This window comes from Denticeps clupeoides, chromosome 2 (genome assembly GCF_900700375.1).
Source record: "Denticeps clupeoides chromosome 2, fDenClu1.1, whole genome shotgun sequence".
Lineage (NCBI taxonomy): Eukaryota > Metazoa > Chordata > Actinopteri > Clupeiformes > Denticipitidae > Denticeps > Denticeps clupeoides.
Window position 1 is genome coordinate 28,323,975 of NC_041708.1, and position 72,089 is coordinate 28,396,063.

At 42.7% G+C, this 72,089-nt stretch overlaps 1 protein-coding gene and 1 long non-coding RNA gene across 16 annotated transcripts; one reads left to right on the top strand and one right to left on the bottom strand.

Moving 5' to 3' along the window:
- Positions 1-4,164: 4,164 nt before the first annotated feature.
- Positions 4,165-56,711, bottom strand: eya1 (EYA transcriptional coactivator and phosphatase 1). 15 transcript variants are annotated; one of them, XM_028965333.1, is made up of 19 exons: positions 56,491-56,710; positions 44,363-44,489; positions 32,478-32,605; positions 31,957-32,022; positions 30,483-30,551; positions 28,712-28,778; positions 28,224-28,369; positions 27,206-27,343; positions 24,066-24,148; positions 23,515-23,701; positions 22,144-22,286; positions 20,811-20,894; positions 17,729-17,818; positions 9,319-9,377; positions 9,070-9,230; positions 8,751-8,865; positions 8,292-8,413; positions 7,502-7,602; positions 4,165-6,065 (listed from the first exon to the last, which is right to left on the bottom strand). In XM_028965333.1, exons 2-19 carry the CDS (start codon positions 44,392-44,394, stop codon positions 5,985-5,987), a joined length of 1,872 nt encoding a protein of 623 aa, XP_028821166.1. In that variant the 5' UTR covers positions 44,395-44,489; positions 56,491-56,710; the 3' UTR covers positions 4,165-5,984. The 15 variants fall into 15 exon arrangements, with proteins under 15 accessions (XP_028821166.1, XP_028821159.1, XP_028821155.1 ...); XM_028965326.1 differs by having other exon boundaries at positions 28,224-28,366; positions 30,483-30,560; XM_028965322.1 differs by having other exon boundaries at positions 30,483-30,560; positions 56,491-56,709.
- LOC114772533 (uncharacterized) lies at positions 33,038-33,952 on the top strand. The gene is made up of 3 exons (XR_003743986.1): positions 33,038-33,097; positions 33,460-33,634; positions 33,855-33,952. It is a non-coding gene; the product is annotated as an uncharacterized LOC114772533 (long non-coding RNA).
- Positions 56,712-72,089: the final 15,378 nt, after the last annotated feature.

Genomic DNA, 72,089 nt, shown 5'->3' on the forward strand with positions numbered 1-72,089 from the left:
CTCACTGCCACTCACTGCTTGGTGGGCCCACAAAATATTACTGAGTGTGCAGTTTGACCGCAGGTGCAGGTGGAGGTTGCGAGACGGTGAAAGCAAAACTCCGCCTCGGAGCGGCGCTCCGTCGACTCAAGGCCTAATGACAGGCCCCATTGACTCTGGATACTTGCGTTAACATTGTAAAAAAAAAAAAAAAAAAAAAAAAGACACTTGGACCGAGTACGAACATGTAATGAATGCAGTGAAGGGCTCGCTAGTGGTCACGCTGCCATTCGAGGTCGTGCTGTCATTGCAGATTTACGTTCAGGTCCGGCGAAAGAAAATCAGCATAAGCTACTGCGGTTAACAAGTGGATCAATCTGAAAAAATTACGCTGGCTTGAGACTGATTGCCTCTGTCAGTGGAATGGCGGACTATTTCTTCATCCGTCCCACAGGCGTAATGCGCAGCACTGCAATGGCACCCTGTCCTAATGTGAAAGATTAACGGTTGACAGTCAAGGCCTTCGTAGCTTGTGAACAGCCATTTGTTTTCTCCGGGACGCTCGGCATGGGCGTTAAACCGCCTGTGACACACACATGACAACGCGCTCCCTACAGCTCCATTAGCACAAGCCCGGCTCCTCCTTGGCCTATTCTTTTGGTGATGGCGGGGGGGCAGGCATTGAGGTGGATTTTGGGTTTTCTGATTTCTTCAGCTGTTGCTCTCCCTGTATCCCTTCTTCCAATCTGTTTTTCTCTTCTCAACATGATCTCAGTAGAACGGCTTTATACACAGTACAGGCCAAAAGTTTGGACACCTTCTCATTCAATGTGTTTTCTTTATTTTCATGACCATTTACCCAGTCGAGATGGTTTGGGGTGAGCTGGACCGCAGAGTGAAGGCAAAGGGGCCACCAAGTGCTAAACACCTCTGGGAACTCCTTCAAGACTGTTGGAAAACCATTTCAGGTGACGACCTCTTGAAGCACATCGAGAGAATGGCAAGAGTGTGCAAAGCAGTAATCAGAGCAAAGGGCGGCTATTTTGAAGAAACCAGAATATAAAACATATAAAATATAAAAGTACATAACTCCACATGTGGTCATTCATAGTTTTGATGCCTTTGGTGAGAATCTGCCAATGTAAATGGTCATGAAAATAAAGAAAACACATTGAATGAGAAGGTGTGTCCAAACTTTTGGCATGTGGTGGTGCCCACATGCCAGCATGCCGCCCTGTCCACACAAAGAGACCTGTCCAAAACACTCCCTGACAAGAAGCAACAGTCAGTTTTGGAGCGTTTTTATTCCCACCCCCTCCTTAAAAACAGCTCTGAAGCCAGTGGCAGTAAAACGACAGACGCCCAGGACTTTAATTATGTTGCTATTGGACACGTGGTCCAGTGGAGCCACCCGTCCCTCACATCTCCTTCACGCTAAAGAAATTAACCCCCTCCGCTTGAAACACATTAGCTACCGCGTCTCGGGGAACATGTGCCTATTAATAGCCCTTTATAGTCTCTGGCTGTGAAGTCCCTCAAGCAGATCAGGGTCTTTTCTTCAAACGTTTGATATGTATGTAACACAATATTTGAGGAATTGTGATGCACAGCAAGTTCCTATTCCATGTAAATCTGCGTGAAATGGCTGTCTGGCCGGTGCCGTAAATCACAACGGTGTTGTTTGTTATTGCATTGCTGTTTTATGAGTGCTGGGTGCTTTGCCGGGACGTCCCGCCTGGGCTGCCTGTTGCAGAGTGGGTAGGGGTGGTGGCCTTCGTATTTTTAGGCTTTGATGGGAGGTCAGAAACCAATGAGTAAAAAAAAAAAGAATCACACTGTCATCATAAATCCCCCCTCTGGCCATGGCACAGCAGCAACACAAAGAGAGCAGTTCACTACATGAGATTATGTTCTTTTTGCTGCAGTCTTGTCAGTGCATTACTTGACTTGATTTGTCCATAAGAGTAATATTTAAAGGACCCCTTGTATGAAAATGTCACTTTGTGAGACTATTTAACATTAATACGAGTTGTAAATGTAATCTGGAATTTGTCCCCTTATATCGTCGTAAGGTATCGTAAAATGCTTTGTCTGCCTAGAGAATTTCCCACCCCTCCCATTAAAACGTAACTCCACCGACCATCATGGCTTGAAACTTTGAAGCATTGTAGTTTCTCGGTGATTTGATGCGAAAATGTCACGTGAGATCCGGATGAACCAGTGGGTTAATTTAATTTAAGCGACGACACACCAAACATGGCCTAATGAACATTGCGGTTGGTGAATGGTGTTGATGCCCGCTCACTTCTATAAGCCGTTCTCCTCCTCGTCCCGCCTCTCTCCTTCTCATTAGCATTTAAAGCTACACACAGCGAAACGGCGCATCCCGGGGAAATCTCATTATGGGACTGGATCAAAGTGGCTGTAATTCTGCATCAAGGCTGAATTTCAGAAAGATACTTCAGATACAGTATTAGGGGACATTTAGTTATAAAAAAAACTAAAATCTTCATAATAGGGGACCTTTAAGTAGTTACCCATCTTTCCAAATGAATGCAACAGTCCTCAAAATAAACACAATTCTGTAACATACAAAATGCTGTATGAGTGGCAAGTCTTCATTTAAATTAGTGTATTTCACTTTGAACAATTGAACAGGAGGAAAAAACTGAGGAAACAAAGAAAACTAAGTGATTAACCATTTGACTATTTTTGGCAAGTGACTATGGTATGAGGGGAACAATGCAGTCTGGAGAGTAGGATGATATGTGTATGTGTGCCCCTCTACACTATCACTCATCTGAAAACAAAACTGATTTGGATATTAAAGAGCGTGAGCCCAAAATAAAATTCCATGCATGTTTAATTCTCCTATGTGGTTGGAGGGAAAGGCTTTCTTCCATGTCCAGGCTAGTGTTACATGCCGGACTGTCTTTGCTTTGACCACCTCGTAAAATCAGGCTCATAAATATATTTCACATGTTATTTAATCTAAAGCAACTCCCAATGTCAAGCGAGTCTGAAGTTTTGGAAGTATGCAGCCTTGACCAAAGTATTTGCAAGCTCACAAGTTTACGAGTCTGGAAATGATGTGCACCTTTCTCAAATGGATTTAAATCTCCAGATCACTGTCACACTTGTCAGTGTTCATATTAAAATATATTCAAGCATTTTTTCACACAGTACTACTGAAAAGGTTTGAGTAATTTAGAAAATTCTTTGTTTTCCACGAATAATACGTGAAATGATACTCAACTGCATTTAGTGAAAACAGCGTCACACTAGAAGAATAATTAAGAATAATCAAGAATTGTTACTGATAATGGGCTTCATGCAGCTATTCCATTCATTAACAGCTACCATAGAATTTACAACATTAACCATGTCTGGACCAAATTTTTTATCAGAATTTTTTATATTATTTTAATGAACTAAACAATCAGTGTCAAAAAACAGTGAAACCCAGATTCAGCATCTTCTGAATAGAAGACCATTTCAGACCCTAGATCCCAATGTTGGAATTAATCAACTTCATATGTAACCTAAAAAAGATTTCAGTATAGTCTACTACTAATTAAAAGAAAAACACGTCATACATGCTCACATCAGCCTTTCTCTGTCTCAGTCTTTCTCTTTCCAGACATTCATCAAAGACAACTGTCAACAGACACGGTTTCAATCATTTCAAGCAGGAACATGTATGCATAACAGTTCACAAATTTATTAATTTAAACACAAATCAAATAATAATGTCAAAAACATCTGTACACATCTTTTGTTTTGTTTTTTTCTTGCAGACACAACAAACTTTGTGTTTCACAATGAGGCCCACGTACTGTAAATAATTTCCAGTTTGCATTATGATTGCAATAATTATTCATAAAAAAAAGCTTGCTATGTAAATCTATAAAACATTTTCCATGTCTACTGTTACTGTTACCTTGATCTAGCAGCAATATGTAGTTCCCGGGAAACGGGCGAGAGTGAGACAGAGGCAGAGGGGAGAGAAACTGGAAATGGTGGTGGTGGTGGTGGTGGTGGAGGTGGTGAGGAGAGTTTCCTGCGAGAGGGAGAGGTCGTCACCTGCCAGAGCGCGGCAGCGGCGGCCATGTGCAGGGAGGGGGAATTAGAAACAGATCGAGCCAGTTCCTGCTGAGAAAATTCACAGTCGGTCGCACGTGTATGTTCTCAACCCATTCCTCTTTTTTTTTTTTTTTTTTATCACTTTAGTGAGTAGTGGCTTTCTCAAAGTCCGAGAGCGACGGATGCTTTTTCCCAGTCCACAGTTACATACGCAATATCAACAGGCATAATGATTCTCAACTACAGTGATTTCAAAAGTGGACACAACAGAGCACGGTTCCAAAAAAAAAAATTATTAATAATAAAAAGGCTACTTCATACAAAATTACATTTGCTGTACAAGAACGCCATTTTTTTTCTTTCTTCCTGTCTTTTTTTCCACAAACAAAAAAATAACCAAAAAATAAAATCTAGCTGGAGATTTTTTTAAGTGCCTGCTGTGAAGGCTGAAGCTTTACTTGATTTAAGTAAGATAGCAGGGGTGGATGAGGCTGATATTATTATTATTATTATTATTTTCCCATTATTAAGAAAATGACCCTTGACTGTAAAGCTACCTACCGGGACCCTAGATTTCCTGCCACTCCTCCCAGGTTGTGAACACCTCTGAAGACACCCTGCATGAAATGTTGACCTAAAGACTAATGTTTCAGAGGAGAGGCCACGATCCGCTCACATCTAAGCATAAACACCGGGCTTTCTCTGGCCGGAACAAGTCAGAAAGCAATACAGACAGCAACAGGAACAGAAAAAAAAAAAAAAAACGACACTGAACCAAAAATGAAATTTCTCATTGACACTTGACATCCATGCTTTTGGTCTTGACAAAAAAAACAAGTTATCACAAAATCCCATTATCTACAATAATTGTTTAATGAACAACAACGAAAAAAACCCTTGAACACATCAACACTTTTTTTTGCCCCTGCACAAGCTAATGTACTAGCGGGCCTTTAGTACTTCAATGGAAAAAAAAAAAAAAAAAAAAAAAAATTTCAACAGCATGTACCTAAATGAATATAGCGAGGAATAGTCCAGTTATTACAAATGTACACACAAAAAGATTTCTTCTGTACACGATTGTCTAACCAATGTAAATAAAGTTTCTGTTTATTTTTTTCCTTAAATTACTAGAAAATCCGTTTTTTTCCCCCATCCCATAAATCTCTTGCTGTGGTGGAATCAGAGTACTTTGCAGTATGCAGAAAGGCACAAGTCTTTCAGAGAGGTACCTTCACGGGGTGGGGCTGGGGGAGCAAAGCCACTCACAAAGTCTGGGTTTCATAAATAAGAAGCGTAAGCACTTGGAAACAGAGAGCTGGCTGGGACAGTCACCGGGACCCCCTGTCTTCGTACCGTCGCGTAAAGAGAGAAGGAGAGCAGAGAGACAGGGGGAGACTAGCCGGAGGGGAGGAGGATTAGATCAAGTCGCGGTGGGACCGCGGTGTCTCGCGAAGGTCCGACGCGTCGGTAGCTCTGATTTCTTCACAGGTGTGAACCCTTGCAGAGTCCCGGCACAGACAGGGGCTGTAAAACATTTTGATGGCTTTTTTTTTTTTTTTTCCAGAAAAAAAGAAAAAAAAAAAAAAGAAAGCCAATTCACAGTAACCAGGGCCAGCAGCTGCAGCGCCGTAAATTCACTCTCCTCCGTTTCAGAAAAGGTTTGGGGTTAAGACGAATTGTGGCCGTATGTCAACACATTCACCGTGTCACTCTTTTTTTTCTTTTTTTCCTCCTTTAATTTTTTTTTCTTTTGGAGTGGAACACAAGACACAAGGCAACACAGGAGGCTTGGTGCCTCCCCCCCAAGCACTCCCCCTTCCCCGCTGTGCGGCAAGGGTTGCGGCGGGCGTGGGACGGGGGCAGAGGTCGCAGGCGGGTGGGCAATGGCTGTCCTGTGCTAGTCAGTCCCCGCTGCAGTGCTACAAGTACTCCAGGTCCAGGGCGTGGTGGAGGGCCATGAGGTCCGAGTGGCTGGAAATCCTCCAGAAGGGCATGTTGTGCTGCAGGCAGAGCAGAAAGAAAGAGTGTGAGTGTGTAAATACACACTTTGGCAGAAAAAACAATCATGCCCACAAGAAAGCTGGCCTTCTTAACGGCGCGTGACGCCGCACCAGCGGTTTGGAGGTGGCAGCGACGCATAAGCGCTGTGACTCCAGCTTCCCAGCATGCAGGAAAGAGCGCTGTAAACGTCAGCGTGGTTTGAAAGCAATGTGCCTGGGATTATTAACACTCACACTAACAGGCAAATATCTCCCGTTTTATTAAATAAATAAATATAGACACACACACACACACACACACACACACACACACACACCTTACTGACAGGCCTGTTGCAGGGAGAGGTCAGGAGAAATATGACTCTGCCAGAATGAAAGGGGCTTGTCAAGGAGAGTCTTTACCCCTTCCACACGGACCATTACCAAGCCTTATCAAAGGTATACGCTCTCCTGGGCACATGTTCTGCTTAGGGAAGCTTGCACTGACCCTTAAAAAGCTCTTTTCCTTTTGTTTTGTGAATTGTTTTCTCTTTCAGGTTTAAAGACTAAAGACATTATCAGTGTCCGCCTCGGCCAAGTTATTATCAATGTATACCTGAATAATGTATAATTCGTGCCTACGTGCCTTTTTCAATCATTTCTCATTTTGTGAGCTCGTATCTGTGCTTTTTATATTCTGCAACAAACTACTGATCAAATTTGAATAAAAATTCCAATTGTCATCAAAAAACTTTATGAACTTGAAACTCGTGTTGCTACTATTAATTAATAATAAGAACATTTCAACCGTCAAAACAGGATGAAATCGGGGGCTTCTCAAAGATTCACTTCATCTGCTCTAATCAGCAGCTCATCATGTTAAAGAAGGTCTCTGCTAGTGTTGGAACTCAACTAATAATTGACATGGAATGGCAGCCACAGAAATAGAAGGGCTGTTTGAATTTTTGCCGTTTACAGTAAGGGCCATTAGGTTTGCTTTAAAACCTGACAAGGTGCTCCTGTCAATGAGAGGGAGGTAACTTAAATCTCTTCAGTTGAGCGAAGGGGAAGGGGAGTTGCTCCAACCCACTCATACGCTGCATGCACATCAAAAGGTCTTGCCAATCAAGCTTTCCTGTTCCCACTCGTAAGACGCTTGCCATTGCAGTAAATATCCTAATTTGGTCAACAAAGATTTAAGCTCCTTAAATGCATGTTCTATTTATGGCCAGAGTCCCCTCTAAACATGCCTGAAAGGACTTGTCTAGCGTTACACGCATATTCACGCTGCTTAGACTCAGGGCAGAAATCTGTAATTACGGCATCTCGCCTCTGTAAACTTGAGCTGTCAGAGGAATGGAGCTGATTGCATTGTCAAGTTTGTTGGAACAGGATTTCGGGGCATGAGGGGGTTGAAAAGGGCTTGGGAGGGTTGGAAAACTTGTCCTCTTCAATACCTTTTTCGAACTCTGCTCCTCCTCCACTCCGTCTCCCACCACAACGTAAACGACTTTCCTGCCGAACCGCTGGATTACTCTCTCGAAGCAGCTCTCCTTCCCTGCGTAGCACAAAAAAAACACGCAGATTAAAGGCAATGGCAGCCACAACGGCACACGTGACAGGCTCGCAAGAGCAGGGCCGCTTCAGAACATGTTTGAAATGCACAATAAGTTACACAAAATTACGCAGTGTAAACACTTATCCCAGGCTCAGGGATTCGGAGAGATCAATGCCCTGATAAAGAGAGCCTGAAAAGCATTAAGTGTGTCTTTCTCCTCCCAGGTTCTGGGACAAATGGAGTTTAACAAGCTAAATCAGGCTCACATGCTAATGCCAGAGCAAGGAAACATGCAGCTCTCCCAGCCCACAGGATCTCTGCGTTAGCCGCTGATCTAGTTGAAAATAGACCAAAAGTGAAGGTTGATGTTTATTTTGTATTTGAAACACTGAACGGGGGAGAAATGTCCGTGTGGAATGACATAAATGTGCAGAAGTGGTTTCATATGCAAAAAAAAAAAAGAAAAAATAGGAGGCCCGGTTCAGGCCGGGCTCCAAGAAAATAATCCCAGACTGATTAGACCTCTTCCTTAAAGGCGAACATCAGCCCTCTCGTGTGTCCTCCCCACTGCCGCCTGGCCCAATCACAGGGCATGTGTCGCCCTCTCTTTACACATATCATCACAGTCACTAAGGTGGCCTGCCCGGGACCGCGTCAAGCGCCCCACCGTCCCACCCAGAGGGTCTCACCTATTTTCGTTGCGCTATAAATATTTTCAATGGGAAACACTATTCCCAGGCCGTAGAGCAGGACTTTTGCGAGGGCGGGGATGAGTTGCGTTGTGGTCACTAGGATGTTCACACAGTTTGACCTGAAAGCATAAGGGAGAGGGAAATTACATCACCCTAAATCACAAAAAGGAGGACAAGAAAAAACATGGACTTTACAAATTAGGGATGGTAACATTCGTCATGTGGAACGCACCAGGCCGTCACACCGTGATGAATGTCACTTAAATAGTTTTCCAATGATATAATGAGGCTCCTAACGTGCTATTATTCTCAATAATGAGACACTCAAGTGTTCGAACACACGCCGGATTCCTCAGTTTTGAAAGCACAAGGTCTAGCAGAAATTATTTATACCACATGCTGATTTATACATATGTGGGATGGGACTGTCTATAATTTTCCTGTGCTAAGGCCTACCTTGAGTGGATTAATGTTAGTGCTTTCAGTGCCAGTGTTAACCAGGAGTCCGTCAAGGCTTCAATTTCTGCTCGCAATTGCAACCAGGCTTCCCTTTTGGCCGGGCCCAGTAGACCTTAAAAATGAACAGGCAAAAAAAAAATGTGTTTGAACTGGCCCATTCACCAAATACTTTCAAAATTTCTAAATAAATAAATATGTGCCCTTTTTTTTTTTTTTTTTTAAGTTCTGCGCATGAATTTTTGTGAAATTACATGCGAGGACAATGTCGACACACCACCCCGGCAATTTGTTGAAAAAGCCGTTTATTGGGGATTACCTCCAACGTTATTTTTGTAGGTGGTGTAAATTTCTTTTACTCGTCTGTAGCGGAAGGCCAGCTTTCTCATCCAGTCCACGCCTCCCCTCACGCCAGTGGCCAGGCACAGGTTGGCACTGGTGGCAGCAGCGTGAAACCCGTCAGTGCTGAAGTTGTATGTGCTGGGGAGAGAAGGGAGACTCTAAACGTTGTACTATGTGGGTGATAGGTGAGGCTTTAAAGTCCATCGATGAGCACTGGGGTCTCTACCTGAGATCCTGTCCATTGTCATCTGAGGACACATCGTCGATATGGACCTGATCGCACTCCTGAGGAAAAAGAAGGCTTCATTGTGAGCAAAATGATGATCAAATAGCCACCCCCCCATAACACACACACACAGAAAGAGAGAAAAGAGGTATGATTAATGATTTTCGCATGCAAAAGCGGCTGCGATTTTTGCAGCTTGAACTCATGAGGAGACTAATGTCAACAACCGAAGAATTTCTATTCGGAGACTTAAGCCCTCCGTCCGACGCTCAAATCGTCCCTCAACCACTTCCAGGAATGAGCCCCCCACCTGCTAAATCTTAATACAAATAAACAGCACCATCCGGGGGACGGGAGGGTCCAGGCATAGTGCGCCTCCGCCACTAGGGGGATCTCTGCTTATTTGTAGTGCGACGCGAACGATTACGTTGTGGTCGGCGTGCGGCTCCAAACGCCTGCGAGGAAGGGATTTGCCTTTGCTGTTGTGTTTTTTTTTCTCTCGTTATTCCCCCCCCACTTTACACACACGTAGACAAACACCCACACACACCAGGGCACGAACAAAGAGATAGCTGTGGAACCATGGGAGCGTCTGCGTTCCCTTCGGGCTCTCCACTTCTTGGAGAGGCTGAGTGATTCTGCAGCTCGAGCGCTGATTCAGCCAGTGTACACAGTAACACAAACCAGACTTTCTGGTAAATGTAACGCACTAGAAAAATTGAACCTGATGCTAACCGCCAATGAAATTATGACCTCTGATTGCTGCTGAGCCACACACCAACACAGCCTGGGGCCAGCGTTCTGGAGAAAGCAGACTGGAGAAAATCTGTTATTAGTTTTCCATTTATAGGCGTCCCAGCGCCCCCCTTTCCCTCCCCCCGGAGTGCAGGCCTGACTGCTGGAGAGCTTCGCCCAAGCATTCAGGTCAACAAATTTCCAATGAAGAGAAAGGCGGTTGGTTGGCTTTGACGGGGCTTGCGTGAAAATGTAAGGGGCTTCGTTTAAAATGTCACTCAGATTTGTCGAAATAGAAAGTGAACCGTTCTAGCTAAATGAAAAGTGAAAATCATTTTATAGCGCACAGGAGGGCCGGGCTGAAAAGTCAAGTCCTCTATTACTTGAGGGTTGATTAATCAGATTCTTTTGACACAACACCATTGTGTTTACTGTTCAAATGGCATTTCCTATTCCTTAAGCTTTTCTTAATTAAGTCCTAACTGCCTCTTAAGATACAGAAAGGATTTCCTTGTGTTAACTCAGTCTGAACCTGGCCAAATGCTGACGTTATTGCATTCCACTCTAATGCTAACGCAGGGTAGGGGTAAGGGCTTTGGACCGTAAACCTTTTTTATTTTACTGGTTCCCCTCTGAACAAATTTTTCATCTCCCTGGATTTGTGGGGAGAGGGAGGGGAGCAGGAGAGAGAGAGGGACGTGTGGAGAAACTCAAACCAGCTGTTCTTTAACAGAATTAAAATCTTGACCCCCAACCCCTGTTCTAATGCAGCCATTCTCTAGCCAAGCCTCTCCCAGCAAGCCCTGAGATCCAAAGAGGAAAAGACTTTGACCTGGTGACCTTCTTCTCCTCTCCTGGCCTCCACAGGCTAAGATAAGGGGGTGGAGGGGGGAGAGAGTGTGTTTTGGGGGCGTAAGGGGGGCTCAATGTGACCTCACATGGAGCGCTGTGAATGCTGTGGAGCGAAAGATGGACTGCCAGTTGGAGCCGAGGCCCAGGAACAACTCAAGCTGTTTGTGTAATCTGTTTGTAGGCAGTCGCCGTATCTAAAATACTTGTGAAGAACCAATTTGTCAGTGGCTGGAGACCTCTGGACAGGACAAAACCATTACAGAACTATAAATGTGAAGTAGAACAAGGTGGAGTAACAGCCATGGGGTGTGTGTGTGGGTGTTAACTTTAAACTTAACAGAGTTCCCAAAACGTGCATTAGGCAAATTGTACGAATTTAAGCTTGTTACATGTATTTTAATACTTACCAAGCTCAATCACGAGCCTTAAAATGTGCACAATAAAATATTGAATGAGCCAAAGTGAGCGTTTGATCAAATTCTAATCAAGAATAACCTAACTGGCTTGAATATAACACAATTCAACCCCCTAGTTACAAACTATCATATTTGGCACCATATACCAGCGTTGTGTTTTGTCTCAACTGTGAATGTAACTTGGACTGATTTTCAGACATATTTTTCTTAAAATAAATAATGTTACCTTTCACACTTTTTTGAATGCCTGTATTGTTGCATGAATGGATTCATGGGTGAATATTTGTTCTGATGGCTGCATAACCACACCTATCCCTAATAATGTAGTACATTTTGTCAAGAAACTCTTCATCAAATCTTCTAGCCAGCTGTGGATTTAAAAAAAAAAAAAAACATTTTTTGCTAAAGCTTTTCCCCAATGGCATTGAGTTTATGCAGCCTTTAAAATCCCCAGTTGTTGTGACACACAATTAACAGTTGTGTTGTGGAACACGGACCGCCGGGAACGAAGGTTAGAACAGCGAAAAGAATGTGCAACCTTCTGACAATTACAGTGCACAGCTGGGGCTCTCGCATAAAGCACTTGAAGGGCCACTCTGGAAGCTGGAGAACCGCTCTAATGGAAGCCTTACTGTAACTCCTGAGACTCATTAGGGGTGCTGCTTGAGCACTCGTAAACACCGTTAATCCTAACAACCAGAAACCAGGCAGGTTTAAGTGGTTAAGTACAGTGTGCGACTGGTGAAGCGAGCCTGGGACGCAGGTATTTCATCTCTGTGATACGTTCTCTGGTAGTACCGAGTTGTGAAGAGGATCCACGGCGTTGCCCTTCCGTCACCGAGGCCAGTTGCTTGTTCACTCCCCCTTTCCAAGCAGTGGTCCTTCCAAACCTACAATCACCACTAACTCAAGCCAGATGTTTCTACTGTATGCTGTGCAAAGATCCTCCTCTATGATCCATACATAATTACCTCTTATGCAAACACTTTTTCTTTTTAATTCATCATGTGTTTTCCCCAAACACTTTTCATGAAACAGTTCTTGTCCAGTGATGCAGGGTAAAATAAAAGACAATGGAAAAAAAATGACTGGAAATGGAGCGGGTTCGAGATCTAAAAAAATAAAATAAACACCTTTAAATCAGCTTTCATCCTATCTGCAGCTCTCTCTCTCTCTCTCTCTGTTGGACCATTGAAACCTTTTCATTTATAGGAAGCTATCAGAGGCTCCTTTGTTCCCCTGGCATCTGTCATTAAGCAATCAGCTCAGACGGACTGATTCTTCCTGTAGGCCAGGGAAAGACTCTGCTGGTGACTGCTCACAGTGAGACAGAAATGGAGAGAGAGAGAGAGAGAGAGAGAGTGCTGCAGAACGTCAAAAAAGAAAAGCATTATTTAACAGTACGATCCTCACCTCCCCTGTCCTGCCGCTAGACCTGGAAACGTCCATATTGCATTACGCTTCCTGTTTTTTTTTTTTTTTTTTTTTTAGGGGCACAGGAGGAAAGGGGCTTTTATTTCTGCCTGCGTGCCCTTGGCCGGAGCCAGAGTCTGACGGCCATTTTACCTCGACGAGGCCGGGTGCCCTCACAGGTGAGCGGCCCCGGCAACAATGCCACAGTGTGAGCGATTACAGCCGTCATCACAGCCTTCCTCCCACCCTACAAGCTAATTCCATGTGAAAAAGCCCAATCCATGGTTCGCAGGTTCTCAATGCTGCCACTCCAGTGGCAGGGTCTGTCATCCCCCCGTCTGAGGGCGGTTCGTGACCTCACCCTACCCACCTCAACCCCCCAAAAAAGCTTTCCCACCGCGGAGAGTCCATGCCGCAGCGAGAGAGAGGTGCAGATTACCTGTGGGTCAGGCACAGGATATAGTGAACAAAGGGACTTCTTCAAACCCACTTCATTCCAATCCACAGTCTGTGCTTGAGCAGTCAAGGAATTCATACAGTGCCGCGCCGCCAGCACTCTCAAACACATGTAGCAACAATTTATTAAGCCGAGAGAAAAACAGAAGAAATAAAGGAGAAAAACACAGCAATGAATTTTTTGTATTTGGCTATAAATCAAATAATTACAGTGCAAATCTCTAAATCCAATTTTTTCCAACTTAGTGGAATTCACTTAGTCGCTAGTTCTTGTCAGTGGCCTAGAAATGTTATCCTTCCTCCTTAATATTACATTGAGTGAAATGTAAAGATTAGCCAATAGCCCCACAAAACATTTTTACTTTTTTAAATGGAGATCTCACGAGCCTGACAAGCAGGTGCTAGATCTCCGCATTTAACACGAGACGAGTAATCTATTTTTAAATACCATCATTTGTCATCAGACAAATGTTAGATTTTCCGCAGACCCTCGACCCCTATTCTTATACGGAGCTGCTAAGCTACACTAAGGGGTGTGGGGGAGGGAACTGAGGGATGGAAGGGGGGGGGGCATGTTGAGAGAGGATAGACAGTTGAAGTTTGAAAGCACTATTTTCTCTCTCTACTCTTTCCAAAACACATCAGTGGTCCTGTCTGGGGACCCTCAAATGGCTGTCAGACAGCAGCCGGCCCAGTGCTACTGCGTCTAGACAAAAGATGCATTAAAAGCCAGACACAGAGGGAGAGTTATGATAATGGCCCCTTCCCCATTCTAAAGGACATATAGTATGTTATTAAAAAAAAAAAGAAAGCTTTTTCCTCTATAAAACATTGTCTTCAGTGGACGTAAAAAGAAAGAAATTGCTTGAAAGGGTCATCTGTACCATTACAGATTTCTCATCTGTACTGAGAAAATTGAGGGAAAAGATCACCTTCAATAAAACAGACTGTTCTGTTCATTAACGTCCAAAGAGTGTAGAATACATCTGTAATGAACAGTAATACGCATTAAATTAAAGCAACATGAAATGTTGGGACTTGCAACATGCTGTGAGCTGCAACAGGGAAAATGAATGTGCCGTAAAGGCCGTGGGTGCCGCAGGTATGCAACGCTCGGAGGTGCGGCAAGGCTAATCAAAACCGTTCCCACCTCTCCCGGCCGCTCCCCGAGAGCGGCTCCTCTGTCACCAGTGCCGGCCTTTGTCCTCCAGACGCCAAGTGTTGTTTTCTGTCCCGTGGAGTGGGGGGCCTTTTCCAGTGCCACATACTGACCTACATGCATGCTACATACGCATATATATATATATATATATACACACACACACACACACACACACACACACACATTGCATATGTATTCTCTCAAGTACACACACACACACGCACGGTCATCCCTGCTGGAGTCTCGGGTACCGCGCAGCGCTGACACCCCGCTCACGGCCGAAGAGGAGTTTATTATAACAGCAGCCCTCGCGGCCCTGCCAGACAGTCACAGATCCCCACAGGAGCTGCAGGGTATCCGTTTCTGCCGGCCGCTCGGCCCAACAACGGCACCAACATGGCAGCGCGGAGTCGCTGCCCTCAAACGGCCTGATATTTCACATGAGTCATTAAACAGTGCTTTACAAGCTCGCACGGGGGCGAAAGTGACACTAAGCAAACTGTAGTTGAATTATCGAAGCGCGTGACGCCGTTGCATGATTGAATGTGTGATGAAGTCAGCCGGGAGCAACCAAATGAATGAGGATAAAAATCATTCATGTTTAGCAAACGCAATGTTTAGTAATGCAATTAAAAACATAAGATATACAGGGCACACTGTAGAATAATTGACAAAAAATGAAGTGCTGCATTATGTGGTTATAAATCTAGAATTCAGTACTACAGTGTGTTAATAGCGCATGGAAAAAAAATTACAGAACAGGAAGAAAACAGATTTACTACACCCTATTATTGATCAATAACAGGATCATATTGCTGACAAGTGTTTCAGAAATACATCCGGCCAATGTAACTGATTAATATTTTAGTAGAAAAAAGGGGGCATTTTGTACATGTTTCCTTTATTTAAAAGTGATCTCAGTGCTGGGTGGAAATCGATAAAAAAGTTTTCTCTTTCCCGTGTTTGGTGTTCAGGTCAGGACATAGACACATCTCGCTCTGCCATCTCCTCTGCCATCCTGGGAGCTGAGAGTGGGTGAGTGAAGGAGAGAGAGGGAGGGAGGAAGAGAAACGGATCCCTGCTGACCCCCCTGGCATGCCCTTTTCTTTTTATTACTCTCCTCTGCATCATCACTCATCAGCAATATCAGCACTGAGCAAGTGCCACTCACACATGCACAACTACAGCATGTCTGCGCATGCACACACACACACACACACACACATGCCTACTCCTAATCAAAAATATACTCCAAAGAATTCACATGCACACAAACATTCACTCATGTGCACACACACACATCACACATCTACACTCTAATGCAACTATACAGACACACACACACACATTGCGCATTAAATCTGACCAGATATTTACTGTTGAGAAAGAGGTACCATCGTGGTGGTGTGAGCCGAGCGACCCGCTTTTCGACTAAATTCGATTCAGCCTGCATGTGTAAGTGCTTTGGAATCGCATACGGCGGAACTCGGTTCTGTTTACGTGTAAATCAGCTCAGAGTACACACAACAGACTGAACATACAGAGCTCACAGATTTGCTGCATAGCAATACAAAACAAGAGGAGATATAATACTGAGCACCCATCATTTTGTGCAACAAATAATTCAACTGTTTGCTTTAGGGATTAACTTTTGAAAAGGGCAGATTCAATATTTGAATACACTCCTCTGTCTACCTGTATATATTTGTATATTAGCACTCTGGTTATAATTTGGTGATGTATATTGCACTGCACTGTATGCTGTAGATTCCTCTGAACGTCTGCAACATTTGTGCATATGTGAAATAACACAACCGGCATAATGCTCAATTATGTCAACACCAGACTCAAAGTCTGTGGAAAATTTGTGTCAAATGCTCATTACATTCAGAATAGCTGTGGTGTAAATATTGCAGTAACAATTTTAACAATACTGATGTCTGCTATCTATAAAAAAGACTACGGATATAGCCTACAGACATGATGTAGAGTTTGTTCTCGGATTCGGCACGACGGGTATCAAAAGCTTGTCAGCGACAGCGTCTGTCCTGGTTTTTTACCAAGAGATACACTCCAGGCTTTTCAAGTGTCAGAATGAAATGTAGTAATTCTGTAATTGAGACAGAGCAGAAGACGAATGCGCATAGCACGTTCGCGTAATTTTATAAAAGGCCAGAAAAACTTGCAATTCATCTGTGAGCAGTTTCATCACACATGAAAAGAAAAGCAAAATATGGGACAGATGTGGAGCAAAAAAAACAAAAAAAAAACACACACATTCAGTCCCACTGCTGCAAATGACTGAGGCACATCTATTAAAATGAAGTGCAGTTTGCTCAGTCTTGCATGGTGCGGCATAAGGAAATATTTAACAGCCAATTGCTGCCGATTAACTTTGATCACAATGACAGCAATTGGAACCTCCCCGTCACTCCGATGGCTAAAGGAGCACAAACATTTTCATTCTCTTTTTCCTTCTCTCTCTCTTTTTTTCCCAGCGGTGCGGTGTGTGTGCGGCACGACGTGGAGGTGACTAATGAGACCTGGCAGGCTCGCCGCAGCTCTCTTCACACTTAAGTATCAAACAAAACATTTCCTCTCCTCCAAGGTCAGCCCTGCGCGGGACGGGCAGGAAAATGGTCGGTGTCGTGTTCTGGAGAGCCGGAGCCTGAGCTTCGCGGTGCCCAAACTGGCCGCCGGTGACCCCGCTGGCCTCTACTTTCTAAACCCTCACCGGATAAAGGCCAGACGCATATATGCCCCCCGGCCTACGACCAGTCCCACTTCAGGGGCAATTTTAAGTTACTGTTCTTTTTTTTTTTTTTTTTTTTTTTAACTCACAAGAATCACCGAAGCGGACGGGTGATTTCATGCCTTGACTTGGAGACCGTGGCCCCGGCGGACAGTGACACCGAGCACACAGCATGACACACAGACAGACAGAACCCACGCCGAAACACTAGAACCTGACAAATTGCACCAGCCGCTAGAGGAGGGGAGGCAGGCTGCAGACGTAGGCCGGCGGAGACTGACAGCGCATGTAAAATTCATGGAGTCCCTTGGGCCCTGAGGTAATACTTCACCACTGAGGGACGTAACTGAGAATCGGGCACCCCGCTATTAAATGGTTGTTGATGCTTAAGCTAAAACTTTAATGGAGCGATCTTGCTCGTAACGTAATGCATACACTCCTGTTGTGACTTATCTACATCTCAGTCTAGCTCTTAAATATTACGGCGGCAAAAACACACTGCAAAATCCATCATGGCATTTGGAGGGAAATTGGCACAGCGGGTGAATGACAAAGCTCACTGGCAAATCGCCGACAGGAAGAGAGACAGAAAAAAACCAAAAACGCAAGGGAGACTTGACTTACTTCTAGGTCATTGAAGAATAAATGCGTGTCTGCCAAGTTGAAGATCATTTCTTCCATTCGTAGGCCCAATGACACAGACGTTGGTGGATCCTTGAATAAAGCAAAAAACACAATTATTTTTATACAGTTTATACATTTAAGAAATAACTATTGACTGCAGCATACATAATTCTACAATAAAGTACAGCATGGAGTACAGAGTAAAACAACATACTACTTATCTTTACATACGTAGTACATATTTTACTTTAATGGGCAGTTTAGCACATTTTTTGTCCTTCTTTTTTCATTGTCCAACGGTTGGGCCCGTCCATGGGCCTGTGCTCTTTAAAAAAGGTTTTTATTCTTTCTTTGACCTCGCACCGAGTGATATACTGCCCAGTAGCGGTCCGCGGCCCGGACGCTGGGAACTGCTGCTGGAAGGGACCTGACTGGCTCAAAATTCTTGTCACCTTGGTTTGAATGCTTTAATTGGCAGCTGCCCTAAAGGTTATCCTACAGACCTAGATACACACAGACCGCAGAACGATAAGAGCGGCCGCCAGGCTTTACTAACTGGCATCAACTAACCCCACACTGCTGTTGACGTAAGACCCGAAACCCTCTCAGGTTTCTCATGCTTACTTCAACATTTATGACATCCTCAGGGGGTGAACTCCTTTCCTCTTTCTAAGCACCTTTACAGAAAGAAAAGGCCGCATACAGCATCCACCAGCTGCAAGGAGTCCTTTTAGGTTGTTTTTCTACAGGTTCATATGAACCTTTAATCACTAAGCCTGCACGTTGGGTTAAGTTTCATCAGTAACGTAACACTCTCTGTAACGGTGATATGGTTTGGTTGATAATACAGTGGCAGGACTGGCTGCACTCTAAATAGTTAATGACTCTCTGGCTGTGTTTTCCCCTCGCTGCCTGTAGCACAGAACCTGTCACCCGCAGCATGACGTATTACATTATTATATTATTCATAGGGTCATCAATACCTAATAATAAATGCTTTTTCAAAATGTATTGTGCTCAAATTCAGATTTCTGTCGGAAACTGCGCCTTAGTTTGCACTCGGCAGGCCCTGTCTCCGCTATTTTTCTGAAAGGGCTTTACATGAGGGGGTGCGGGAGAGGTGCGCATCAGAACTAATGCTGTCAGCTGGCATTTCTGCGGGGATTAGCCACTAAAGCCACCTGAAGCAACACCTGAGCTTTTAACTGATTACTTGTCACACTCAACAAAGCTAATGTTTTAAGTAAAGGGCGGGGCGGGCCAACCACACATGAAGAAATGAGCAGAAATACTCTTTTGGTCAGTAGACTGGCAGATTAAAAATGTCTTGTACCCCATTTCACTCAATTCAATATCCGCTGGGGAAAAAAGTATGTTGTCAGCATTGTTCCTTGGACATATTTTCAGGACCTGGTGTAAAACCTTTTTTTTTTTTTTTTTTTAAATGTGTGAGAATTTGCCTGAGGGTTGTAGCACATCAATCATAACTTGGTTCATTCGAGCCAGCCATGTTAATAAAAGCAGGTTTTGGTGGCAGTAGGAATTTAAAGTGCAGCTCCCCGGCCCGGCGAATCCTCTCCAATTAAATCTAAACAATCATTCAGCGCAGAAGTTAAGAATACAAGCAGGCCAGAAGGGCTGCTGCTGTCACTGCTGCAGCTACACCTGTCCCCAGCCGTCAGTGCCATCCGCAGGGTGCCAAGTTCCCCGCTGTCGCACCTCCCTCATCCCCCACCCCGAAAACACTCCTCCAGCCCAATGGCCACACAGCTGGCCCCAGCCATCAGCTTTATGGAAGCGAGATGCCTCAATGCCAATTAGGATAACTGATCACCACAGCGGTGTTCTCGGATACAGCTCTATTTATAGGCTCCGCTCAACAGCTCAGGAAAATATTGGAGCTTTTTTTCATGTCTACACATGAACAGCATCCGACATTATTTCTGATGTGCCACCACTGTAGGTTTTTGTTATATTGTTCACATCGTAATAGCTGTGGTCGGAGGTGGTGTGTCGGCAACTCTGCGCTGAAGGGTAAGACTTGGGAGGCTGTCAGGTTCTATAAGGAGAGGAACTGTGAGACAGGACCCTATAGAGTCAGGAGGTCTTCCTGTTGCAGAGGGCCGCCTGGCGCTGGGAGCTCGGGGGAGACGCATGGGGGAGGCCGTGTCTCTGGGGCTGCGGAGCTCTGCACTTCTCTCTCTCTCTCTTTACCCAGCATGCATGGCTAAGATAAAGTAAATAAACACTCAAGGGTCGGGGTGCAGGGCTCCTTCACCCTTAAAACAAAACACTACCCCCATCAAACACCCGCATTCCAGAACAAAGGGAGTCCTCCAACCACTGAGACCAAGTGCACAGACACATGAGCACCCGTGTCATTATCTAAAACGGGGGAAAAAAATCTCTGTTCCCCTAAAAGTAAAGAAAATAGTCCAACCTTGGGGGATTCTTCTTTTTCTTTTCAGGTACATTTTAATTACAGACTGCTATTCATATACAAAGGGGGGTTACATATTCAAGTAAGGCTGAATCCAAGTTACATAAATACAAGACCTCTGCAAACCATGAGAATTGCAGATCACTATATTTCCCAAAATGTTTGTTTGGAAGTTTAAATTTAGTTAAGATTGACCATGTAAAATAACAAAGTGACCTACAAAAGTACACTACTCCCATTCATATGTCTATAACCTTCTAACAAACATAACAACTAACACTGTTTTTAAAGGCTTAAAACCACAATGGGACATCTGAGGCAAAGAATTTAATTAATTAGATCTAGAACATTGTCTATTTTTCTTTAAGCCGCACAGCCATTTTATACTGTACGGGTCAGAAACATATTGTAGACATTCACAGTGCAACTGTTCTGTGCTCCTATCCTCTACCAGCCAGCTACATATCTCCAACAGCTGCAGGACAAGGCGAATACTTGAGAGGCCTCATCGGACCTATTAAAAAAAGAAACAATTATCTAGACCCTGAGTTCCGCTCTCTGTGCGGCACATGCATTTAAACCGGCTGCCCCTCTCCTGCCGCAGAAAGTCGCCAGATAAAACAACGTGCTGATGTCACTCACCCTTCCATATCTGTTGGCGTAAGACCCCGTGAGCAAGGAATGGAAAACGATGATTGTTTCATCCAAGTCCCAGATGAAAACGCGCTGGGGAGAAGCAAGAAAACAAAAATCAATGGTGCACTCTGTAGCCTGCAAACCGATCCCCTCGTCAATAAGTAAGGGGGCATGTACTGTATTTATGTGCCCCGAGGATGCTGATCCATTTGCTAGAGACGGTCACCAGAGCTTTCCACTGCCACCGCGAAGGAACCCATTCCTGCACCCTACATTAAAGCAATCAATAGTGACAAACTCATTAACTAGATATGTTAACATGCCATGATGGCAAGACTATAACTGGAGCTATTAACTTCCTCCAAATGCATATCATATTAATGAAAAGCTACCGTCGCTGCCTACTCCATGATGACACATGACTCATATTTGGAATTCGTAGGCATGCACATACCGGGTTAATGCTGCAGAGTCATTAACAATGTACAGCAGTACATTAGAAATGATATATAGAAATATAGAGAAATGCGTGGGCAATGTATCAATTTTCTGAAAACTTCAATCTAGGGCCATTACTGGTTCTAAAAAAGCTTACCGAAAATAATAACCAAATGCGCTTTACTATATAATTCAGGGTATCTGCAGGTTGCTGGAAGCCACATTTAAGAATTTTTAAGTCCACGTTCATCAAATTTAAGACCATGCATCGGGGTTGTCCACCATACTGTGTGGTTTTTGATGCTGCTTGCCGCAGAGCAAGAACAGGTGGCAGCGGGCACTGGGTGGCTGTAGCGGCATGTGATAACCAGATTACTGACAGACTGAAAGCTTGTTTGATTTATTGATTTGATTTATTGGGTCTGCAGAATATTAAGATGTTAAAACTACTAGTCATTTTTAATTAGATTTAAGGCCATGGAATCCATGGAAACTGGGGCAGTGGTGGCCTAGCGGTTAAGGAAGAGGCCCTGTAATTAGAAGGTTGCCGGTTCGAATCCCGATCCGCCAAGGTGCCACTGAGGTGCCACTGAGCAAAGCACCGTCCCCAAACACTGCTCCCCGGGCGCCTGTCATGGCTGCCCACTGCTCACTCAGGGTGATGGGTTAAATGCAGAGGACAAGTTTCACTGTGTGCACCGTGTGCTGTGCTGCTGTGTATCACATGTGACAATCACTTCACTTTATTACTTTATTATTATTATGATGTTTTAACCTGATAAAATATATTACAAATTAATTGGTTGAAAATGATTATTCTGTATTGTTTTCTGATGTTTATCTATTTCTGCATTGTGTGCATGTGGGTTTATGCATGTGGCTCAGGGATACACTGCACTACCTCAAGGTCAGAGTCCGGAGGCGGAGATGGGTTATTGTTCCTTCTCCCCCGTCCACGTGACTTTCCATCCGAAGCCCGACGCAATCGATCCGAATCTGAATCTTTAATGGGGGTTGATGGACTGTGGATTGTACTGTACTCTCCTGAAAGAAAAGTGTATAAAAAAAGAGGGAAATAAAAAAAAAGGCTTTCACCTTCAAAACCGTACAACACGGCTAGATCCCCTTACCCGGTTAAGGGCCTGTGTTGTTGCTGCCGCCCACATTGTCTAATGCTCTTTAGCTCTCATATTTTTACACCCCTGACCCCATTTTAAAAAATGATAAGAGCGCTCTGAAACGTGGCTTATGTGCCCACGTATCCATGGAGCATTTCTTAATTACTCCAAAGCACCAAAGGGCACTAAAAGGAAAAGTTAATCAAGGAGTCAAGAGGAAGAAGGATGGAAATCCACATCTCATTACTGATCCACGCTCCATGTACAAGAGCAGAACTAAACAGCAATAACAAGGTTTCATTTTTTCCCCCAAAGCTACACCTTACCTTTATTCAATTTTCAGGAATAAAGAACCTCTTTGTTTGTAAAGCAATGTGGCCTAATCTGCATAAGACCACCAGGTTTCTCTGTGGTTCAGATATCAAAATTTGAATGGACAGTGAGGCAATTAGCAGTAATATATTTTCACTGTCTCTGGCTCTTTTGTGACTTTCTGTTTGTAAAGCTGGGCCTTCTTTCAAGGGATCTCAGCATTAATTGCCGCAATAAGTCTAAAGTGGTTTTGCACCACAGCATGCAATGTTTTCACTGGCTCTCAGTGAAAAAGTACAGATCAAAGCAGATCAGCCAATCGTTGCATTGATGGGCCACGACATATAATTATAGGCTCTCGTCTGACTTCCTGGCTTTTGGTTTTAATTCTTTATGACTTGTGACAGAATTGCAACTGTTGCCAAATGAGCACTGATGTAACTGTAGTTGTAACTGTCATATTCACATTTTCTTGAATTAAAGCACTGGTTATCTGTCTGTGTGCTTGGTTTGGTAGTGGTCGTGGTCGTAGATTATAAAAGAGATTATAAGAGAGATATTGGGAAGTGGTGGCCTAGTGGGTAAGGAAGAGGAATCCCGAAACGCCATGGTTCCACTGAGGTCCCTTTGATTAAGGTTCTGTCCAGATACACTGCTTACGGGGCGCCTTTCATGGCTGCCCACTGCTCACTATGGGTGATGGGTTAAATGCAGTGGACACATTTCGTGGTGTGCACCGTGTACTGTGCTACGCTGTGTATCACAATGACAAAAACAATCACATTCACTTTAATCATGTTTGTGACACCTACTGATTGTTAGAACTGCAGTTCAGGGCTTACCTGCAGGCTGCTCTGACAGGGCTTGGCTGGTGATGCCGGATGGGGGTTCCTGCAGCGTGTAGGTGGCAGTGGTGGAGGGCGTGGTGGGGCTGGTGTTGTTACTCGTCATGTAAGGAGAGGAGTAGGGCGAGCTGTTGTAATACTGTGGGTACTGACCTTGGCCAAAGGCTGGGTAAGAGGGATAGTCCTGGAGGAAGACACAAAGTAGGAAGTAATGTGAGATTGCCTGGCCACGATGTTGCTACTTTACTGTGCGGGTTCCAAAACATAAACGCAAACACATGTCTCTGGTGTCCCACATCTGGACAGAGATCTGTCTCCCCCTCCTCTCTGCAGTGGCATAATTCAAGTTTGCAAAGAGCACTAGGTAATCCTTGTCTACACTGGTCAGGACACTCAGAGTGATTCATATCATGCGTATGATCTGACAAACAGCTCCCAGGCACAGATGAAGAAGTTAATGTGGATCTTAATATGTAACGCCCACATGAAAATCACACTTTTGTGATAAATAACAGAGTCAGAATCAGGCTAAATTAGATTACGGCTACCTGTTGTGTGCTATTGAATCCAGTTGAATTTGTGAGGGAATTGCTTCCAGCGTACAGTCCTGACGTTGTTGTAAAAGTGCTTCCTGTGGGTTGGAAAAAGACAGTGCTGAGTTACGTCCAGGCATCCAAAGGGCACATATGATGATAAAGCAAAACAGTAATGTGATGTAATGCTTGATATAAACCACAAGCACGAGAACATATTTTTGCAAGATTGATGCATGATCAGCTATCACTAAACCAGCTGACAGTGGGTGTCTCAAAGTGTGCAGGAAAGACTTTTGTCTTGGTGGAAGGACCAAAACAGTAACCTTATCTCCCTCCTCTATCACTGATGGGATCTGGTCTGTTGAAGGGGAGAGGAGAGGCGGGGTGAGATCTGTCACACATCCCGGCCCTCAACAATGACACACACAGTGCCTCTGTTGTTGTGTGTGTCAGCAAGTTGGAAGGGACTGTGTGTTTTGTTGCAGTGTTTGTGTGTTTTTCAGGAAGGGGGCGTCATGGGGTCTTCCTGGCCAATTAATATGCATGTCTGTCTTCTGTTCAGCCAAGGCTTCTCAAAGGGTGCGCCTTCGGGGTAATTAATGCTTTCTGGTGGAGATAGCATCTAATGACTTAATAATATACATGACATGAGTTATAGGGTCTGCTGCAGCCCAGGGCGAAGTCATCCTCTTCACCTCATCACTATAGCTCTCACCTGAACTGTGAAGGTACCTTACAGGGCACGGCAGTAAATCATGCATGAAAGGGAATGTGGTGTTAGATGAACCACAGTGTGATTATCAAAAGAAATCGCCCTAAAAGAAGTTTCTCCTGCGTCTGATTTTTTCCCCCCTTTTTGAAAAAAGGCCTAAAGGTTGCAGGTTTTCCTCTCTCTGAAGCTCCACATTTTCAAAAGACATCACAGGGTAATTTTGAGGGCCATCTCAAAGCCCGCCTTCAGTTATCACCAGCGGAGATTAATTTACTGGGCTTAAATAAGAGCGTAATTACACCTTTGTTCAGGAAACAAACAGAACGAGAGCCTTTCATCCTGTGGTCATCACTCCCATCAAGAGTGGCCCCCCCAGACCGTAACAAACGTAAAGCAGCTTTCATTGTGCAGCCACTGTGCAGGCCTGCCACTCACTCCGCATAAGCACTTTTATCAAGTACAACAGCACTGAATTAAAGTTGGGCCTCTGCCTAGAACGTTGGTGGAAATATTAAGACTAATGTCGATTTCAAGGCAGTTGCATACTTGAGGATCCACTCCCCACATTGCACCACATTGACTCACGCCGCACAGAAAGAAACAACAAATTAGCTAAATCCACAGTTCAAGAAGTCATAAAAGCTCTCGCTGGTGGACTCCACAGACCGAGGACCCACATAAAAAAGCAGCAAGAGCCCCGCTAACCCCTTGAAGAATGAGCCCATGCTGGGAGAAGGCTTGCCTTTCCCGGGAGGCACTCGACCAACGTACCCTGCCCTCCCCCCTTCTCTCCTCGCACCGCTCCAGTTAGCCCGCTCAAGACAAAACACCAGCCCACCTTATGGCTCTCCAATTGGGAGTCCATTTTCTCTGCTTGATCAGTCTTCTTGCCATGGGCTACGTCTATCATCAGTGCACAATATTTGTAGCAGAAGTTTGTATGTGTCTCCAGGGAGAGGGCTATCAAGTCCAGATGGACGTCTCTTTAAAAAGAGCAGACTTCACCCAAGCTCATCCAGTCACTCCGCAGAGCAGGGGAACCCAATTACCCCCACAATTAGCATCTGCTCGGAATAAAATTGTCGGCGGTGTTCTCGCCTAATTCTCTAATTGTCGGTTCTTATGTACATATGGAAAAGTAATTAAGTCTGAATTGGATGCATTTTTAAATGCAGCAGATCAAGTAAAACAAACTATGTTCACACTAACTACAAATTTTTTGCATAAACCCAGTGGTACTTTTACAAATAAAAGCTTGGTCAATTACATCTTTCACCGGAACATTTTAGAATTAGCACTAATCAAAATGGCCAGACAACCTTCTCCCATTGGAAGGACTTATCAAGCCCCAAAGATCCCCTGAATTTAGACATGAAAGGAAAGTGTAAAAACATTAATTTAATTGTATTTCCTTTGACAGCTGGAAACAGACTGGCCCTGTGTCAGTTGCAGGGTCTGCAGGGGGTATCAGATGGTGAACTGGCGAGGGGGGGGGGTTGGGCTGGAGTACATTCCTCCCTGGACCTACCACTTTGTCCTGGTCTCTATTTGTCCCAGTCCCGACGGGCACAATCAATACTTGGGTGAGGTCTGTGAGATGGAGACTGGCCATCGCCCATCTGACAGCACAGTCGGGTCCGAACTGTTTTATCAGTGTGAAGAAGCAGGAGCCAGCAGAGAAGGCTGTCCTCACAAGACAAATGGCCATATAACACCGTCACTGAGAGCTGAACCGCCGAAGCCAGGAGGAAGTAACACTTTGGCTGGAACAGACTATGGGTTGAGGGGAGGCACGGAAGCGTACAGCGGCGTGGAAAAGAGGCTTCCACCAGGCCCGGCTGCCACAACACCACATTATTTATTGTGCGAAGGTCTGAAGGGCTTTCGGAAACATGTGGAGATGCTTCTACTGACACACATTATTTGCAGAGGAGCAAACACAAAGAGCAGAAATAGCTGTCTGGAGGGGCTGGAGTAGCCTAGCAGCTCGTGCTCTGGAGAGCATGTTGAGTTGAGCTGAGACTGAGAGACGAGGGACGCTGGGTGGGGTGGGGGTTGCTAAATGAAAACACTGCGTGCCTGTTAGCATGAGGAGCGTTTCAGCTGCTACGGGAGTTCAGCTTCCATTCACTGACTTCAAGGACATGGGTTCCTCTGGAGTTTCCTCCTAAGCAAACACACTAATGAACTCCAATGGCCAAACGCACAAAGCCAAACCATGAAGAGTGGAAAAAATACTCTGGTCTTCTCGCTCTCTTTTTTATTTTATTTGTTGACTTCTCTGAAGTCCTCTGAACACAAAAAGGCTGTGCCTAAGCTTCTGCTTCATTAAGCCATCTGTTTGGAGATGTTATGAATTAGTCTGTGACGGCCAGTAATTGCCTGTAGGAGCAGGAGGAGGACTGTGTCCATTTTCAATGTAGAGAGTAGAGCCTCTGACCTTGCATCTGGTAGCTGTACGGCGCCTGTCCCGTCTGAGGTGTGGAGAAGCTGGAACTGTAGCTCAGGAAGCCGGTCTGGCCCGGCGACTGAGCCTGCGCAAGCCCACCCTCTGTCTTGATGCCTGCCCACAATGGACCTAAATCAGTTAGTGACATCAAATCCGTATGATGCACAGTCCACAGTGCTGCTTGCACAGAAAAAATCAACAGCAATGCATGAGGTAAGGGGAATGATTCAGCCTAACACAAGACAACACACGAATTTCCCAAATTCCAAAAGGTGTGAGAATGCCACTCTTTGTGTGCCGTGGAGGATTAGACACAAGACGTCCAAGAATTCTGTATTCCGGAAGAACAGGAAGCATGCTTTTGGTTAGACTGAATCATCTCCAAATGTTTCAAACGTTTTGTTCTCATTATGTACATATTTTGGTATTATTCTTCTGTACGTCAAGTCACATCTGCAAGGTCAACACACTTTTAATCCTCAAGACAGATAAAGGACATTTTGTACTTTTCTAATGTCCCAGCAATGGTCCTTTTCTTTGTTTTCTGTTTGGAGTTTTTTTTTTCCTTGTAATCTTTGACATCTGTCTGGCTGGCAAAAAAAGAAGCAACTTTTGCTTTGTGGGGTCACATAGTGCAGGTGGAAAACAAGAGCTCAGCACAGTTCTTGGTTTCAACTGAGGGTGGGAGAAACATACAATGCACTGAGGTCAGCGTTAGCACATCTCAGTGGTGATGATATGGCGAAGCATTTCCCATGGAAACCACATTTCAGTGTTTATTTATATTGAACAGTGATGATGGTGATAATGATTATTGTTATTATTATTATTACTACTATCACCACTGCTTTTGAATGGTGTATATTTAATGATTATTTTTATATGGAATCTGATGCCTCTAAGATCTCAATACTGTGATGACCAAAATGCTGCCACCTCTGTGTGGTAAATGCAAATGTTCATGTGCATAAAAGAGAAGTGAGAGAGATAGGAGTGTGTCTGTACTTACCATAGGCTGGAATTCCGTAGGGCTGTCCTGGCTGAGGGTAGGTAGCATAAGCTGAGGTTTGCTGCATTCCTGTGGTGTACTGAGTCTGCCCATATGCAGCCATATTTTGGGATGAAGGAGTTGGAAGAATATGTGGATAAGGTCTGCTATTTGAGAAAAGGAATAAAGGGGGGGGGGGCATATGTTGTTCAAAACCGTAATATTAAGTTAGCTCACAGACAAATTCTTTGTGATTCTGCTACTTAATCATAAATATTAGGTCAGGCTGTGATGCAGACAGACAGACAGACAGAGCTGATATACATTGTCAAAGAATAATAAATCAGAGAGGAAATTTTTTTAGATAATAATTACAACAGATTTCGGCTGCAGACATCAATGCAAACAAAGCTGGTCTAAAACTCCAGATCTAGCAGAAGGATCTAATTAAAGTGCCAAATGAAGTTGGATGCTGCTTATTTTTTAAAGAAAAGTAAAAGAAGGCTTACTTGGAAGGGTAAATCTGTGGAGAGAACTGGTGAGTTTGTCTTGGGCTGAAGCCACTAGTTCCAATAGCTGAGGAGAGTTAAAAAGAAAGGAGGCAAGCACATATTCAAGCATTAAAAAATAAGGTAAATATTATCATTTGCCAACAGAACTGCTGCATTCCAAGGAAACAGTAATTACATTGCGTTACTCTATTTATTTCAGTTTCCTTATTTAAGACTGAAAAAATGAAGGCCAATAATGAAGTAAAATAATCAGGTAATACTTGTTGTTTTTTTCTGCTGATCAGCATTTCTCTGCAAAAGCCTTTTAAAATGTGCTAGACAGGTCATGGTGTGAATGTGTACGTGTACACACACACACACACACACACACACACACACACACAGCAGGACTGATTCATGCTCTTATTCACCCGGGGCTTCTCAGACACAGTCAATGGGAAAGTGGCAGCCTTGATTACAGGTAACTGCTCCACATAATCAGGCCTTCATTACAAGACACGGCCACTCTGTGCTTCCCACCCCAAATGGCACTTGCAAGACAGACAGACTACTGTGCAATTCGACCTCTTTTGATGTAAACGCTAAGGCAAAAACGTACTAGCCAAAATGTGCCGCATGATAATATTTGTTTTGCACAGAGACTACCTGACAATGGTCCTTTCCTCTCTAAATATAGGGGATAGCTTTCTAATCTTAAAACACAGCATTATTATTATTTGTATAACACTAATAATAATAGTAATAATAATTATTATTGTTGTGTTCTAATTAGTGCTAATATACTACTTTGTTTAGTTCCTTAGATGGCTGCTTGTAGATATTAATGCCTTTGAATGCATGAAGGCGTCATGTTACTGAATGACTTAATTCTGTCAAATGTGGATAAATGCAGGGCTATTGTGGGCCAGCATGTAGAGGGCTCGAATGTCTCTCTTCGGAGGAGTTATACTGCACCCTTCCTGAACTTTTGTATAATTGGTCGTGACACGTAAAGTAAGGATTTTGTTCAGGAACACTAACTGTGTGTAACTGAACGCTTTAAGCCCAGAGACACATTATTAATATTGAACATTCCTCCTAACACATCAGCACCTGCCACTGGACAAGCTCTGCTCTCCTGTGTGCGACTATTACATTGTCCCAGAAGTATAGGCAAGTTTGAAATTACTACATTTCATAAGATGTAAGAGACTAACATTAGGGTGTTGAGAACTGAGTCAAATTTTTTGGGAAATAAGACAACATTTAAGACACTTAAAGCACATTTGAATAACATTAAATAACTTTAGCAAAGATATTTTCAGGCAGGCGTAAAATGTGGGTCAAGCTTTTATTATTTCGTTAGGTCTGGAACATATTTGTGCTTTGACACGGATTTTTATTTTAAACACATACTTTGCAGTAATATTGTGATTTAGAGCTGAACAGGGTGTCTGAGAGGTGCTCTGGGGGCTCTCTTTGAAATGACGGTAAAATAACAGCCTGTGAAGTGCCAGGGCCAAAGGGACGCCATGTCACTCGACTGTGGAGATAGACCCCGGGCGCTTCAGGGCCATAACTCAGCCCTGCTGGCATGGGAACTGAGGCTGGGCCTCAGTCTATTGGTGCTTTAGCTGCAGGGACACTTCCTGGGCCTCTGCTTATCGGCGGCCGATCTCTGGGCTCATCTCCCGCTAATCAGTTCTGCAGCTGTGTGTGTGTGTGTGTGTGTGTGTGTGTGAGTGAGCGGTCCACCCCCCCACCCCACACACACCCACATCCCCCTCACCTGATCCTGAGAAGCTGTCTAGAGAGCCGTCTGCTACAGAGGTGGCGATTTCGCTGCTGCTCATTGGCTCTGTTTTAACTGTAAACAAAGGAGGCCACACAATCACAAACACACCAAGACAACGGCAGACCATCCCACACTCCTCAAACAACAGACAGAAAAAAACAGTAGCTCAGACCACCTTTACAATTCTAGCTAGAGAAGCTGTAAAAGCAATAAAGGGGAAAAAAATCTATAAAAATAAACAAATGCTTTGAAAGCTACTAATTGCAAATTACTTTAATCTCACATATTTTAATTCAGTGTGGAGCATTATTATCCCTAATTGTTCATAAAGTAATTTACGGAGGCAGAATCTAGCAACACAATAAAGGCCAGAGCATTGGTTAATGGAGAGCTTTACTTAGGAAGGCAGGCAACCATTAAAGCCCATCTGGCAAACAGGGGGCAAAACCTCCTTTCAAATCCAAAGCTTGTCTTCTGTTGATTTTACAGGTAAAGAGGAAATAATGGATTCTGTCAAAAGCCCCTTAACACAAAGAAGAAAATGCCACCCAAATCAATGCCAAATCACTTGAATGCCCACTAACACTGAGAGTTAAACTAGAGTTAAGGGTTATTATTTGATTGCTTACCCCAGAGTTTTATGTAGCGTCAGGGAAAAATAGGCAAAAATGGATCAGAATCATTTGAAGATATGAGCCTTGGAGTGCATGGACGTGCAATATAATGTTAAAAAACGTGTACACTAATGTAGTGCAGGGTTATAGTGAATGTTATTTGACCTCAGCACACTGAAGGCAGGGCAGAGACTTTTTTCCCTTTAACCATGGAAAGTGGATTTTTTTTTGTTTTTTTTTCATGAATGTGGGTATAGAGTCATGCCGATTGAATCCCTCATGGTTGAGAAAGCCATTCTCTTGTCATGTTGAACATGTTTCTGCTAAGTTCCCCTCGCTAAGAAACACATGTTGACGTGGAGCCAGTGGAGCAGACCAACCACGCCAACATTTTCTCCATCAAGGTGTAAGAAAAATAGTGGCACAGTTCATGCACAAAACGATGGCACTCCAGTAGTCACATACCACACATAACCACTGTCCCCAGCTGTAACAGCAGAGGACATTCAAATAAAAGCTGAAACGCATTAAGGCGCATTATGCCGTGCCCACTGTATTACCAATCACCAACACCGGAGTCACAACCAGTCAATCTCAAACCATGCTTTAAACAACAAAACACACCAAATAGTTTCCTAATGAAAGGCACAACAGTTGATGCACAGTTATTGGTCTGACCTTTCAGCTCTTTTATAAAATATCTATATACAAAAAGAACATGTGCATGTAATATATATATATACGAATCAAAAAATGTATCTTTTAAAATTATTTTCGAAACGTAAACAGAATTATTTGATTTTTACCGAGCACCAAGTACTGTCCTTTCATTGTATCACCATAACTGCACAAACCTGCAGCAGACTGTGAACTAGAACTTAACAACCAGTCAGCTGTGGTTAGCATAGTGATGTTATCACCTATGGAAAAAAAGAATTACAGAAGACATGACAATATTCACTGCGGTGGCTGGACGCCTCACCATTAAAACATCCACCTGTCTATAACATTCCGTGTGGGGCGGAACTTACACTGGTAAATAGTCTACTTCCTCTGTAATATTTACACAGAGGTTGAAACGTCATGCTGTACTGTATTAATTGTAAACAGTGTATAAAAAACAATGTATAAAAAAATGCCTGGTAATATTACAAATGAGAACTGGTGTCTTTAATGACCACAAAAAAATGTATTCTTATGACCGAGAGTACAGAATAGACATCCCACTTAACTTTGATTTTATGATAACATCATAAGGGGCATAAAGACTATGCGGGAGGGAGGGACGGCCGAGGCGCTTGGACAAACAGCATCAGCTCAAATGAATATGGAAGAGTGGAGAGCAAATCACCGGCAGGAGCCGCACTGCACGTACCTTCAGTGCCATTTGGTGTCATGGAATTGTTATTGATATGTGAGTTGTCGAGGTTGGGACCATTAGGGGATTCACTGCTTCCACTTACTCGGCTGTGAGGACTGGCTAGATCCTGCATTTCCATAGACCTGACACAAAGAAACACACAGTTCCATGTGGCTGGTAAGAAATCCGTCATCGCCATTTACGTGGAGAGAAATTGAAAGAAAAAAAAAAAACAGTCCTTAAACCACAGGATTTTTTATTTTATTTTTTTAAGATACTGATTTTGAGTGCATTGAATCTCCTAAATTTTGAGTCAAACGTTTTCATAAAGAAAATTAGGACATTTCAACACAAAGTAAAAAATAAAAACATGAACCAATACTAAGAGTTATATTTCAGGACAAATCCACAGTTTACAAGCTTATTCACTTTTTGTAACTAATGTGTGTTGAAGCTCATGCCTGAACTGCATGCAATGAGGAGTGTGTTTGTGCTGGCAGGCCGTTCATTTGTTTCTCTGTTTATGCCAGGGAGCGCGGCGCAGGAAAACATTATTCTATCTACTCAGTTGTGCACGCGGAGGACGTTTTTGCGTGTAGAAAATGGACATGAGAACAGGCAGACGTATGCCAAAGGTGCGCCACAAAACCCAAACAAGCATTAGTCCACACTTCTGCTCTCCATGCATTTCTGTGTTACTTAATTAAATTAAAGCACCATGCACAGTTCCTTCCATAAATATCCACATTATATGCTCCATTTACAAATTCTCGAGAGCAATTTTTAAAACACTGTCTAAAGCAAGAGTTGTAATAGACAAGCATTTTTTAATGAAGGTGTAAGCCCTATGAAATATTATAGCTACTTCCATTATTCCCTATTCATTAATAGTCAACACAACAAATTAAGGCGAACTGAAATTTAAATGTGGAAATATGAACAGCAGAGAAGAAATATGAACATTTACTTCCTACTCTCCTCCTTCTCTCTATTTTAGCTGCAGAACACATTTTTCCCGAAGTACAGCACTCTGCTAACTGTAGTTGATAAGTCTTCAGAAAGCGCAGCGCTTGGCTGAGCAGAGTCTACTTCTCAATGATGCTCCTGGCAGCCCCCCAACTCCGCTCTTACCTGGAACCGGACTGATGTGAATCATCTGAATCAGATTGCAGGTTCTTTTTTTTTTTTTTTCTCCACCTGCCAGGCCCGAAACAATGTCACTCCTTGTTATTTTAGCTCGGTGTCACTGTCCAGATCCGTCCACGCTACAATAGACGTTGTCTGAGAAAACATTATTGTTTTTTCTCCGGCAGAATGGGAAGAGAGGGGACCGGAGAACAGAGAGGCGTATTGTCTGCGGGTTCAGCCCTCCACTGTTGTTTCCTCCTTCAGGTCTTCCCTCCTCCCCAAGTCAGGGGAAAGCAGCCAAATGACGGAAAGGTGATTCATCATTGGTCTACGACAGCTGCAAACTGGATTAGCCCTCCCCCAATCAACATGCAAAGCGGCTTAGCCAAGGTAAGCAGGAAGGAGGTGGGGGCGGTGGGTGGTTATAGGGACGGAAGGGGGGGGGGGTTAGACTGAGGGTGAGCGGGGGGGGGGGGGGGGGGTCTGCTAGAGGTAGCTGCTGGAAGATGGGGACTTGTTGAACAGAAGCAGGTCGAGCGTGACACCCCTAGCATCTTCAGCAGATCTTTCATCTGCAATTGACACTATCTGAAAGTTATCTGCACTCCCCCGCTCCCAGCGCAATGACAGCTCCTAATGATCGGCCGAGGCGCTTCCCGCAAACCTGGCCCAGCCTAGGGCTATGAGGGGGAGACCAGAGACCACTTCTCTTAAAAAAAAAAAAAAAAAAAAGAAGAAGAAGCACTTTAGAGCCCCTGCAGCAGTGGAGCATCCCTCATAACAAGAGACTTGAAACACAGCGAAACGCCCAGAACATATGGAGACACATATGTTTCTTATGACGCTACAAATGCTGCCATTATTCTTTTGAGCTGACAGTTACATCTCGCTGTCCGACTGCTGCTCCGACTGTACCTGCGCTGCTGTAATACTGTTTTAAGGGCCAGAATAGGGCCCACCGCCTGAGCCGAGGTCCTGTTGTCGACCGAAAAAATTTTAAATGTCCCAAAAATCCCTACATGAATATTTAATGGCCGGCCTGCTTACATGAGGCCAAGTAACCTGAGCCGTATGGTTTTAGTGTTTTTTTTTTCTTTACTTGCACTTTGCACCATGTGAGACCTTGCTTGACTAGTGCTCAAACTATTTCTGTATTTACATCTTCTTTTTTTTTTTTACTATTTATTATTATGTTTTATAGAAAAAACAGAAAAAAACATAGTATTTTAACAAGAGGAAAAATACTTCTAATGGCAGCATTTCTGACAGAGGGAAAAGACAGACTAAAAAAAAATTACAGAAAAGGAGGGGAAATGTCTTTGGCTCTGTAAAATAAAACAGACGCAAGCTTGCTGTCACTCTGTGTTTTGCTGTGCTCTGCGCGAGGAGGCTATGAAGCGCCAGCTATGCTGGTGTTTCCACCGCGGCAAGGCTCGGTCGCCAGCAGGTGAGACAGACCAGGTGAGAATGGGGTAGAGGATGTATATATGCGCTTAGGTGGGTGGGGGAAGCTAAAAGCAAAAGCAAGCCCTTCTTATGCACCGCTAAATATTTATTGTAAAAAAAAAAAAAAAAAAGACTGCATTCAGCATCTTTGATGTCCCCTCTCAATTCAACCTGAACTGACTGCTCTTTGATGCCAGTAGAACAAAGTCAGACTAGATGAAGCGTTGTAAGAGTCATCAAAAAAAAAAAAAAAAATTACGCTTCACTCGCGACTGTTTGCTCAGCTTTTTGTTTCGCTTTACTTATTTCAAGAACTGCGTTACCGCAGGCAAACACTGCGGGGCTTTTAACAGCCATCACCATTGCTTGCACGTTGTCAGATATGATGAATCTGGAAACCGGCCTGAATTATCCTCTTGTTAAAAAAAAAAAAATGGCCCTTTATTTTAAATCCTAAGAAACATTTGAACATTATGGATTTATGTAGTTCTTACGGTAGTGTAAGTAAACTAAGCCTTGCGAAAAATCATTTTGTGAGCTTAGCGCCCAGTCTCCTGAGTCTTTAGGAGAATGACATATTTTATAGGGCACAGAGTACATATTCTTTTTAAATTTTACAAACCATGTGTTGTGAGTTACAAGTTTTGGAAAACAATGCTTTAATCAAAATAACTCTAAAACAACTAATCCCCACTTAAGCTGGTCAGCTGAATCCACATGGTGGCCCAGGAAAAATAAATCCACTCGCAAAGAATGTAGATGCAGACAACAATTGGACACAGATGTGAGTGGATTTAGAGACAGTTTGAGGAATGCTACACTTCACTTGTCTCTCTCTGCATGGAGGGAGGAATGAGCACGAGCAACAAAATGCATGCTTATTATGCAGAGCATTTCTTTTTTGGACATGAAAAATTATCATTTAAACATACACTAATGATATAAAATGATAAAAATGTATTTTATTATTTTTTTATCAATCAGTTATTTCTGTTAATATCATTTTTATCTACATAGCATAAATGTACATTTTTTCAGACATAGTTGCAAATAAATTGCAAATTCTGAACGGATGTGTTTGTTGATATGTAATTTGTTGCTCTCAGTTTGTTGAGTCTGACATGGTGCTCTGGCAATTCGCTCAATAGCTACATTAAATCTGTTAATACTGTGCTCTTCAACCCTCAAAATTATTTCCAGAAGGCCAACTGGCTTTGAAGGCCCATCAGACAAGATTTAAGGTACACGTTTTATCACATTCTCCCTACTACAGTGCCCCCATTTGTAAGTAGGATGAAGGAGATTAATATGCTGAATAAAATGCCGTAATAAAATAAATCGATATTTTTATAGCCAAAAGGAAGTGGCACATAATAGTATTGCTAATGTCTATTATCTATTCTTCATTCTAACCGTTTTTTTTTTGGTCTATTGTAAAAATAATTTTACATGTTTAATAAATGTCCATGAAATATTTTGTTAAAAATTTGATCTACAAAAAAAAAAAAAAAAAACATCTCTCATATGGAGATGCCTTTCTTGCAGGCAGGACTCATAACGCTGGCTCGCCATTAACACTCAACGGTTTCCTTATTAGCCTGTTCATGTAAACAAATAATGGATAAATGGATAATGGATACGCATAAGCGCCTACAGAGGTCTTGCAGCTAGAACAGGGGCAGAAATCAATTGAAGCCCTCGGTCTCCATTTCCGGGTTCTTCCGGCAATATTTTCCAGACACAATCGGCGGCATGCAAACAAAATATCGCCCTGCTGTATTTGGTAAACATCTCGGCCGGGCCGTTCTGCTCGTCCGTGTCCTCGGCCCTATTTTCTCACAAATGGCCGAGCCGGGTAGCATCAATTAGCCCTCTGTGTCTTTCAGCGCACACAATTTCCAGCTCTGAAAGAGCTCGGCCGCACACATACGGAACGCATTGGGCCTTCGGCAAACAACACGGTAGCAGCCAGGGGTTTGCTCGCATGGCAGCTTATCAAGGGGAGCTTCATTTGCTCAAATGAAAGCCTTATTAAAACAAATACTGTGAGTAAACACTCTAAGGCCGTCGACTTATTACGGGTTAATTAGATAAACGGGCTTACTGTGTGAAAAGGATGGGAAAGAGTACGACTCAATAAAACATCATGTTTATGTACAAAAAAGAAAAAAAAAATCCCGGCAATTGGGGATTGTAGCGACAATTTCACAAACTGACATTGTGAAGCTTTAATAAAAATTAAAATAAATAAATAGCCTTAGTTCATGATCATAATTATTTCGTTTTAACCGACTGCAAAATGTTGTTTGTGCGCATTAAGTGTTTTATGATACACTGCCACCAAGCACGGGCGTAAAACACAGCTGAGATATTTACACGCCAAAGTCGGACGAGATGTTGCTCTCGGGAGCGTGCTGTCCCTGCGTCTCCTCGCTGCATTCCTGACTGCAGCAGATGTCACTGGATGTCAAATGTTTTAACGGAGCGCTTTTTATTCATCCTGCCAGCCTAAAAATTGTCTCCTTCAGGGGAACGGTGAGTGAGCCTTTTGCACTTATCGGCCGTGAGGATATCCTTCACGCAAGGATATCTCTGTTCTCTGTTCTGCATTTTATTTCAGCCCCCGCTACACCTGTTCTTTAGTGTCAAGAAAGACATTTATTTCCTCTATGGATGATCATAAAATTATTAGCAAATCTGTCATAGTTACAACCAGACATTTTAATGTACATTTAAATGTTACATATTTGCCATTAAATAGCTTGTACAATTTAAATTCTCTATTTCACCTTCAAATATTTAATTTACAGTACCTAAAATATATAATTTATTACTATTTTAAGTAATAATTATATAATACATTATAATCACATAATATATATGCTCAAAAACACATGTCATTTTCAGGTTAATAATATTTGCATATTATAAGATTTTTTATGCCAGCCACTTAATTTAAATGTGTTTTAATTTTAACATTTTTAAATAATCTTAATTTCTTTTCATGTTCAAAACATGATGCTCATGGTAAAATGGGCCTAAGCCACATTCAACGCTAATATTGACATAGCTTGATTTCGTTATTTAAAAGCAGACTGTACTTGTTCGGCACAACCATTTTAATTTAAATGCAAAAAAGTAAAGATGCAATTTAGTGGAATGTACGTAAGTGTTTCGTCTCTCTGATTACTGGTGCATGGTGAAAATACCACGTTTACTACATCTTGTAATAAGAAAGATGTCACAAGCACTGGTAACAACAACAACAATATACTACAGTGCTCAGTCAACATCTTGATTAATCACTATATATTACCCAGAAGAAGACAACAAACTTTTTGGAAAGAGAAGCAACTGACATAAAAAAAAAAAAAGCATCTGGTCAAGAATCTGGTAAATAAATAAAATAAAAAAACTTTGTACTCACTACAATTATGGTTGAATCCTTGTACTTTTTCTTTTATCCTTCTTTTATTGCTATCTTCTGTAGAGAGTCTGACCGTCCGGAACAATAAACCAGTTTGGAAAGAGCCTCAGTTTCTCATCTGAATAAAGACACGGGTTAGAAAACTTTTTTCTTTTTCATGGTAAGTGCCGAAACCCATGGAGCCCCATGCAGTATCTCAAGAGACTGACTCCGAGTGAGAATGAGCGTTGTCCGATTACCGCTGCAGGCAGTGACTAGCTAGTGTCTGAGGAAGAAGAGGGGGGAAAAAAAAAAGAGTAAGGCAGAGAGAGAGAGAGAGAGAGAGAGAGGGGCAGGGAGAGTGGGAGGGAGGGAGAGAGGGAGGTAGCGAGCGAGCGAGGGAGGGAAGGAGGGCTGATATTTGAAAAAGCAGAAAGTTGCTCCATGCGCTCTCACAGGAAGACTTTAGACCGGAGGGGACACCGGGGAGTTTTCTTCGCACCAGCCCTCCATATGTCATTCACCCACAGCTTTAAGCTATAGAGCCCCTTCCAGATCGTATCAGTGATCCTAAGACAATGAAATGGCAGATCCTTCAACCCTCCCGCTTGTCTGCTGGATCTGGCGGCTCCGCTCACACACCCTTAAGGCAAAGATTTTGTGTGTACCCCCCCCCCCCCTACTCCCACTGTTTTTGTTTTCTTTTTTCCCCGCCACAATCGACTGTTTTTTTCTTCTTCTTCTTCTTCTTCTTCTTCTTCTCAGACCCATTGACTGCTTTTTAGACAAAAGAAGCTGGCACGTTTTAATCTCCCTACATTCACTATGTGTACGATGGCGTCGTCTCAGTTGCCGGAGGGAACGCGCTTGTCCGCTCAGCAGCCCAGTGGAAGCGCTCCATCAACACGTAGAACCCCACTGCTGTTTGCAAGGCAATGACTGCGTTCTGTCTGCTCAAGGTTATAGTCCTGATTGTGTACAAATGTCTATTACCCCCCCCCCTATTAAATCCAAGGCTCGCTTGTGAACACGTTCCTCAAAGACTTTCATTTAATTTCGATCTCATTTGACTTAACTAAATACTCCAGCTTGTCAACTCTACTTTGTCATTATGTATGTGTATTAATTAAACTAATGTAAAACCATGCCATTAAATAGCATTTTAATTCTACAAATTCTTCACATTTAAATGATTCCATCATTAGCAGCTTTACCTGTGCTACAATTACGCATCCTTAACTTCCTCTAATTTCATGGCAACTCTATTTAGTAGACATTCCGAATGAGCGGCCATTCATTTGGGAAGAGTACTGCGTGTGCTGTGAGAGGAAATTTAACTGCATGCGTACGCCGTGGCCCGGCGTTCACCTTAACGTGGGCTGTGGCAGGCAATGACACCCTAGTCACATGCCATATATGGGAGACTCAGGTCTAGCCTCCGTTGTCATGGACCGAGGAGCTGGTATAAATAGACCTTGGCGGCCCTTTTCCTAATGTTCATGCCGTCCACAACTGATGCAAATGCGCTCGCCCCTACCTGTTGGCGCGTGATGCGCCGGGCCAAACCGCCAGTTTCCGATTTCAGCGCCAGAAAAATTAAATATATTGCATTTTGACGGGGTACTTGATAACTCCATCGGCTAATAAATGCTAAGGGATTCTCGGGTAGCTTATTTGCGATGGCTGAGGGGTACACACGCCAATCGAGTTATTGCATTTGCTCACAAGACGCTCCGCAGCTGTATGAAATTAGCTTTCAATGTAATTTTGCAAGTGAGTTATTTTCAAATTGCACAGTATAATTACCCCGAGTTGTTTATGTCTCCGGAGCTAAACGAACTCATTTTTCCCCCTCCTGCCTCGTCATCCGCAGTTTGCTTTGGGTATGTTTTGAATCACAAAACGGACCAAAATAGACAGAAGCTTCTACCGCAGTTTAGAGAAAAAGTAATATTTTTCAAAATGATATTATAATCACTTTTTTAAACGTAAGCCAAGATAAAATGAACAAAAAGTAATACGATAAAGAATGCGTCGTATAATTGAAATGACAAATTTGAAAAAATTGCATTTTTGCCATAGACTATTTTTTATTATCATTTTTTTTTTTATAACACAGATACAAAAGGCTAGTTTGCTTTACAACCCATTAAATGTAAAGAGTGCACAGCTCTGTGTTAAACACTTAGAATTGAAAAACCAACCATGCAATGTGGCCATTATCTGCCAAACTCCGGTTAAACAAAGATGCATTGACGCTGCTGGACTGACATCAGTGCTAAAACATTACTTGCCAAAAACTATATCAAGCAAGAAATGTGAGAGCCGGGCGAAGATTAAAAGTGAAGCCGTTCTTTATTAAGGATTATGTTGATGGGACCCTGTGGCCTTACAGTGTGCCTGTGGAGATGCCTGCTCACAATTCAGACGGCGAAGGGGATCTACAGTGTCCGAGACTGTGTGGGTTATCTGGGAATAACAATGCTCTCTTCAGCTACTCTTTACAAGAAAAAAAAGTATGTTTTAGATATAGCAAAGTTAAATTTGATAACTATTTAACACAGAAGGAACCCACAAGTGCTAGGTGACTTGGGACTAGTGCATATAAATGGAACAACATGCAAACACTTTGGGGACAGACGTCATGCTTACATATGCATACGTTTGTCTGAGTATGGCTACTACAGTGTTTACACAATGTCACACTTTGGGGGGATCAGGTTCCCTTTCTGCCACAAGTCTCTGAACATTACACTCCAAAACCAACCCCCAAGATGAGAAATTTGAACTGAGCACTCGGCCTAATGAAAACAACAACTTTTATATATTTATCTAAGCAGTACCAGGTGAAGTGTTTTCCTATTGACCATGAAGAAAATAAAGATCCTGAACCTCAGAACGTTCCTCGGTCCCCTGGCACACGTAGGACCCAAAGGTTGCCGAATGGTAATTTGTCAAGTAGCAGAGCGGCCGTTATTGGATATTCTCCGCTCTCTTCTTCGTGTCGCCTCTTTCACATTCAATGTGCACAGCTTCGCCCAGCATGCAACAGGTTTACTCTGAATGCCCTTGAGTAAAAGACTTCATTTTGAGGCCAGTGGTAAAGGTAGTGGCAGTCCTAAAACAAAAAAACTGAGCATAAGCTTTCTCTGCTTCTTTTTATAACAAACCAGCACATTTTAAAGACAACATTAGTATATTCATTTCTAGATACTAGAATTGCCTTGTGGAAATAAACAGATATAAAGGGCTTTAAAAGCATTCAATTGATAAACTATTATTATGAGATTTCAATATGTGGGTGTTGAATATTCACAATGTGTGGGAGTCGCGAGTCAGGGTCACTAGCAGCCAATATATACAGAAATTAATAAGCAGGAAGGTGGCATAAATAAACAAGTTGGCCTCTAAATGTGCCTACCAAACGCAATGACAAGTGACAGTGGGCACAAAACTGCCATCTATTAACTAATTATAATATTATAATGTTTGCAACAGCAGATTTGTTGCACGCCATTATAGCCTGAGGAAAGTTGCGTTTATTAAAATGTATTTTCACAACTCTTCCTGTATTTCTGCTTGCCACCAGAAATGCAGGAAATGAGAAGCACCTTCTATTTGTGTGGGGTTCGACAGCATACGAAGCATGCACTTATTTATATTACTTATTGCTGTTGTTTTATACTGTTGTGCTTGAGAGACACCATCGACCGGAATCAAATTCCATGTATGTGTTTACACTCGCATACTTGGCCAATAAGTGCGATTCTGATTCTGGTGCTTTTTCCAGCCATAAAGAACAATATCTACCATCATGGCCTTACACGATAACAAAAGCTGTTCTTGTCATTCTTTTTCATTAGTAGCTGCTACTTTGCACGGATCCATGTCTAGAACCTAATCACTAGAACCATGCTGTTTACCAGCTGTGAGCCCGTTTCCACACAACACGTTCTAGATAACCCATGTTCTCTTCCTGAGTTTTGGTCATTTTTTATAACATATTTGCTTCACAAATATATATTGCTTAGATTTGCATTTTGGAGGTATTAGCATTCCCATCACATCGCTGCATCAATAATGATAATGCCCTAGCATAAAATAATACAAGCAACTAATGCTAAATATAATAATAACATTTTACAAGTGCATTTGTAGTAATGTATAGTCGACCAGTTGCAGTTTGTATAAAAAGAACAGGGCATCAACAGTAAGTTAGATGTTAAAAAAAAACCCATCCCAGGTACAAATATTCCCTTTTACTAAACACTATTTGATGATTGAGAATGTGGTGCATAATTTCTATGAAGACAGGACCTTCCAATCTAAAGCAACAACCCACAACTGAAAACCAAGTCCTCATTTTTGTGGCAAGGCGATCTTTGATGATGACAAGAAGTCACCACAGTAAAGATTTTTGCACAGCGCAGATTATTTTGAAGGTAAATTAGTAGCAAGTGAAGCCCTTTTAAGTGGTAAATGAAAGTCGCAGCAACCCCAGATTCCTCCATAAACAACCAGCAGGTTAGTAAATGCATACCTTCCTATAAATACGTTTTGCACTTCTCATCAACAAGAATGGAACAATGCTGCTGGTTAACCGCAACAGTCCAAACACGCTGCGTCTAACTGAACTTGTACAGTTGGGACTCGATGATAGTACAGCCAACTTCGCTCAGTTCGCCGGCCACCTCATGGGGAGCCATGTTCGCAGATCGTGTTTTTTTTTCCCCCGGTTGCCCTGAAACTGGCACGCGGGCGGACGCTGATCGCTTAGCAGAGAGGGCTGCCCTGTGCTAAAGAAAACACAGCGGACGCATTTACCCACGTTGCACTGGGACTCGGCGAGGCTCAGCTTTATGAGGGCTCCAGTACACCTGGGGAAGGTCTATGAGAGGCCTCAAATCCTCAGGCAGACACTTTACTGCTCTCCGGGGGTTTGAAAAAAGGAAAACAACCAAGCTTCTGAGACCTATTACTCAGAATGAGACATCACTGAGGCGCAGAGGTGCACACTCTGAACGTTATAGAAATGCACAGACAACCGGCTGTCCAGAGCTTTTATTTGGAACTACCATTCCATACTTTCCACATGTTTAGAAATGCAATCCATCTGTGTCAATGCTGTCCTCTCTTACTAATGATTCTGTTATTTCATTTGTCTGTCGAACACTAATTCACCCACCGAATTTAATCACAAGGCACCACAACAGTCTTTAATCTGATCAGGATGGAGACAAATGGTACATTTGACTTCTCTTTAGTCCTCATTTTGGCTCTAGGAGAAGAACATCTCAGTGGGCCTCTATGCAGTTCGGAGCTGCCAAGATAGTAGCAGCTCACTGCACGTCCTCGTGCTCCTCCAGTCTTTAGTCGCCCTCCTCTCTATTCCCAGTCTCCATATCTGCTCTTCACCCAGACTACAGACAGGAGAAGGTTAGAGAGCCGATTTGACACACTGCTAAGATGTGCTGTACAGTACATAAATCATGAATTGAGTCCAGCCATAAAACGGTTGCATGGTGGAGCACATGCTAATCCTGACGCACTTATTGAATAGCTTTTACGTAGATATTTATTTAAAATGGCAATCATTTAAAAAGGCAACAGGGAAATTATTAAACCTATTTAAGAGCAACATATACCCTAAGGCTGAAGCCTTCATGTCACATTCAATAATATGTTAACTCTTAAGCCTTTTTAAAGTCTTTTAAACTCATCCAGTCCAAATATGGCACCCCTGGAATCTGGAATTCCTGAATAAGAAAAGTTCCTCTGCACTAAATTTAAATCAGCTGCACCCTAAAATACCAATATGTTTGGCAATAAATTTTCAGGGCCCGCTAATGACTCCGCGAGCATGCCGAACGCCCATAGGAACATTTGTCAGAGCTGGGTCCAACTGTCTGGGACTACTTACTTGCGTGGCCAGGGTGTCCAGAAATGTGGCATTCCCAGCCCCACACAGCTGCCTCCCCAGTTGGGCCCAGGTCAGCAGAGCGCTGTGCCCAGACGGCCGATCAGCATGGCCCAGCAGGAGCTCTTCCCTGTAGAGAGGACAGTCCGGCATTAGGATTAGTTTCACCGCAGCACAACTCCCAGTGGGGGAAGAGCACAAACTGCAGAGGTTAGAGCCGCGGCTCCCACTGACATTTGCGAGGCCGGGGAGCCCACATAACAAAAACACATTAGGCAAATGTCTGGTCGCTTGTCTGTTTAAATTGGCCAGATGAAAGCCACTTTGAATGGTAGGGGCAATGGCATTCTGCACCATGACCGCATGCAGCTTAGAGGGGGTATGCAGAGCGAGAGAGCCAGTGGTGTAAAAATAATGTCTTGTTGCAGGGTAATGAGAAAATGCTAATGAGGCAGCCAATAAACAAGGTTCAGTATAGCAAAATGTTCATTAAGGCGAAAAAAGCAAAAACAGCAGTCGACCAACATTTTACCGAAAATTGAACAATGTTTAAAATAGAAAACATGTTTTCTTGTTATGGGCTTTTGAAAATAGCTGAATGAAAAAGTATAACGTGCCTCAGGTCATTTTTAACCCCTGTTTAGACGTTTAACAGCTGAGGTCCTCGTATGTGTGCATTTATAAAGAGACACTTGGATTATGAATGCCATACATTTTATAGGATGGCGTGGTGGTGGTGGTGGGGGGGTTTGCTGAGCCTTACAATTTTTCACTGCCTCAGAGAGAGTGTGAACTATTACTGGCCTGCCAAGCCAGTGGGTGCCTCCCATCACGCTTGCGTCACATAAAGTGACTTGAGGCATGACAAGAAGTTCAAAAATAACCAGAGGTTAATAACCGTTTAAGACTGTGCATCTGAGTGTTGAACTCGATGCTATTAGCATCCCCGAAGCACCTCTGTGTGACTTCTGTCTGCAGATCTGGGACTCATTCACTAAAGTGACATAAATCAGGTGGACAGCCCACCTTTTTTTTTTTCCCTTTCCTGCTCAACTTTTCACCACCGAAACTGCAGGGAAAGCTTCAGTTATAAAAGTAGCAGCATATGTTCAGAAAACATTGTTTAATGGAAGTTTCGGAAATGTATGGCTGAACAACAATAAACTTTATACGCTGAAATATGTCTTTTAGGAAAAGTCACACATTTTTAGTTTTTTTCTTGGAGAGGGGCATAGAGCATGTTGGCCAAGCGTGCCAACTTTCCGTGTTTATTTCCCCTTTATGTGTGCAGCATGGCTGTGGTCTCTCTCAGAAGGTGATTTCCTCTATGAGGAAATGGAAATTGCATTGTAGGCGCTCAGGCCACTAGTCCCTTTGTACTCGTGAAAATATGCACTACCACATCATATGTGAGGGCCTCAGAATGATTGACATTAAAAACGGGCAAGAGAGGAAAAATACAGCCCCCCGTTGTACGACCGATTTTCCGTCAAGAACAGCCCTGCTGATAGAGTGTCTAAAGATTTCTTAAAGGCCACCATCTTACATTCATTCTGTATTAAAGCTACTTTTTTCCTTTCCTGCAACATCTGCTCTCATTTTGAGAGTGTGTTCTTAAACTGTACGCTGTGCGATATGCTGATTTCGATTACGCTACAAAGCCACACTTCAGAAAAAAAAAAACGAGGTTGCGGAAAAAGTGACAGAAAGCTAAATATGCATGCAGATGAATACAGAGGCTGAATTCCTGGAAACCGACATGCTGCAAAGGAAGAGTGGTATGAAAACACCGTTTCATGCTCCTCTGATGACACACACTACCGGCATCACCTACTGACCTTAGACACTGTGTTATTGTCACCCACGGGCATTAATGAATGGAAAGATGACATGATTAGGAAGCTGTGACGATGGTAAGATGGGCAAGGCAGAAGAAGTAAGAAAATGTCGTAAACCATTAAAATGTTCTGAGCAAAAACTTTTACAAATAGAATTTATACAAATTTAATTTACAAATTGTTTCTTTCCTGATTCTTAATCATGGCCTAATCTGTAAAATAAACTCCGCCAACCGATAACCCGCATAATATGTTACACCTTCAAACCGTGTGTAAATGAACAGCCCGTTCTTGTGACCTGAGGCTGAGTGACTGGTGTAAATGATGGGGACACACAGTGAGAAAGATGAAACGCTGCACTGGGAGCGAACGTGAATGGCGAACACACGATTCGCCACCCTGCTCTACAAGCGTACTCTCTTGGAACATAAACAAACAGAGCGCCACAAAAGAATACCACGCATTTTCCCCGTCACTACTAAAGTAAACACGTTTTGTACTGCACAAGGGAACCGTGCTGCAGCTTCCATTCTGTGTCAAGATTGTATATCGTGTTTTTTTTTTTTTCAAGTCATATTAAACCTTAACTCTATCAGGACTTAACATCATTAATGCCCTTTTTGGAGCGTGGAATTTTGACAGCGTACAACTAATATCACAGTGTACCCCTGCAAGATAGTCCTATAAATAGTGTCAATGCACCATGGTTACACTCCCAGCCATGTCTCAGTTACAGGCCCTGCAACTTTTTATAGGTCAAAAAACTTCCTGTTGCCGTGGATACACAGCAGAAGAATAGTCTGGCCTTTGGACGAGAAACAGGTAGGACTGGTCAGGGCAATTAGAGGAACCATTTGGTTGAATGAGCGCTATCAGAGGGACAGTCAAGGTAATTGGGGGTTAGTTCATTCACTATGCTGGGATTGTTCTGCTCCTTGGCTGCACCTGGTCTGGGCTCGAGTTGGAACAATGAGAGCACATTTATCCTTTTCTCTGCATATCCTGCTGCTTTTATTTTGCTCCGCAGCATCTGATCCAGCTGGTCATAAATGGATAATGAATATAATGTTTTGTTTTTTTGGCTTGTGCTGTTCTGTTTTCATAGGTATTTTTTTTGGTATTCCATAAACACCCCCCCAAAAAAGCTGTTTGTTATTGATAACATGAGCACTGTAAAAGTTACTTAAAAATATGAAACATTTGAAAATATGAAACGCAAGGCAGCCTGACAGGTGATCCCTCTATATCCCCTCTGGTCGGCCCTGCGTGTGCCACGGTGAGGAATGGCCCATCACATGATGACTATGCAATTTGCAAAATTACAAGCTAGCTGAAATCCAGTCTCCAAGAACCTGGGACTCTGCCTGAATAATTAATTATATATTGATGAGGTCTAATAAAAGGATTCTGCTGGCTACCTTTCTAACAATGTTGTCTTGGGCCCAAGTCACCACAGACACGTTTCTTATACATGTGTGCAAGAGCTGATTAAGCAAAAAGCGGGGTAAATGTTTTCCTTTTCCCCCCTACTTTTCACCCCGAACACAGAATTCGAAATATGAGATTGGTTTACTGCAGCATAATTCATCATGAGTGCTCTGTATGCACTAATTACACTTTCATACCCGGGGTGTGTTTTTCATGGATGCCACATGTCTATGTTCACACGTACACAAATGTATATTGTTAGAGATGCTCATAACCATGTTTGGATCATTGCTCTGCGTGTGTTCCAAATATCACAAATGTAAGAAATAAAGTACAGGATGCAAGTGACTAGGAAAATAAAAAGGACATTATGATCAAATTTTCCATTCAATCCACATCTGTTCTAAACTCCGGCTCTACCTGTGACTGCCTTCCACTTAATAAATTGCACCTTTCACAAAAGGAAAAGGTGGTGAATTGAAAAATGTTTAGCTAGCTTGCGGCATGCATCATTTATAAGCTCTCTAAGCTTAAATCAGCTTCTGATGAATAATTAAAATTAATCTCATTATAGGAGATTTCATTATGGGATAATTTAATTAAATGAAAGCCAAAGGACCTCTGAGGTCTGAAAGAGACTTGCGCTCGTGCCTTCAGCTAATGGGCTAAGGACAGTGGAGTGCGGTAATGCACTTGGCCCCATACATTATTTAATGGATCCTTCTAAGTAAGGGGAGATCAATGATAACTTGTCATCTCGTCAGTGTGTTGAAAGCATTCCAGAGGCAGAGTAGCACATCTCCAAAAAAAACTGTGTTCAGGAAAACAAAGAGTGTCGCTGCTTTTGTCATTTCAGAATGTATGAATATTCGGGCTTTGAAACGAAACACCACAGAACTGAATTTTTTTATTATTATTATTATTGGAAAGTGAACACAGACCAGAAAAAAAGGTGCCAGCAACTCGCTGACCACTTTTCACAGCGCTGAAAATTATGAGGGAAGACAACATGAGTACCCCATGCAAAAAAGAGAGCGAAAAAAAATCATGAAATCACAGTCTTTTGGGAGCCATTAGAAACCTTTCTTTGCAGGGAGCCTTCCGTAAGTCTTGTCCTAAGGAGCACTTAAGCAGCCAAAGAATTCCTTAGAGTTACTGATACACATCTCACTTTGCAATGTGCTTTTCACCACTTCGATGGCAAATATAAAGGTGTCCCGCACAGTCATAAAAAAAAAAAATCATAACAAAGCTAGCATTAACACAACAAGGAAAAAGTGCCATTAAAGGTGAATTTCTAAGGGTTGCGAGGAACACACCTCATAGTACAATTTTAGTCTCATTATGTGGCTTTGTTATGTTTATTTTTGCACATATGGCTGCATTTCTATAGAAAAAAATATTATAATATTATAATAAAATAAAGAAAAAAAAAATCTCTCCCCCTTCCCAAACACGTATAAGATTTACATTTTGTGAGAACAACAAAGTAATTTGTTTAGGCGCATAATAAGCTGGAGATGGCACACAATGAAAGAAAGCCTTTTGGTTTTAAAATGAATAAGAATTGATTGTGTCCCAATAAAAAGCGATTTGGCAGAGTGTTAACTGAATTCCCCATAAACGTCTGTAGCAGTCCCTGGTTGCTTTATTGTGCGCTAATGCAATAGAACACACTTAGAAATAAATGCATCTTTCTGATGAGCTCTGAGAGGATTTCCAAAATGGTCTGATGAAATTGTTAAAATTGGATTATGCTGAGCTGCTAATGACTGCTAAAACAAAGGAAAATCTCAAAATAAAATTAGCCTACCCTCTTGTTCTCTAAATAAATCATATGTAAATTACTGTCATTGGAAAAATATGCCTGCCTGGAAGGTAAAGTCCTTATTATCGCAGTAGGTTTGAAACTTCAATAAGGATTCTTCCAGAACAATTAAAACTTATTCCTCTAAAAAAAGGATTAGAAAATGTGGAGGATTACAAAAATATAGTCCATTACTATTTACTCTATCATATTGCATAAATCATGGAAATATGTACTTATTTTACCCCCTACCCCCAGAAAATGTTTTTAGCAAATACATGAACGTTTCAAATTCTTTTTTTATAGCCTGCTGTTTAAACACAACACCCTTAATACACTTATATGACAACTTCACAGTAATTATAAAGCAATTAACCAGGATGAGTGATGTTTGCTATTCAGCTTCAGAGTTGTTCAATGAACAGTGAAGAGTGCGTTGCCTAGCTGCAACCAACGGCCCCTTAAGTGTTCCTGCCATGCAGGTAATTCAGTTATCTGGGTATTGTTCTCACTTCATCCCTGTTTAACCTCACAGACGTTGGTCAGACCTCCCAGACTAGAGTCTGTCACAGTGAACTTGAATCTAAATATTTGATTTACTGATATCATTTAAGGATGTGTGCTCGAATTTATGAATCAGTCAATTACAGTGGTGTAATAATTTAATAACGGACATTAGGGCTTTTTAACCAAAAATGGAGTCTGCTTTGTTTCTCTCAGAAGCAGGGTCTCCATCCCTCTCTGCCAATGGTCAGCATGTGCACCTGAAATAGTGCTGTTGCCAGACTGGCAGCTGCTGTGTATTTCCACACTGTCTTACAACGGTTTAATGTTCTCAAGGAAAGTTCCTGTTTCGGGCCCTTTCTTTAATTAATGAATCCCCATCGACCTATAAAAGAGGTTAACAGTAGTGAAGACGCAGCATTTAATGAAATAGTGCAGTTTATCAGCGGGGGTTCATTTGTACAATTTCAACATCACAGAGGCACTGTGCAATTTTGCACAAAGCAGTGTCGGCCATGGGCTAAATTAGCAGGCCTTAATACAAATGTTTTATCATTTACGTTAGTGAGACATTAATTGGGCTAAGTGTTCTCGAAGGAGCTAAGCAACAGATTACGGTAATTGAAAGTCCATACTGTGATAAAAATAACTGTTCTCATTCCGAGCTAGACCCAGTGGTGCCTTTTGCTGTCTGTTGGCGAGAACTAAATATATTTTCTGCATTCTGAATGGCATTCCAGTCCAAAGCATACGTGCCAGTAGTTAACAGTCTATGAGAATAAATAGCTTTCTCTGCCAAGCATTTTCAAGCCTGAAATGTGTCAGGGATGAGCGCGAGGAAATGATTTAAAAATAAATAAGCTCAGAACATGAATAGTTATATTTCATCCATCCTTTAAGAGCAGACATTAGCCCATGTGCCAATCAAAAAGGGAATCCGCATATAGTGGGAGAGCAATAAACTTTTTCTGGCAGGGCGTTATGATTTTTTTTTCCCCCCAGGATTCTGCACGCCGTGCCAAAATCATGTCACTTGGACCACCTGTTCTTGAAAAACGTCACCACCTTTAAGTAGTTCCGGCTGGCGTCCAAAAAGTGAACTTCTGAACCGCTGGCCTTATTTTCTCATTTGCGCAGTGTGTAGCAACAGCCACTCTGAATTGGCGAGAATAGCCCAAGAGAGCGTATCCCTTACGTAGCCACTGAGGCCGCCGCATGTGCCACACCGAAGGCATCGGATGGTAGTAGCCTAGTGGGTAACACACACGTGCCTATGAACCAGAAGACTACGGAGTCACGGGTTCAAATCACACTTCCTACCATTGTGCCCCTGAGCAAGACACTTAACCCTAAGTTGCTCCAGGGGGGGACTGTCCCTGTAAATACTGATTATAAGTTGCTCTGGATAAGGGCGTCTGATAAATGCCATAAATGTAAATGTAAATGCATCGAGGGCTCTTAGCGACTGTTACTCGTCCGATAAAGAGCTGATGCCAGCCTCAAGGCATGAGGTGAACACGCTAAATGTTGTCCCCGAAGGCCTGCCGGGACAAATCGTGCATTGTCCAAATTCAGGACCTGTCGCTTCTCCCTCAAGAGTGACAGCACGGTCATCCTATGCCATTGTCTTCATTTCAATGTAGGGGCGCAAAAAAAACCCCTAATTATTTCTTGAGGCGAGCTCACCACAATGGTTACAACTTAACAGTAGCTAGCAACAATTGTTCTGACAAAGTTCACGTTGGTCAGCTTTTTAAAATAGAAAGCTGTTGTAATCACCTCTATAGCGGAGGCATTAGCGCTACGTCACGGCCTGCATTAATAAAAGGCCAGAGCCACGGGGATAATAGTGCCGCTCAATAGCTGTAATCTGTCAACTTACAGTGTCTGTCTTCAGCCTGAGGTCACATTGCAGGTGCAAACGTACATTTCCTGGTGGGCGGGAATCAGAAATAGCCGCACGTGCGTAGGAACAATTTTGTTGAAGACTCAAAGGTTGCACCATATTATACCCAGGCAACGGTTTCTGTTACATCATTAACTTTTAAATGAGCTTTATTAGAGGCCCTAAGGGCATTTCGCTGACATTTCATTACTGACGTAAACAAATGCAACTAGTGGTTTTTGTGGTATTGTAAGAAGTCCCCTAGCTAAGACGCATCAGTGCAAATAGGGAAAACATTTATTTTAAATGTACACTTAGCAGTAACTACCTATCGTGTGCACAAATTAGTAATAATATGCACTGTGAAAAAAAAAATCATCCTTGTCCATCTAAAACGGCAAATGGTTTCTGTGCGTCTGAGACAGCTTGTTCGAGCCTCTTCGTGTAATCTGGAGTGGATGTACAGAGTATCATGTGACCAATGCCTCACCCAGCTTGCGTTATCTGCTTTCTGTGCACCGGGACTGACTTCGCTCGCGAGCGCCGTTTGTCCGCAGCTTTGACGTCTCGTTCTGTGTAGGTGAGAATGCCACACAGTACGCCCGGCATTCCCTTGTTTTATGGGCCCAACTCGCAGAGAACCACGGGTTCCAGTTGGGGAGGGCGCTTGATGAAATCACCTCGCACATTGTGGGAGGTGCTGACAGTAGGAATCAGGGCTATGTAAGTTATTCCAGGGGTCTCAGCAGGATAGCAAACGATGTGACCCAAACAAGAAGCCGATAAGCCTCAGACATAAAGGGAAACTAGCCATGCTGTCCCTCAAGCAATATATATTAATCAGGAACCTCTCTGGCTCTGGCAAGGCCACTGAAATAAGCAGAAGGGGGCAGTATATCCCCTATCATTTATAACTACATTATACAGCACATTGATTACTGATTTAAAAGGGTATCATTCGGAAAGGGAACATCGGTAAAATGCACTTCGTTTGCATAATGTAAATGGCACAGAGGGCTGCACAAATTACTTTCCAGGGGGCAAAGTTAAACACCAATTTATGACACCACAGGCTGGAATCACAAACTATTTTTCTTGGGAACGGCGAGTGAACACTACCTTTTTGACACACATGACATAATGGTGGAATGAGCTACGGTCGTGGGGAATTTCTCGGCGTACGCTTTATGCTTCCATTTAAAAACAGCAGCCTTTCACACCAAGTTCAACAGGAAGAGGTCGTAAAAGGAAACGGGCGAGACCTACAGTATTTCATAATTAATAGGTAGCAGTGTGGGAGAGAGGTCCGCGGTGACGTAAAGAGGTCAGCAACGCGCAATACTCGTCAATCTCGCTTTATAAACAATACTTGATAAAGTTTCAAATATGAAATCCAAATAAAGCAGCGGGCGAGTATTTGATAGATGTGTTAAGTAGCCTTGCCAGCTTTGGCTGCTTGAATCACGATGTCCAAACAGGAAACGGTTTCATTTGGTAGCTTAGGTGGTCCCTTGCCCACAGAGAGGCAGCACCTGCAAAGCTGTACAGTAAATTACTCTGCGGCCCTACGCTGCACTAGCTAACGCCTGCGGCCACACTTCCCTCACACAGACCCCAATCTTCGCATTCGCATAGGCAACGGGGCAGCATTTCAAAGACTCCAACTGCTGTTAACGCAACCTAAAGCAGCGCTATGATCGAGCACTTCCCAAGACCTTACCTGACACACAGCAGCTGTAAAAAAAAAAAAATTCTGCACGATGTGCAGAAACGTTACCTGTAATTCAAGATTATCCTTTGCACCGTCATCAAAGCCAGTGCAGAGAAAAGGACAGAGGCTGCCATTTCCTCCACAATGTTCTGCACTGATCACGTACAACCATTTGCATGAAGGCTTATGGCAGAATCTTGATTCACATTACGGTTTTATGCATCAAGATTTCATCTAATTAGGCACATTACCATCACCGCAGAGCAGTAGCGATTCAATGGCAATCAATTGCAGCCAAAACAACAATCGGAAACGTTAAAATACTGCATGCGGATGTATTTGATTGAAGCTGGAATGTGGATTTGGTTGCCATTATCCACTGAATGAAGACAACGCGCGCGTTTCCAAGGCGAAGTTCGCCGGGCAGCAGCGAGAGGGGGATTAGGTCATTTGTCGATACAGTCTAAGGCAAAAAGAAATGATCTTGTTGAAGGGATGTGGTCTGTGTAGAGATGTCATGAGCATAATGGCGAGCTGAGTCATAGGTTATAAAAAGCTGTCATTAGGGATTTCTGCCCACAGCAACCCATGACAGTAGACCAGTGAATTATTTATTGAGGTGGAAACTTAAGTGGCCGATATTCAAGACCGCCTGGTTTTTTTTTTTGGTTTGTTTTTTTTTGTTCTCGTGCATTAATTCTTCAGGTCCGTTAGTTTGATCACAGTTTAGACTAGGGCTTTTTATCCAAAGAATACCATGCTTGAGGCAAAAAGATGCTCACTAACGTCCAGTTACAAGGTTTTTGTTTTTATTGTCTTTTCGATCAGGGCACCTCATTTACTTATTTCTTATCTCTCAATTGCAGACAAAGGTTTAGAAGCTTCTGCACTCTCAAAAAGCAGTTTCTCCTCAGTGTTTTTTTGGCTGGGAAGTCGATGCAAATCAGCCGAAGCGTCCATTCTTCACTTTGTTCTTAGTGTATGAAAATGGTTAAAAATCCCATGGGTCAGTGAAAACGATCCTTTCATTCCAGTCGCCTGCCTTAAGTCAGTCAAAACATTCCAGACTTCAAAAGGAGGCTTTGCCTACTTAAGGCCATTTCGGTGTCCCTGCCTCACTGGCCCAGGAGGGCTTGGTTATTTGGATAAATTAATTTCTGGAGTCTGCCCGGTTTGCGAAAGCACCCCACGTCTGACAGCAAATTAGTCTCACTGAAAACACAGAAACTATGTCCGACCGGAGTAAAGAAAACACCGGGGGTAAGCGGTGCTGTATACGCCATTGTGCTCCTGCACTCGGTCTTCCTTAGTGAAAGTTATGATTATGCATAATATCATTCAGCATCGCAGCCCTAACATAATCGCATTAGAACCACATTTGGGAAGCCAACATCTGGAGCTGTATGAGGCACAAATCGGATCTGAGTCCCAGTGCACCGCACGGTATTATGGGTAGTCACACGGCTGCCGAACTTTCTCTAAACGACTCAGTTTCAGATCAGACCAGTGACAACAATAGATGCTTTAGTAGATTTCTTTGTCCATTCGGCAGCCAAAATTAAATTACCAATTAGCAGGTTAAAGGTGCAATTAGCAAATTTACAGCATCACTTCCTGGGTAAAATGAGCTATCTATAATAACCACCTACAGAACTAAAAAAAAAGAACGATTTTAAAAGGACATGTTTCAAAATGGTCATTTCTTTTCACTCTGAGAATACTTCTCATATATTTCAGGAGACTGTAGATTGTTACAGTAAATTAGCTTGACAGCAAAAAAAAAAAAAAACGAAACACATTACGAAGTAAATAAATTAGTAAATTGAGTATTTACCTACATAAACCATAAAGTCTGTTGCAGGACGGCAACATCTTAATCGTAATCAGAAAGCAAACAAAAGGCGAATTTAGTGTTTAGGCTGCGTGTGGGCCTGTAGGCGAAACGGCACACGGACGTCAGAGGTTAAGCTGCGGAGTCTAGACAGTTTCAGAGGGCGATCAGCTCGACTGCGTTCTCAATGAAATGATACGACCTGAGTAATGAGACCGTCCAGGCCGCGATAACGGATCATTCTGAACGCGGGAGCAGGCTTGCATGTTAACCCCACTACGGCACGAGACGGCATTCGGTGCATGAATGGTAGGAAACCTGTTGAGGGTGAAATAGAAAAAAAAGTGGTAGCCATACGGGTGTGTGTTAGCAAGGATCTCGCGATACGATTATATCATGATATATTGTGATACTGTGCACATTGCGATATTCTACAGATGCCGTGTACAATCTGTGTGGATCACATTACATTAATAATTCAGCCAAAACAATCTATACTCAAAACTAAGAACTGAATTTTGGACTACATTTGTATACAAAAATACCGATATTTTATGTCCCTGTATCGATAAAATATCACAATATATTGCTGTATCAATATTTTCTAACACCCCTAGGTAACCGGCATAAGAGTGAGTCCTGACTTTTAAAGACTATATACATAAAAAAAAACTGTCTGTTTTTGTATGACATAATTTTCTTTCATTAATTTATGTACTGGGAGCTGGAATAAGATAGCAGAATAACAATGATTAGATTTATATTACCTTTGCATAATAAACCAAAAAGGTATAACAGGAAATATATATATATATATATATATATATATATATATATATATATATATATATATATATATATATATATATATTTTTTTTTTTCTCAGAAATGAATCTTTTTTAGTTCAATTACGCGTATAATTGAAATACCCTTGATGGCATGATTTAATGCTCTGGCAGGTAGGAATCTCTAGAGAATAGGGCCCTGTTGCTGCGTAATGGTCATTTCAAACGTATCATTTCAAATTCTCAGCATTTTAATAGGATCCAGTGTGAAATATTTGCTCCGAAAACACTACAAATTTTCCCATAGAAAAAAACAGACTGCGTGGACACTGTCATACTTACTGCCCGCTTGTCTTGCAGCATGTGGGGGGCACTTCCCCCCTAAATATCGTCTTCAGACACATCGGCAGCAGCGGACAAACGAGACAAAAGCGGCTCTCTCGGCTCTTTTTTTCACTCTGTCTCATCCCCGCCCACCAAAAGTTTCATTTCTCAAAAAGAAAGCGGCTCATTTAGCAACTGCGCTAAAGAGCGCAGCAGTGAGCGCGGCAGAGCGGAGCGGAGCGGAGCGGAGCGGAGCGTTCTGGGAAACAGAAGATTCGGTTCGGCTCGGCTCGGCTCGGCTCGGCTCGGCTCGGCTCGGCTCGGCTCGGCTGAGCTCGGAGGGGCTCCCTCTCAGTAGGTAGATGTCCCAGAGAGACATCTTAAGAGACATTTTGAACACAATTCCATGCGCGCATTACTAGTGATTAAACAGGCTTGTTCATTATACATCGTTTGCATATTAGCTAGACTTGACAGGATATACAGTTTGAGATTATTTTCTAAAAATGCAACAACAATTTCTTAAAAAGAAAACCTTTTGTTGAGTTTACACCAGTCCCTCAGCAGAAGGTAAAATGTACTTTTTCTTGTCACGGTTAAACTTGACACTGTGGTTCTCCGTGTGTGAGGGCTGAATACAGCGCCCCCTAAAGGCACTGAATGAATCCTTCCTGTTGTCAAACTCAAGTAGAATATTCCTTCTGTCTATACCTAAATTACATTTAAATGACCATTTTAATTATACTATTTATCAATATTTTCTCAAGACATTTTGTTAAAGATTTCACCATTTCATACGAACTATTCCATCCTCGTGATGGTATATGTGCTAGTCAGTATTCTTGCAGTTACACACAAGCGAAATGTCAAAGTAAAATGATTGTTATGTAGCGATATTTTTGGAGTGTCGTGGGCCAGAGTAAAGTGCATTAAGGCCTCATTTTAGGACCGTAATTTGTTCAGACTGGGCATTGACCTTGTGATGCACAGACTGTACCTTCGGACGGGAAAGTGTCTGAGAACCAGGGATGCTCGGCTGGAGAACATTCTTAATTTCTTCATGCTCCATCTGTTGAAATGATAGAGTGCAGCCATAATGGAACGCAACAAGATTAAATTAATTAGGTTTGTCCATTACGACTGCAGGCCCTCCACAGATGATTGCAATTTTCTCAGGGAGAGCCATTATTGCAAGATCTGTTTAGCAGCGTGATGCAATTAAAATAGACTTAATGTAAATTTAACAACACAAATAACACTTCCATCCATGTATGTTTCAGGATAGCACCCTGTCGGGTCCAAAAGTGCTACTGACAAACACCCATGTAACTTCAAACAAACCAGGCTGCTATTTGATTAGTGTGAACTCTGTGATCAATAACTTTGTTACTGATCTGATCAATGGACGTGTTTTCATGTTCTCAGTGATGTAGAAGGATCTGGTTGCAGACCCCCTTGTCCGATGGTCTGGAGGAACACCTTCAGATGGCTATTTGGGTTTATCATCAGGCAGCGTTGGCTGCAGCAGCGAGGGCCAGACGTTGTGCTGCATTGCACAGTGGAGGACGTACGATTGACTTTTTTTTCTTTTTCTTTAATTGTCTCCCCCTGAGTTGATTTGATATCTCCCTCACTGACTACTTCCTCCAGCTGGATCAGGTCACCGTCAGGGGAAAAGTCCACACGGAAGTGGGCTTGACAGGGGGGAGGTCTCTGCATATCGCTCAATGCTCCAGCCTCCACTTAACCAAGGAACCTCAAGCATTGTTCTATCCTCAGCTCCTCCATAACATTGATTTACATCATGCAGTAAAATAACTACAATGCAGTCATTTTCTCTCTCTCTTGCTCTTATATGTTTGCTCTTGCATGGTTACAGGGCAGCATTGGTCATACCTTCATCCATAACATGAATTGTTTCAATTATCTTGAGGAGATCTGTGGCCACATCTGTTTTCTGTGACTTTACTTGGCTTTTCTCTTGTACGTTCGAAGTTATTGAGGCTAAATAGACTAATTACCATAACCAATCAAACAAGACACTTTTAATATAGATTTTTTTGCTTCATTCCATTTGAAAGCAGGTGTTTTGTGTTAGTGTCCTATCCTGTTACGATACCTGGAGAACATTTTGATTTTTGTAATTGTTCTTGATGCACAGGAGAGAGCAGTGAAATTGTTTGGTGGAAAAATGTGTTTTTCTGCTCTTTTCCTTTTTTTATTTCTTTGAGAATTGTTCCTGGTCTCCAACCTTCACCTTCATGCACCCCATTCTTTTTTTATCAGTGAGAGATTTATACCTGGACGGTAGCCAGCGTAACCCAAGTAGGCGAGCACTTGAACACCTTGTATTAGCAGCTTTTCACGTGGGGTGCATTCCAATGTCTGTGGCAGTCCAACAACTGCCAAGTCAATATATCATTTCTGGCACAGCAGTAATTTATTAAGTATCAGAGTGTTGCACACTGCCTAACGGACCAGGGAGTCAGGATATGAAAAAAGGACTAATGTCAAAATTCGTGCCAGGTCATAACTGTTCATAACCACTCATTTCAATAAATCAGAAGACTTGGTGTCGCATTTAAGAATAAACAGTTTTCATGGTAGGGATACTACAAACTGAATTAATGCTGCTTTAATGTTCTTCATGCCATCCTTGTATATGGTGCGTGCTCAGGTTTACCTATGTTGACTAAAAAAACAAAAAATAAAAAAAAACGCCTGTCTGTTTCTATAGCAGCAATTCTATGTCCATTATCCAACACCAACACACCTTCTTCAACATGATGATCTTCTGATTAGACGATCAGATCAACCAAGAACAACTGCTTTGAACTGTTACATCCTACTGTTACATCCTTCAATTTAACATATAATAATGTTATATTATAAAAATGTTGATGTCAACTTTGTTGTACTTTGTTCTTAAGCATTACTGTTGTTTTTCTTTTTACTCATTTCAGCTAATAAAAGTATTTGATGACAACATGACAGAAAAAAGTATTAAATCAATTATTTGAGAGAAACAATGTTGCTGTATGTGTCTGAATGTAAACAATATTTTATATAGGAGATGATTGCATGTCTCCCAGACATGTACTATATTATCAATTGGAGAAGACCATTTCCAGCAGACATCTTAGACCCATGAGTTATTGTTAAAATATTTGAATCTTTAAAAACAGCATCAACCTTAAACATGAACTCTGCAAGTAATTGTATTCATAATCACATGATCATATAGCAAGATGAGTTACATTTATATGCTGGCAAACCATTAAATTCCAAGTTTATGGTTTCATATGATGTGGGATTGTGTCAGTGTGCCATAGTTCCAAAAATCTCTTAGCACGGACTTTCCTCAAATGTTTTATTGAATATATTCTGTACATTACAGACAGTAATGTTTTTCATGTGTCTTGGATGAGCTTTCAGTCTGGAGTGGAGGAGTACAGTTGCCTGTTTTACAATGTCAGCTCTGTTTCTGCTCTATTCCGTTGCCTGTTTGGCGGTATCTGTTTTCCGAACTAATTCTTCACCAGGTCTGAATAAAGTCCTCTCTTCGTATTTATATCACATGTCTTGATTCGCTGTTACCTGAACAACCAGTGATAGCCTTAGATGAATTTATGGTGCACTCTACTGCTCACGAAATGCAGGATTATGGGATGGGCCCAGTGTCCAGCCCCTTGTGATTGAATGAAAATGAAATGGGCTACATTTGCAGTCATAGAACCCCTGCACATTGCATGTGCTCGAGTTTTCATCCAAATAAATATATACTTGAAAGAAGTGGAAATGAATCAAACCCGCACACCTAAAAATGCGGGTAATTAGGTGTGGCACTTCACTGCTCAGTCGGATAGCAATCATGCGGATTAAACTGCATTTAGCCACACTTGTCTCCTGGGATCTACTTCGGCCATGCGCTGCGACGCTGAGAGCCAAAATTCGATTCACTATTTTGACAGTATGGCCAGAAAAAACTAAACAAAAAAATGTTTTAATAAAAGAAATAAAGTCACGGTGGGCGGAAACAGTAGTCCCTCGGCCACTGCCTTACTCGATCCATATGTGAAGCAAACACAGGAAATACCCACCGTTCACTGTAATCAAGCCAGAGGCCTATCCATCCATAGTGCGTCTAGTGGAACTAATTGGATGCCATTAAGACAGTCAGACCTAAATATGCAACGCGCGCCGAGTAAATGTTTTTGCAGATATGTATAATTAGGGAAATAATCATAATGGCAAGCGGGTCCAGGGCCGCCTCTTGCAGTGATCTAATCAGGACCACGAGCGGAAATCTGAATTGTGCCATATAGTTTGCGGCACTCTCTGTGCTTATCCAGGCTTGGGCCTTATCTCCCGTCCTAATCCATCCTCTGAGACAGAAATTAGCAAGTAAATTATGATCGCTCACAATGAGTGCCTCTTCTGCTCTGCAGCAAAATTGATCAATGCTCATGGCCAGTATAATTGTTATGGCAGCATCTAGACGCAGGGGTAAGGCATGGCTCAGGTTGTGTGTTTTACTGAATTATTTCAGGGCTATTTCAATTGATTCAGACTGACTGACGAATCTTTGGCTGATTAAGGGCACAAGAGTTAGCTTTAGCACTGGTGAGTAACAGTTTGGCTGCACATTCATGAGAAATGTGCCCGCCTGCTGTTATTCATGTGAAATCCGCAGAAGAGCAACCCCACTAAAGCGGCCGCTGGTTGCACATGTCCTCTGATGAGGTGTAGATAATTTGTTTGTTTGCTCATAGCCGGCTGCGGTGCAGCCGAACGTGGCTGTGTGGAGAGCGGCCAGTTTGAGCGGGGGAAGCACGCGGAGAGACAGCTGTGGGGTGCAGTCACACACACAGCATATGCCATTGATTTAAAAAGTGGTCCAGTCAAGAGCTATTCACACACTAACACACACACACATGTGCAGACACACACTACCAGACACAAAATCTGAAATACAAAGCACATTTATATAACACCCTGCTTTTAGGTCTAATTTGAATTCATAGAAACTGATATAATCCTGATGTAAAAAATATAAAGGCAATATAAAAAATTATAGATAATAAAAGAGAAGATAAGGGTTTTTAATATGTTGTCCAGAATCTGTGTCTCCACATGAGGAGTGATAAAAGCACCCTTTCTCATGCAATGATACAGAGCCTGAGAAGACGGAAACAGTATGAGATTTGATTTGTACCTCTCTTGTCCACAGCTAAATTCTCCCACAGCCCGCCCACCCCACAGTGCTTCCCACACACGTCCCAGATCAACTCCGCACTCAGTACTACACAGTGCTGGTCCTCTGTGACAGCATATGGAAATCCACTTATCCACTTGTGCTATCAGGAGACACCGCAGCTTCATATTTGTCTTGTGAACAATGGGCTGAATGAGGTCAAAGGTCATATTACGGGGGCACAAGTAGCCCAGTGGTCACAACCCTGCTACTACTATCATGACCCTCTTACCACTGAACCTGTTGCCATGGTGTCGGCCCTCATTCAAAATAAATTTGGACAACATGACCTCAATTAGGGCATTTTCTAACTGTGAAGTAAAGTAAAAAACCAAGGAACTGCATTGCAGATGCTTCTACAGCATGACCAAAGTACCAGTCCGAAACTACCAGTCCACTTTATATGACATTTTATGGGTCACACTGAAACTGCAGCTCTGTGTTTCTCTGCACCTGTGTGTGTTTTCAAGCAATGCATGATGGGATTAACTCAATGAAAGAAACTTTTAAGATGTCAAACTAACTGAAACGGTGCGTCTGTCATGTCTGGAGATATTTGTAGCAGTGCTTTGAGCAATCAGCACCGTATTTATTTAGATTATTTGCAAGTGTAACTTTTTGTGTAAGCTAATATGACTCAAATGAGAATTAAATAAATAAGCTTCAAGAAGTCATTTTGATAGGTCACGGTCAGAGTATGGAGCCAGAGGGATCTCCTATATAGTTGTGCGTGTGGGCTGGCGACGGTGTGGCAGCACTTGATGGAGACGTCTGCACAGACTGATGGGATCTTTAAAGCCGCCCGTGGGACCGGCACTGCTCCTGGGCTGCGGGTGGTGGTGCTGCTGCTGTGTGGAGGGGGTGGAGTGGAGGAGCAAAATCCTATTAGGCCGCTGATCGCTGCTCTCAGTGAGTGCCCATCAACCCCCCAACGTCTGCAGGCGGGGTTGAAGGCTAATGGCCCTCTCCCTCTGTCTGATTGATTCTCTGGATCAATACCGCTCAGTATGTGCCCTTAAATTTCCCCTTCAACATGCAGGGTCATAAATCAGAGCGTTGCTCCGGCAGGAAGGACACGCTGCTCTGAAGCGTCTGTCCATGATCCTCATGGAGAAGGTGAAGACAGTTTAACTCTTCAACAATCCACAGCTTCCCAGCGGCACAAAGGCCACGGTGCAAATAGTTTACTTTAGGGGGCTGAATAAATAAGAGGGCTGCATTAAGCTGTCACCCCTGTGTGCTGCAGCGAGACCTGCATTGTCATGCGTTTCCACCGGGGAGAAAGATTTTATTCAGAAATTTGGATTATCCCAATACAATGCACATAGCTTTTAAGATCTATGCCTTCTTTTACCTTTAGCAGGTCTGCCTACATTGCAAACTGAAAGTCTTGTGGACAACTTATTTTTTTTATAATAATATCCCCCATCGCAGAAATTCTCACACATTTTCGGGGCCAGGGAGCACTTTAGGAACCCATTCAACAACCAACCTAATTATCATTATGCTGTTCATATTAATGCAACATTACTGAAACTGATATCTATTAAGTCTGTGATCTGTTTTTTATTCAGCAGGTTTCAATGCCCAGCAATTGATCGCATCACTTTTTGAGCTTACAGTAGCCGCAGTACACAAATAAGCACGCATGATTGGTTGTTGAAAGCAGCATGTAATTAACAGCAATTAACACAAGCGAGCCCAACCTGTGACATCGTGATTTGCAGCACCCCCTGCTGCAGTGAGAAGATTTGGTGCGTGGTGCACAGATTCCCAAAGATTTACACAGTTACCAGCATGATGCAGGAAACTATTCCACCTCCCTGTCTCCAGGTGTTTCTGCAGCATTTCTCCCAGCAGCCCCAGCAGTGATGCTAGCGAGTGTCGGGCCCTTGAACTGCCAGCAACTGATGAGCCCCTAAGCAGCCATAGCGCATTCTGCAAAACACACACGCCGTCCAAGGGCTGCACGAACACAGAGACGTTATTCAGCTGTAATTTACCTGACAGTATCGTAGCAGCCGCCTTTTTTTTTTTCAGATGTTACAATAACGGATGTGAGAGAGGGCTGTAAAAGTTGCCCTTAAGATCGTGGTTCAAGTTTGTCAACTTGGCCCAGCAGGAGATGGTTCCCATAGAGGTCGTCTCAGCGGCGATTACAAATAGTGCTTCAGCATCCCATGGACATCAAAGGTGGTATGGGGAAGGTTACTAACCCTCAAAGGGGGGCAAATGATATATTGCTAAATAGAGAAAGGAGAGGAAGACTATATGAGGCATGCTGAGGGTCTTTACTGCACCCGGCACAAGCATTGGATACATAGCGGTTTTGAAGCTGCTTTTTAGTGCACCTTTTGGTGGAAATTAGCTTTGTATGTTTGTGATTTGTATGTATGTTTTGTATGTGTTTGGTAAAAAATAATTTACGTTCACCAAGGAGGTGACACATCTTGGTTAGGTGTTAAATGTTTATGTGGAATTTGCCAAGGATAGACTAGTTAGAGCAGTTTCTAGGGCAGAACCCTATTACGGGCGGCGAATCCACAAGTTTACTTTCAAGGCATTTCATTTAGGTAAAACTCCACAGCACTATGCCATGACCAGCAGTATGAGAGGTGCCATCCATTTTACCATTTAGATTCATTTCATTTCTTTCAAAGGATTTTTGTTATATGACATGACAGGTGTTGTTATGACCAAAAACATATGCCGTTTATACCATATTCCATAGTGCTATGTTAAGTGGTTTGAAAAATATTGAAATAGTGGGAATGTAGATGAAATATCATGAAATTGCACATGCATCCAAATTACAAAGCAAATATGATTGGCACATACCATAGAAATGGTCTGACATATTAATAATTGGCTTCAATTCAGTGTATTCTGGAGATAATGGCCATAGAGGAGCAGGTTTAGGTTCGGTTTTTGTAGGCAAGAATGCCTGTGAGCTAATAAAAGAACAAAACCATCAGACAATAATATTCCGGCCAAAAAGTAACAATGCATTTGTATTCTGCAGCAAAAATAATATGGTTACTGGCACTCTGCTGCTTGGACCCCAAATGAATTGAGGAAGTCTAAAATATATTCCAACGTTCTGGGCCTGCTGCATATTTATCTATAATTATAATGCCATTTTTTACTCCTCATTCATGTGTGCAAGTATTCATTTTATCTGTGAGCTGTACCTATAGACCTCAATCAAGTTCATTCATATTAACATGTTTTTATAGACAACTCTACAAAGTAAAATAACCTACTCTGCCATTCGCTCATAGTTTGGGTTCAGATACTAAAAGTCCTCTCCAACTAAAATGAAGGATTTCCCAGACCTCATCAAATATTTACATTTCTATCAATTTCCTTTAGCTGGCCTGCTAAACCACCGACTGGGGAGAAACTATGCATAGACAAACAGCCATCTGCACGTATGTCAGCTAAAGGGCACATGACTCAGTTTTAGGAGAAGGAATTTTATTATTGAGGGGCCAGAGATAAATGGAGGAAGTCAGGGGGGTTTTCCCGCCAGATACAATAACACAGATTTCACGCCAATGACAGACCACTTTTAATTTCTCACCTACACAAAACCACCTATGGATAGAAGTGCGCCATTATGTCGCTTATTAAGATAAAGAACACATAGGATAAAGCCGAAAGTCAGAAGACAATGGCTCTCTTTTTTGCAAGTGTGGACAATCTCCCAGGGAAGTCGGCGTGTTTTGGCAAATTGCACCAGATTCATCTTATTAGGCATCGCCTTTCATTATTGAGTTTCCATTGCCCGTCACAGAGGCAGGCTTATCGGGCTGCATGCTCTCAATAGCACAGCCATTGCTAAGATTTCAGGTGCTGGGGCTGTGGCTCCCTGAAAACAGGTGCTTCCTCTGTTTGTGGGCAGCAAAGGTCCCCGAGTGGAAGCATGGGAAAGGGCAGCCACGGCCATAGTTCTACATCAATGGGCAGCTAACAGTGAGCCATTGATTTCATGAATTCGACTAAATTGGCATACTTAAGTAGAGACTATAAGTAGTTGTAGCAAAGGGGGCAAAAAACAAAGTACCCCACCGGCAGGTTTAGGAAGTGTCTGTTACTTCTAATGAGATGCCAGGGCTTGGGAGGAAGCAAACAGATAAGTTACCGCTTTTCCTCTTCTAGATCTCGAGAGAAGAGGTTACAGATTCCCACCAAAAAGTTTTTTTTTTGCTCGTAGATCTTATAATCGGCCGTCGTTTTTTTACCGAACAAATTTGCCAAGTAGATTTGTTTGAATTTGGCCAGTGTTAACATCAGTATTAGTCAAATGTGAAATTGAATCAATTTAGCAATGACCACGAGGCTGGCTGCACGGGCTTCGGGGGATCTCCTTTCTGCCGCCAGCAAGTGCCCGCGCCTTTAGTTCTCCAGGTCAGTGTGCTGTGATCAAACAGGGATTCTGTCACCCCTGGCGAACCCTGTCAGACGAAGCTGTGATCAGTGGAACAGGTGTGAAGGTGTGTTCTAGAGCCACCTCCCCCACCCCTCTGTGGTTCCCTCCAAATATGTAAAAATCTGCTCCACTTGTTTGTTGGGGTTTACACATGGTTATTGGTAAGTTCTGGTAGATTTTGATGCCAAAATCTGGTAGATTTTGAATACATCTACATTGAGCCTTTGGGGACCAATGTAACAGTGAATTCCTGACTGCGTATGTGAAATCCGAGGTCCCCTGTAGTTTGTTCTACAGGAACATTGTGAAATGGAAGTTTAATCTCCAGTAAATCAGTATTCTGTCTTGTTTGCAGATGTGTCTTAACGAACCCTCATGTCAATTTGTTGGGTTGGCAGTATCAATTTACACACGATATTTGTAACAAGTTACATACGTAGATGCATACATGTAACTTGAGAGCATAACACTAAGAATAAATTACAATTAATTTGAAAAAAGAAATATCTGCACAATCATTCACGATTTCTGATTAACAAGCCGCCAGCCTAGCGGTGGCGAGGTGCGGCGCGCTGCCAATGTCATTAAAGGCCCTCTCCACTTCAATCTGCGCGCCAGTGATAATATATAGATGGAACTGTCATTAAAAGCCATTTTTGGGCTCCTTGTGGATTCATTTGCACTGACCCAGAATGCAGTATTTTCTTAACACAAGCAGCAGGCGGCTTTGATGTTATCAGCTTATTCAAACAGCCGAGTGGTGTCCCCGGTGCATGGCCCGTGGCCTGCCACGGAGGGGCCATATTAATCATCGTGAAGCCTATGAGAGCGCACTCATAAATTGTGAGTCGGGTCCTTAACGCCGAGAGTCCCCGGGCACCCCGTCCTCATTTATCAACACATTCATACTCCGGATGTTGAGTAAATAAAACTGGGGGGAAAAAAAGGGGCGGGCTGACTGGACTTTGTGATGTTGAGCAAATGAAGAAGGACATAACGGCTTTATTCGGAGCAGTGGATAAAATAGCTGCCTAATGTTTCCCTCAAGTGGAGAGGGAGGGGAAAAATGCATGGGTGATTTTTTTTCCCCTCTTGGCCTGGCAGGAAGTGATAGTGTCACTGTATATCTACTGAGCTTGTGCGCCTGCTGGTGTGCCCTCTATGACGTAGATACCGTGGGAACATGAAGGATATTACATCACTTTCAATATTTCTGGATGTTCGCTTTAACATAAAAAAAAAAAAAAACGCTATGAGAGCCATTCCCATAATGCAGTTCATGTGCACTGAAAAGCATGTATAGAAAAACTACATACTAAAAAAATATATAATTCTTTTAAGAATTAGAATAATTAATTTGTGTGGAACTGTTTCAAAGAAGTCAGATCTCTGGTATAACTCCCCAGAGAACACGACAGAAGGCAGGGTCAGAACAATGCCATGCCTTTCAACCTATAACAAGTTGTGGTACCTATGACCCCTCATGCTTTTTTCCTTTCTCAACGTGACTCGTTTTCCTCAGAGCATGGAGGCTGAAGCATTGCTCGGGACCGACTCACTGTGCGAAGCTAGGAGATGAGCGCTTTTAAGTTCACAGGTCCAGCTCATAAAATGGCGGCTGCTTGACGGGGCTCATCAGGGCCCCCGTCAGATGGATGGCTCTGCTCTCTCAGGACCGGGACAATAGTCTGAGTCGGGTTACACCGGCGCTCTGAGAATAGACATTGCTTCAGGTCCTCATTCACCACGGTGCTGGAGATTAGAAATGTTGGACTTTGAAGAGCTTAACTCTCTCTTCTGATGTTGCCTGTGAAGCATGACAACAATAAGCAAATTCCTATGATGCTCAAAGTTTTAAAGGTTCATTGGTGGAAAAGTGACTTCTAAGAAAATTTACATATTTCTGTTTTAAGATATAATAATTTTTTTATAGATACACGCAACGCCTAATTGTACGTGTTTGATTGCAGATTTTAGTGTGAACGGTAAATGCATAGATTACTGATGGATAAGTAACTAAGCTGTAATAATAAGCAAAGTTATTAGAATATTTTACATATATGGTTGTAATAATGGTAGATAAATCACGTATCCACAGTTTTGGAAAATATTGAAAATCATCAAAGCTGTAATGATGGCTCTTAAAACAGTACATGCAGACAAAAGGAAAAGCAGTTCCCAGGTTTCAGGGGTGGGATTGCAGAGGGACAATTCTTTGGAGACCTGGGGGCAGCCGTGCTGAGCCCCACCGAAGGCTGTAGGTCCATCATCGGGGCGCACTGAACTTGTCCTCACACTGGCAACCCCACAAAGCCTGGCTGGAGACAGATGACAAGAGGACAAAGAAAACATCGGTGGAGGCAGACCACCTGAAGAAAAAAGGTCATGGTGCACAGTCCAGCAAAGAGGTAGAGAAGGAGCATCTGATCTATGATCTTGACCCATAATGTGGGCTGAAAAGTCACAAAAAATGTCACAAAATGATGACACCAGATCATTTTGTTGTTCTTTCATGTTTTTGGTCTATGTTGTACTGACATCTTGCAGAGGAGGCACATCAATGAAGTGCACGTCTTCTTTGTTACAAGAAATGAAGAGAAGCGAACATAAAATTGCTGGTGAAAAAGATTTCTGTTTTTTAAAAAACAGTGATGCTGGTGGACATGCCCCCTAGTTTTCATCATGAATTGGGACATTTAAGTCACTGAAATGGAAAAAACATGCAAATCTCCTTAAATGCCTAAAACATGCAAATCTTTACTAATGTCAGTATATAAAGTATTGTTTTTTATATGAGTAGTCATAAACGCCGCCAGTCATATTTCTCAGGCACTTTTACAAATGAATGTAAATTGATTTGGGATTCCAATTTAACCTCCAATACCCCAGGAAACAGCACCACAGACAGCTCCTCATAATTATTCAGTAACTACATGTAATTAAAGCAGTAATTACATGGAACTATGTCTGGGTTTAAATGCATTTATTTTGAGATTATGTTGCTTTGATGATGAACATTAGGTAGTGAAGTTGTGTGATATTCAGCTAAATCCAAATGAATTTGTTAAATTATCGTTTTTAGTTTTAATAACAAACAATATCTACCATAATTTTACCTATAAACATATAGGAAAATTTTATCAGTAAGAAGAATCTATAATTCAATAGTCCATTAGTAAGGCTAAAAAATGGTACTAGTAGTTTAGCAAAAGTAAACCGGCATTTTCTACATCGACACAAGAATTTGACTGCACAGCTGAGTAGTGCCAGCTCCAGTTTGCAGGAAAATAACTGACAGGAGCATGACCTCAGGATCGAAAAATCCAATCCAAGTCTTATCTGAATTAATCAGAGACGCCGCCATAAGCTTCAGCAGAATTCATTAGCTGTCCACAGACCCAGCACAATTTTTTAGTGGGGTATACGGTTTCACAATAAAAGTTTGCATCCGACCCATTTTCCTATGTCTCAGATCGATATTATTTAGCAATTAGCCGAGCCGCCATGCTCCCAAACCCGATTACACGCGGGGTCTCACACTGATCAAGATTCATTTCCACCCACGATAAATGTTCACGTCTACCTTTGAACTAAGAGAGGTGCATTAATGCGCTGACCCCCATCCATTTCTCATTTTAATCCCACTGAACTTTTGTGCCGACAACACAATCTCTAGACCGACAGTACTGTTTTTTTAGTAGGGAGGCAGGATGGGGAATTTCAGCACCAATAGGCCTTTAACAGCAAAGATGGACTCCTAAATGGACAGAACGGGGCTATTCAGCGCTATCAGGTTTTCCATGTGTGACTTCACAGCAGCAGTAGTGAGACTTTGAAAGCCAGTAGACTCCTTGATTGAAGTAACAGCTCAGGTTATACTGCGGCGAGTCCATGGCCCGTGCTTTCCCGTCCTCTAAAGTCAGACTTTTTGTGTCTCTTAATCCCAAATATTGAGCTGCAAACCCTGAGACTTCAGATTAAGACTGCATCATTTTTGCATCGTAACCCAAAGATTGAGACACTTCTTCACAGACACAGATGTTTTCTCCAGGAAATTCACACCATGCAGACGATTTGTTACAATCCCCTCCTTACAACAGTAAAGTTTACAGCGGTACCAAGACCCTGGCCTGATGCGGGGAGGCGTCCCCATCACCTTCCTCACCAGGATGCGTTTCACCTCTGTGCCATTGCTGGCATAAATCCTCGCGTCCAGTGACGGCTGTCTGCAAGTGGCTTCAGCAGCGGTCATAAAAGTGGAACAGACAGTCTTAATTGGTGTTCCAGACTCGAGGAAACAGGACTAAAATATTTGCATAATTTCACAGAGGACAGGAGGAAATTGCTAAAACATGTGAGCTGGAACGCGTCTGCAACCCTACACCATCGCTGGCTGGCTCTTGGGTGCCACCCAGTGCTGGCCATGCCAGAAAGGGAGCGGCGGGGTTAGGAAGGACGAGGGAGAGCTCGGAGGGAAAAGGTCACTGGCTGATCTTATCGGTGAGGCCCTCACCTTCGAGCACAATGCAGAAGGAGCCTGACAAAGTTGGGGCCAAAGTCGCGCTATCGAATGAACCAAAAGGAGCGGCCGCGGACCCACACATCAACATTTTCAACCCCCCCCCCACTCTCTTTTTTCTCTCAGTTCAGTCCATCTGCATTACAGGTCTGTGTGCATGACTGCTTTGAACACAACATTTGTGTCTAAAGTTTCGCAAGGCCATTGTTTGTCTGGGAATGAGGTTTTCGGTGCCATTGTGTGTTCACAGCCGTGTTTATACAAACGTGTTTTGCTGAGCTCATTGTACCGGGAGGAGGGGGGCAATCGGACAAAGTGAAACTGGGGTAGCAAAGGTGGGGGGACCCCTAGCTTTCATGAGCTTTCAAGGTCTCCTACTTCCCAGTTCATAATAAGGACTTATCACAAATTCTGCAGAAGCTGAGAATTCACTCAAATGAAGAAAAATTAATTTTTTCAGAATATTATAGTGACCCATGCTTCTGAAAATAATGTAAATTGGATTTACATTATTCTATAAATCTACTTATCAAATGTTGTGTTTATGAAATAGACCTGATTGCAGCATGTCAAGGCTTTATATTACATCTTCGCAATTCCACTGCTAATTCCACAAAATTCAAGTTTCCCCCAAGTAAATGGAACTCGCAACTCGTAATTATGACATTTCCTGCAGCATGAGTTCTCACACAATGGTGGACGGACGTGGGAGACACAGCTGAGTGATTAAACTTGATGAAACGTCATGTGGAAAAGGCATCGTGCTTTTTAGGGTCCTCGGCGGAGATCATATGAATACAGAATATAGAGTGGAGGGGAGCGGGATGGGGGGGTTTACAGGGATGCCAGCTGCGGGGAGACATCAGTAGAGCTTTGTCACCTTGTAAAAGGTTGAGGAGCAGAACAAGTCGACCCGTGTTGCAAGGGGGAATGTGGAGGGGTAAGGAGTAATGTGTGGGGAAATAATTTTTGAAGGGCCGGGATGGTAATTGGTTCTGCGCAATTAATGTGATGTGCAGCGTGGAAGAGACTAAACAAAGGAGACACATTTACCCTTGAGGCACATTTACCACATTTTTAAAGGGATATTCTGACTTTTCTCAGCTTAATCTCCATCTAATGAATCTGTGGCTGGCTGTCAGCTATTATATTAATCTGTCACTCTCAGAGACCAGTTTGACTCAAAGTAGACAAATGAATTAAACATATGGATGCATCTGTCAATTAATATTAGTAAAACTACATTGTTTAATGGCATTTCAGTGGAACAACTTATATAAATTAGAAATAATTTGTCCAATGTTACAGTTCAATTTACTGTAAATCCGCATTATGTTTAAATATATACTAATTAGTAAAACTTCTGAAATATTATATAGGTTTAAAAAAGTACAACATGGCAAAATTTCAGA

Excerpts from the sequence above, each read along its gene's own strand:
- eya1 (XM_028965322.1), bottom strand. The coding sequence starts at position 44,394 with ATGCCACATTTCTGGACACCCTGGCCACGCAA. Across the intron at positions 23,702-24,065 it reads GATTCAATAGCACACAACAG|GACTATCCCTCTTACCCAGC; the intron begins GTAGCCGTAATC and ends GTCTTCCTCCAG. Across the intron at positions 8,414-8,750 it reads CTAACATTAATCCACTCAAG|GTCAAACTGTGTGAACATCC; the intron begins GTAGGCCTTAGC and ends TTATGCTTTCAG.